At 45.2% G+C, this 62,975-nt stretch overlaps 4 protein-coding genes and 1 non-coding gene across 8 annotated transcripts in view; 4 read left to right on the forward strand and 1 right to left on the reverse strand.

Moving 5' to 3' along the window:
• Positions 1-849, forward strand: part of Znf32 (zinc finger protein 32) — a 4,384-nt gene extending 3,535 nt beyond the window's left edge. For all 3 annotated transcript variants that reach the window (XM_003466107.5, XM_005002036.4, XM_063233791.1), the window contains exon 3: positions 1-849. This exon is cut by the window's left edge and continues 108 nt beyond it. In XM_003466107.5, the coding sequence (XP_003466155.2) occupies positions 1-644 (644 nt within the window). In that variant the 3' untranslated portion in view covers positions 645-849.
• A 20,407-nt stretch (positions 850-21,256) lies between these two features.
• Positions 21,257-31,521, forward strand: LOC101788855 (uncharacterized). 2 transcript variants are annotated; one of them, XM_063233585.1, is made up of 5 exons: positions 21,257-21,408; positions 21,844-21,885; positions 22,027-22,130; positions 23,521-23,637; positions 29,720-31,521. In XM_063233585.1, the coding sequence occupies exons 1-5, from the start codon at positions 21,333-21,335 to the stop codon at positions 29,726-29,728; spliced, it is 348 nt and encodes a 115-aa protein (XP_063089655.1). In that variant the 5' UTR covers positions 21,257-21,332; the 3' UTR covers positions 29,729-31,521. The 2 variants fall into 2 exon arrangements, with proteins under 2 accessions (XP_063089655.1, XP_063089656.1); XM_063233586.1 differs by having other exon boundaries at positions 22,027-22,106.
• Positions 30,125-31,177, forward strand: Znf239 (zinc finger protein 239). The gene has a single exon (XM_013148540.2). The coding sequence runs from the start codon at positions 30,125-30,127 to the stop codon at positions 31,175-31,177; it is 1,053 nt and encodes a 350-aa protein (XP_013003994.2).
• A 5,265-nt stretch (positions 31,522-36,786) lies between the features above and the next one.
• Positions 36,787-43,210, reverse strand: Znf487 (zinc finger protein 487). The gene is given in 3 exon segments (XM_063233522.1): positions 36,787-37,005; positions 37,277-37,557; positions 43,189-43,210. Coding segments are annotated over 3 exon segments (522 nt in total).
• A 6,639-nt stretch (positions 43,211-49,849) lies between these two features.
• On the forward strand, positions 49,850-49,919 carry LOC111755720 (small nucleolar RNA SNORD59). The gene has a single exon (XR_002790267.1). It is a non-coding gene; the product is annotated as a small nucleolar RNA SNORD59 (small nucleolar RNA).
• The last annotated feature ends 13,056 nt before the right edge of the window (positions 49,920-62,975 follow it).

Below are 62,975 nucleotides of genomic sequence, written 5' to 3' on the forward strand. Positions count from 1 at the left end.
CAGATTCTAAGACACTCCAGGAAGATTCCCCTGGAATGAGACAGAAGGTTTATGAATGCCAGGACTGCGGCAAGACCTTCCGGCAAAAAGGTAGCCTGACGTTACACGAGAGAATCCACACTGGTCAAAAGCCCTTTGAGTGTACCCATTGCGGAAAAAGCTTCCGGGCCAAAGGCAATCTTGTTACCCACCAGCGAGTACACACAGGAGAGAAGCCCTATCAGTGCAAAGAGTGTGGGAAAAGCTTTAGTCAGCGAGGCAGTCTGGCCGTCCATGAGAGACTCCACACTGGACAGAAACCCTATGAGTGTGCCATTTGCCAGAGAAGCTTCAGGAATCAAAGTAACCTTGCTGTTCACCGAAGAGTTCACAGTGGTGAAAAGCCCTACAGATGTGACCAGTGTGGGAAAGCCTTCAGTCAGAAAGGTAGCCTGATTGTTCACATCCGGGTACACACAGGCCTGAAGCCCTACGCCTGTGCCCAGTGTAGAAAGAGCTTCCACACCAGAGGGAATTGTGTTCTGCATGGCAAAGTCCACACAGGAGAGGCACCTTACCTGTGCGGCCAGTGTGGAAAAAGCTTCACTCAGAGAGGGAGTCTGGCCGTGCACCAGCGAAGCTGCTCACAGAGGCTCACCCTTTGACTTTCTTCACAGGAAGTTCTCTGTATGGATTAAAAGAAGTTTGCTTTATGAATTAAGAGTGCAAAACCCTCTGCAATCACATAGCCTAGCCAATGGCATGGAATGAATGGAGAATCTTCTACGAAGACCAGTGTTGGGTAGGATAAACTGACTTTTTTCCTTTTCCCCAGATAAATATGAAAAATAAATGTCTTGTTTATCATTACCCTGTATTTTTCATAATTTCTGTTAGTTCATTTTGACTGAATTTCTCAAGGTACCCTGACTAATCTCGTGCCACCCTAGAGATTATACTGAATATAGCAGATACAGGTTTTAAATTTATAGTTGATGCCAAAAAAGAATCATCCTCTTGTTAATCTCAGTGTCCTTTACTTCCTACATATTTATTATCAATCCTGTTTTACATTCACAATCCGTGGCCAGAATGCAGAGGGAAAATTTAATTGCTTTATTATTTTATTGAACTTTTAATTATCTCAATAAAAAATTATTATCCCAGTACCTTGTGCTACACCACTCCTGTTTATAGTAAACACCCTAGCCTTTTCTTATACAAGTTTTCTTTCCAAGCCTACAAAAGTTTGAAATCCCTGAAGTTCTACAACAGTGCTGTCTTCCTCCACAGAATAAAATTAACTTTTTTAACCTGTAGGGGATAAGACTTGAAGAAAAGTTGATTTTCCATTTTTTCCGTCTCTATAACTTTTCATGCTGAGCATTTATATTAAGTAAAATGGTGAATGATGAAGAGTAGAGTGTCAGTTCCTAGCAAATCCATAAACTAAGTTCACGACATGGAAGGGTGAAACAGGACGATCACAAATTTGAGCCTGGCCTGGGCAGCTTACCAATTTAGCAAGACGCTCCCAGAATCTAAAGAAAAAAAAAAGGCAGGAGAGAGTGACTGGGGAGGTAGTTCACTGCAAAGGCCCTGGAATTAATCCCAGGACCACATTAAAAATAAATAAAAATAAAGCTCATGATCGCAGATCTTTTATCGTCTGGAGAAGAAATTTGCATTGAAAGTCTGGGTATTGAAACACTATAGATTTGATTAGTAAGAAAATAGTACTGTCAGATACTCTGGTAACATTAGAAGATGCACACAAAGTGTTCTTAACATGCTCATTCATAAGAGCCACAGTGGAAATAAGGCCCCAACAAGAGATGAGAGGTGAATAAACTAGAGGCATACAGTGAATTCAAGCCATCAATAAAAAGCGAACAAGTACCCAGGCACAGTGACACTCTTCTATAATCCCAGTTACTCTGGAAGCTGGAGCAGGAGACCAAGTTGCAAACCAAGTTGGGGCACTTAGACACTGTCTCAAAAAATAAAAAGGGCTGGCGATGGATGTAGCTCAGTGGTCCAGCACTGAGTTCAGTCCACAGTGGAAAACGGTAAACAGCTGATAGGGTTAATGTATGTATGTGTCAGAGCCATATTTTGAATAGAAGAACCTAAGTACATTCACACAAACATACATGTGCACACAAATGTATAATTTCATTCTTACAACTTCACAGAATAACTATTGACTTAGACACAGAACTTTTTATAGTATTAAAAATGTATATCTTATTTCAGGTGATAGACTCATGTACAATTGAATCTGTCTGTACAATTGAATTCAGCACTGAAGATCTGTATGTTTATTATATGTAATGTATACTTTAAGAAGGATAAGAGCAAATTTACCCATGGAAAGATAGTGTCACCTCTCCTTGATCTGAACAAGCTTCAAACAATAGAAACAACAGAAGTGGTACTCTAGGGCTGGGGATTTAGCTCAGTGGCATAAGCGCCTGCCTTGCAAGCAGGCAGTCGTGAGTTCGATCCCTGGTACCGATAAAAAAAAAAAGTGATACTCTATGACTTCTAAGGTCTGAAAAGCTTTCCTGCCTTCCTGGGACTCTTGCTATAGGAAAAATCTGGCACCATGTAAAGAGCCCAACTATCCTGAAAACATTATAACCTGTAAGTTGCATGTAAGCATGCTAGTCACAAGTTCAGAGTCACAAGTCCAAAAGAGCTGGCATGAACTCGAAGCTGTGCAAAATTCAGCCGCTGCAGACATCCAGGCAAGACAGCTTCATGTGACTTCAGCCCTGCTGAACACTGACTCCTAATTTGTCAATCACACCATGTTCTGTCTGGACTCTGGATGGAGAAGATAGGTCCTCTCCTAAGCCCACTCAGGTAGTGGCAGAATACGTTTTCCTTGTAAAATTAAAGGTCCAAATTTCTTCTTGGCTCTTGGCCAAAGTGGTTTTTTTTTGTTTGTTTGTTTGTTTTTAAATCTTTTCGGTACCAGGGATCAAACTCACAACTGCCTGCCTACAAGGCAGGCGCTTATGCCGCTGAGCTAAATCCCCAGCCCCTTGGCCAAAGTTTTTCTTAGGTGCCTGGAAGTTTTCTGCCATCATATTACAGTTTGCTTCTAAGTCAAACAAATTCAGTTTGTCTTTACAGTCTACTAAGAACACAGACACATGTAGCTGAATCATAGTGACGTCCATCATGTGGGTCACATACACTTGGGGAGGAATACACAAGGGCAGGGTCCTCAGGAGTAACCCAAGTACATCCATTTCCTAGGGCTGCTAGAATAAATGTGTCTCTTTATTCTATAAATTTGCTTTTGTATTTTAAACTCTATCCATGATATACTTTTATAAACTACCAAGGGAGGACATTATACTATTATGTTTCAGCTTTTGTAAGTGTTTTAGACATCTTTCTGTCAGTTCACACAAGTCTAATTTATCAAATAGTAATTGATTTAAGGACTGCCTTTTAATTATTAAATGGCAAAGTGCATCTTTTTAAAGGGTTTTTTTGTTTGCCTGTACCAGGCAGGCACTGTGCCACCGAGCTACCTCCTGGCCCAGGAAGCATATATCTTGATTTGACTATCGCTGTATTACGGACATTACAATTACTGCAGCTTTTCTTTAGTACAATCCTGTAAAGACCATCTCTACTTCTGGTTTGGTTCAGTTCAGTTCAGGACAGGGTCTTGCTATACAGGCCAGGCTGGCTTTACAGCCCTCCTGCCTCTGTGCTCCCAAGTGCTGAGGTTACAGGTATGTGCCAGAATGCCTGGCTTTTATTAACTCTTAATAGGCAGGGAAGTTACAGGGTCAAAGTTGGTAGATTGAAGTACAGTTGAAAGTACATTGGTACAAATTATGTTTCTCACCACCATATTTTCATATGCATATATTTCATATGCACCAAATATTTCATATATTTATATTTCGTATATAAAATATATTTCATATGCACCATAATTTCATATGCAAGTGTGCCTATATTGTTACACTCTCAAAAGCACAAAATATTGTCGTTTATTAATTTTTGTCCTACAAACACACAGAAATCTGAGTACCCTAATTCACTCTCCTCTGTAGGTACTATCTCTTTTTAGTTTGACCAGTTGGGTTTCTTTTCCTAACAATGGCACAATCACATCCAAGACCATTTTCTACTGGGACTTTTATTTTTCTCATTTTTTTTTTTTTTTGAGACAGGGTCTTGCTGTGCAGTTCAGGCTGGCCTTGAGCTCACTTTGTAGCCTAGGCTGGTCTCGAACTCGCAACGATCCTCCTGCCTCAGCCTCCCGAGTGCTGGGATTACAGGCGTGAGCCACCACGCCCGGCTATTTTTCTCATATTTTTAAGCACTCGCTGTATTTGTTAACTATGATGCTGGTAATATTTTCTCAGAGTCTGTGGTCATATAAAATGTTTTAGTTTTAATGTGTTTTTTAATTTTATTTTTATGGCTTCTAAATTTCTAAATTAGACAACTATATTAAATTACAGATGATATGTTAATGTATGTTTGATTAAATATTTCAAAGAACACAAAGTAAAATTTGGCCTTATCATACCAATACCATATCATCCTCAAATAGAACTACAGTTAAAGTTTCTGTATTACCTCTGTTTATCAGGTCTTTTTGAATGCATACAATGCATATGTATAAATACGAAAGAATAGCTTTTTAAAAATATAAATAAGACTATAACATACTGGTTTTCTTTTTTTTATTTTAAAGAGGGTAAAATGAAACAACAAAACAGATCATAAGGAAACAATTTTAAGAAACACAGATTTCAAAGCAAGACCACTGGAGATCTTCACTGTCTGTCATATTGTCTCTTGTTTTCTTCCAAATAGTTGTCCACATCTTCACACACAGTGAATACATATTGAACAATATAGTACTAAACTAATCAGAACAGGATGATGAAGGCATTTTAGGTCTTCAAAACCAGGCAATAGGGAAGTCAACAATGGCTACCATAATGTCTCTCGTTCTCTTTGAAATAGCTGTCCATATCTTTACACAACATACTGATTTTCCAAAACTTGCTTTCATTGTTTTTGAGGTGCTGGGGAGCCTCTCACGTGCTGGCCTAAAATTTTCCTGCCTCAGTGCTCAGCGCCACCCAGCCACACAGCCCTGCTGTGTTTAACCCGAGGTGTGACAGGGCTGTTGCTGCTGCTGACTCACAATTCTGCCTCATTGTTTTGCATCGGTACACAACTCTAGTGATAGTATTCTCACACCAATTTACATTCTTCAAATACCTCACTCATGCAAACCACACAGTGAACATCCTCACAAGTAAGAAATTGACTCCAACAGGTATACATCCTTATTAAACTTGTAATTCTTTGAATGTCTCCTCTTTGATGGTTAGAGGAAATAAAGTGCTTCTGCGTGATTTACCTGCGTAACTACATCCAGTGGCTCTTCCTTGGTTCCCAGTTTTCTTACGTTGTGTACAGGCTGAACTCTGGAGCAAAACATTCCATATTCATTCCATTTACGAAGCTGTTCTCCAGCGTGGAGCCACTGGTGTTCAGCAGGCACTGTGCCACGCCTCATGCAGTGACAGGATTTTTCTCCAGTGTGAGTTCTCTGATGTCCAGTGCAAGTTAAACTCCATGAAAGCTTTCCCACCAGCCCTGCACTGACAGGGCTTGTCCACAGTGCCCAACAATGAGGAGCTGCCCCGGCAAGATTTCTGCACTTGGTTCAGTAATGGGCTTCTCTTCTGGGTGCACTTTTTGGTGACTGATGAGAGCCGAGCTCTTCCTAAAGGCTTTCCCACACTCATTGCACTGATACAGTTTTCACCCCTGTGGCCTTCCTGGTGCACCAGCATAGTCATGTTGTCCCTGAAAGCCTTCCCACAGACCCGACTCTTGAATATATTCTTTCGTGGGGGTGAGGGCCATGCTCTGAGCAAAGACTTTAGAACAGGTGCAACATTTGTAGGGCTTCTGGCCAGTGTGAATTCTCTCATGACTGAAAAGTATAGGGTTCTTTGCGAAAGCTTTTCATTGCATTTGAGAGACTTCACCCTGAAATGTACCCTGTAGTGATTAATAAATGTTGAGTGCTTCTAAGGAATTTCCCATGTTCAGTATATCCAGGAAAACCCCAATCACTGTACGACTGCTAGCTAATGTGAATTTTATGATCCTTTAGAAGAAATGAGGGCCTGGCATGGTGGTAACCCCAGCACTCAGGAGACTGAGGCAGGAAGATCACTAAGTTTGAGGCTAGCTTCAGCTACACAGTGAGTTCAAGGCCAACTTGATCTGTGTAGTAAGATCCTGTCCCAAAAAACCAGGAAGACAGGACTCACATTGGAGACTTTCCCACATTCATTGCACTCACAGTGCTTCCTGCCTCCCATCCAGGCTGCTTCCCACCATGTCACTTCTTGCTCACCTTCCCAGAACAGAGCCTTCAGGAGAATTGGGCCTTGGAATTGACACCTCTGTTTCAAAGTAGCCTTCAGAAATTGAAGGAAAATTTTAAGAATTCAAATGTTCACTATGTTAAAACACTGAAAATGGAAGTTTTACTTGGAGTAATGCCCTATTCTATGTAACCTTAGTAAAATTTTCAATGATCCCATTTATGAGTCCTGCTAAGAAAAGATGGCAAAACTAAAGAGATTTAGGCTTCTAAATAATAGAAAAAGCATAAATATTACATTTTTTTTAAATACAACAAGCCCCTAAGAAATTGGTCTCCTAGGAACATGACACAGGAAATAGCCAAAAAATAAAGATGGGACAGTGATGCTGAAAACAAAATTTGGAAGAAAACCAAGTATCACGAAGCAAACCAGGAGAACTGAACAAATCCCGGTAGACATTTGAGAATATGACAGTGTCTCCCAAAACTGAAAATAACTTCTCTATGAGAATCTTAACAATGACCTGACACTTTAATAAGGGAGGGAAAAAACAAACAGATTCAGGAATGAGAACAGTTCTTAGGCCAACAACATTTTTACTGTAAAAATATAAACTTTAACACATATAAAAATGAAATTCCAGTCAAAGGTGACCTATACAGTTTTTCTCTAGCTGCTTAAAAACTGTAGGTACCATCACAGATGGCACATTGACATGAGAAATACATGTGACTCTCATCTATGTCTCCAAAGCCTGAAAACATTCCTGCTAACCTAGCAATTCCTCTAAGAATATATTCTCTAGATTTACTTCTCTAGATTTACTTATGAGCAAATCCATGCATATAAAAACAATCATTGCAACACTGTTCATAGTTGTATTTTGTTTTGTTGGGTATTTTGGTGTTTGATTTTGTTTTTTTGTTTTTGAGGGACTTTGTTATTGCTTTGTGTTTTGAATTTTTTGTTTTGTTTTTTGAGACAGGGTCTTGTGTGCAATCAAGGCTGGCTTTGAACTCACTATGTAGCCCAGGCTCACCTTGAACTCTTGGTGATCCTCCTGCCTCAGCCCCATATGTGTTGGGATTACAAATATGCACCATCATGCCCACCCTGCTCATAGTTACAAGTTTACCAAATAGAGCTGATTATAGTCAGCTCTCCATATCCTCAGGTTCCACATCTACTGATTCAAACAACTGCAGAACAAAAATTATAAAAATTGCATCTGTATTGAACACGTGCAGAATTTTTCTTGTCGTTATTCCCTTCATAATACACTATAACTATTTATAATGAATTAGGTATAATAAGTAATCTAGGCATGATTTAAAGAATACAGGGGGATGTCAGTAAATAATATGCAAATTATCACATTATTTATATGAAGGACCTGAGCATCTGCGGATTTTAGTATTGAGGAGAGGGGTTGTGGTCCTGGGATCAATGCCCTGAAGATACCAGGGCACAACTGTACATAAATTACAATACATCTACAAAAAAGGAACCCATGCAGGGGTTAAAAAGAAAATGGCAGCTCTAGCGATATGAAGAGATTTCCAAAATATGAGTAATAAAAGTAAGATATAGGACAATATGCTAGCATGTACTTGTAAAAAAATGAACAAATATATTTGCACAAAGCATACTGCTTGCCTGGAGATTTCCCCAAGAAACTTGTACAGAATGCCTTTGGGGAAAGAAACTGATCAGAAAGGGTTATGAAGGAGAGCACATACCATGTGAACCACCTGAATTTTGCACCATAAGCATTTGTAAAATGCTTCTAATATTCTAACAAATAGCGGGAAATATGCAAAAAAAGAAAAATATCATAAAACACTAATTGATTGTAAAGTATATATGGAAACATTTATTATTCTCTAAGTGGATAAAAGAGGAAAAAGGAAAAAAATAAATGGATAAGAAGAATCAGAGGAAACATCTAGTTTTTATTATACCTAAGTTGTAAACATACCAAATAATAGTCAAATTTTTTTTAAAATTCAAAAAGGCCCAAAACAATAATGGGCTCCTAGCATTATTCTATAAAGAATCTACACAAGAACGTGGGGTGTGAGAGAAATTAAACAGCAAGAAAGAATTGCATCAAACAATTCAAAAACATCCTTTCACCTCCTGTAAAGCAGATTTTTTATCTCATAAATTTCTGTGAAATACAGTTACAAAGTTCCGCCTGAAAATGCTGTAGGCAAACACAGAATTTTAGGAAATACTGGCAGAGAGATATTTTAGGTGAGAGAATTATTAATGCTTAAATATTTAGAAATGAATTTTGACACTGGAGAAATGACTTACAGAAATATTGCAACGTATTCAGAAAAAAAAATAAGAGCAAAGAGGTACAGTAAAGAAAAAAAGATACATCAGGAGCTGGGATGTAGCTCAGCAGTGAGCGCTTGGCTAGCATCACTGAGGCCCTGTATTCTATCACCAGCACCATGAAAGAAAAAACAAGTATGAGAAAAGAGAAGAAAATGCTTTTCCATCAATTTGTCTGCCAAAAATAGCAATTACCTGATAGGAGGCTATGCTGGTATCTGGAGTCTGTCACTGCCATGACAAAGTAGTTTATAGTCACTTAACATGCAAATGTGAGCGAATTTGGAAGGAATTAAGAATGGACAGATGGTGAAAAGAAACAGGATAATCTGATAAAACTAAGGAGACCCTGCAGTGGCATAGCTCAGTAGCAGAGTGCATGCTTGGAATCCGCAAGGCCTGGATTCAACCCCCAGCACCAAAACAACAAAGAAACAAACAGACGATTTCAGAGCAGTCTTGGACCTGAGGCCTGATGGAAGGGAACCATGGTCCATAGGACAGCAAAGAATGAGGAACAAAGAGCACGTTGTTTGGCATGAGGATGACACCTACAAAGGGAAGCCTCAGCGTACAGGAGGCCCTAGCCTCACACTTCCCAGCACCCCAGCAAAAACCTTTTTAAAGACAAAACCAGAGTCCAGATGAGCTCACTGAGATGAGTGTCCTGCTAAAGCACCAGCTCTGCAGTGTCCTCCTGTGAGCTGCCAGAGAGGCGCCAGCCTCATTCAGGGCCGAGTGAGGTAGAAATGCGCACTTCATGCAGAGCTCGACTCCTTGCTCCAACTCAGAGACTGTGAGTTTGGCAGACAGAAGCCCTGTGAATGTGAAATAAAAGGAAACTGACTACAGCTGCGAGCAAGGGAGTCACCCAGACCTGAGTGTGACCTGGAGGTTCTGCAGGGATGCAGATGGCCAGGTGCCCTACAGGGAGTACCAAGATGTCCAGAGTTTAGGGTAGCACAAGTTAGGGTTAGGAAGGCTGTCCAAAAACTGGGTCCTCCTATCAGGGCCAGCCTGAACTATATAATGAGACCCTGACTCAAAAAGCCAAAAAGAAGAAGGTTCTTCTTATAGGTAAGAGGCTCCTGTTTTGGGAGGCAGGTAAGTTCTGACATGCAGACACTGAAGATCTGAGCTCACACACCCAGCAAAGCTGCTCTCTTAAATTCAACACTGACATTTTTGAGAGATGGAAGGATTTTAAACAGCCTCTAAACCTGTGCTTCAAAAATAATAATTTAAAAGAAGGATAAACTGGAGACTGTTACAGGTAAATGGATGCAACTTGAGACCATATTCGTAAGTGAAATAAGACACACGTGTAAACATCACACTGTCATACTAGCATGAGAAGCTGAAAAAAGATATGTATTTACATATATATGTATATTTAAAAATAGTTAAGATAGAAAAAACAATAATTTAAACCAAACATGGCGCATGCCTGTAATCCTAGCACTTGGGTGGTGGGCGCAGAAGAATTGCCATGAGTTCAAGGCCAGTATGGGCTGTATAGTGAGTTCATAGCCAGCCTGAACTACCTAGTGAGACTCGGCCTCAAAAATAAAATAAAATAAAAGCTGGGCATGGTGGCACGTGCCTGAAACCCCAGCACGGAGGAGGCTGAGGCAGAAGGGTTGTTGAGTGTTCAAAACCAGCCTGGGCTACAAACTGAGCTCAAGGCCAGCCTGAACTGCATAGCGAGGCCCTGTCTCAAAAAAAAGACCAAGATAAATACGTAAATACAATAATTTAAGATTTTTAATTATCACAGATCATGTGTCCTATGGAACACAAAGTTGTCCATTAGACCAATTCTGAGTTAAAGAAAAAAAATCATCTCTACCCACAAATGTCTCCACTCCACCCAGGTAAAGGCCATAGCCGCACCCGCAAATGTCAGTATCCCTGAAAAACTAACCTGACCCTGTTCAGCCAGGAGCCACTGTTTACACCACTGATTGAGGCCTAAACCAGGACGTCTTTGCTGGAGAAAAAAAGAGGCTTGAGGTCAGCTTCCGATAGGCCAGGCTCTGTTCATGGAATGAGACAGCTGGAAGGCCAGCAGGGGTGAGGGGAAGTTGTGACCCCTCCTTTCAGCCAGGCTACACCACCCACCTGTGTCTCCCAGCATTTAAATCTTGCTCCTTCGGTGGGCCTCGTCTCTCCATGCAGACAGCTTTGAGGCCTCGTCAGAAAGGTCGTCTTCTTTTTCAGTCCTGCCCTCTACCACCATCCCTCTGGAAACTCACACTTCATTTTCTTCACCTGCTTTCTCACTACCAGGCAGGTAGTTATGGTCAGGATCCTCTCTGATGTGAGCTGCAGGAGGGTAGATACCATGGGACTAAATGGTGTCTCCCTAGCCTGGAGCTGCCCAACACAAACAAGTGTTCAAAAAACAAACTGAAAGGCATGGCAGTGATACCAGCTTTCTCCTAGAATTTATGGGGAGAATAGTCTGACTCTGGGGCAGAATATTTTAAAAAGAGGAAAAAATGTTTAAATGCTTTCCAAAATAACAATATGTAATAGATACAGTGCCACATCCTAAATGTACATCATAGCTGAATTTTCACAATAACTTTATAGGTATGAGGTTTCAGATGGGGTGTGAGGGGCTGGGGCCTCCCGTGAAAAAAACCCTCCATTTATCCAGCTCTTTGCCATCATCAGGGAAAAATGAAGCAGAGAGGGGCTAACTCCAGGCTGAAAGCTTCTGGAGAGAAACAGGGAAATCAGGTCTGGTAGAGAAAGAGAAAGACAGAAATAAACGTGTGAAACAAAGGTTTATTTATAATAACAGAATCACAGGGAAAGCAGCCAGGTGGAACGCTGGAAGACAGGAAGAACTTCCTCATGCTCATACTTACAGGGGTATGCTGGTCCCCAAAAATAACTGCTTCACTAGTTGGTGTTATCTGGGGTCTTAGCCTGTTTCTGGAGTAAGCTATGGGCACACAATAAATGCGTGCAAGGTTTCCTAAAGGCAACTTCCTCAAGGTCACCGTGCAAAGTGAGCCATGTGGTCATCTCTGTAAAGGGTCACAAGCTGCACAATTTCTTCAGCTTTAACTCATTGAGCACTCTTGACTTTACTTGGCAGAACTAAGCAGAACAGTCACAAGTTCTTTTATTTGATTCCAAGTTTAATCACTAATCTATAATATTCAAGCCATACAGTACACTTCACATAGTAACATAGGAATTATGGAGTCGGTATTAGCACCCACAAGGTTTAAAGGGGACCAGCAGGGAAGCAAAGTCAGATAATGCAGATATAAAAGTCACTGCAGGTATTCAAAGCATGTGAGTTCCATCAACAGGCAATTTCAGTGTTGGCCTGAAGTCGATGGTAGCTATGTCACAAACAGAACCAAAAAAATCTGTGCTGAGCTGGAGCCCCAAGAATAGTTTCTCTGCCTGGCTGTTTTGCTGGGAAGGTCTCACAGTGAGTGGCCAGGTGATGGGTCGACACTGCCACCGTACGTGCAGTCTGAGTACTCCTCTTTTGTGGGTCTCAGGTGAGAAGGATACGTTTATGTATGATCAGCTCAGATGGCTGGTTTTCCTGGTACGGTTTGATGTGCCCATTTATTGGCTTTCCCACTTTGGAAATCAAGTACCTAATACCTGCAACTTAAAGTTGAAAATGGTATGTTTGGCTCACAGTTTCAGAGGTATCAGTTCATGGTTGTCTTGTTACAAGGCAGAAATAGGGTGAAAGCTTGTAGGGGAGAGGAGAGCAAAGCTGCCTAATTCATGGCAACCAAGAAACAGAACAGATGAGCAGTACCAGAGGAAAGGTCAGGGACTAGATGTAGACCCCAAAGTCACACTTTCATGATCCACCCAGATACACCCATAAGAATGTTTTACTAATGCCTTAGCCAGCTCCCAAGCCAGGTAACCATCACACTCATGCATCCATGTGCTCCTGATTTGATTCAAGAAGTTAATTTTATTGGAATACATTGTTTTATCAACTTTTGCTCGTGATAGATAGCAATCGTTTTCTTGTACAAACAAGAGGTAAAAATTTTCTACCTTGGCATTTATACTCAAAGTGGAGTAACTCAGGCCAAACTGTTGTTTAGTCATAGCCTGAAAGCTACTGTTCTTTATAACACAGAATAACTCAGGGAAGAACACAGCCTGCTTGCCACCCACACCCAAAAATATGTGTTTCTGATTCCACTAGGACTTTTTGTTTGAAACAAACTTTCCCAGAAAGGGGTATTTGCTTCCCAATTTCACCATGATTGGCCTGTGTGTCACTAAGTGCAAGTCACTATTCTGGTTGCTAAAGAGAAGGCAGCTGGCAGGAATTCCCTCCTTGGCTGAACTCTAGTCAGGCTCTAGATTCTTTTTGCTTATACCTGGCTAACTAGTAACATGTAACTATCACTAATTAGTTGTGGGTAATTAGTAGGTGGTAACTAGTTGGAGCTAACTAGTTATTAGTAACTGGTTGTGGGCAGTGACTAAGTGCTAACTTGTAAGTAGTAACTGGAAACTAGTGATGGTTAACTAGTAACTGAGAAGTAACAGGTTAAAAAAAAAGAAGTAACAGGTAACTACTGATGATTAACTACTTGTGAGTAATTAGTAATTGCTAAGAAGTTGTGGGTAACTCAATATTTAGCAATGGTTAAGTAGTAATCAGTAACTAGCCATGTCTAATAGTTGTGGGTAACTAGCAATGGGTAAGTTTTGACAGCTTCTCCTTGGATAGAGGACTAATAGCTAGAATACATAGAAAAAATAAATATTAGATACTTCAAGTCAAAAACTGGGCAACTTAAATGAATAGACACCTCTCAGAAGAAGTGCACATGGCCAATAAATATATGACAAAATGTTCAACATCTCTGAACATTAGAGAAACTCACAGTAAAACAACACTGAGATTGCGTCCTCCTCCAGAAAGAATGGCCATCACCAAGAAATCAAATACCAGACTCGGCGTGGTGGCTCATGTCTGTCATCCCAGCACTCAGGAGGCTGAGGCAGGAGAACAGTTGCCAGTTTGAGACCAGCCTGGGCTACAAAGTAAGCTCAAGGCCAGCCTGAACCGCATACAGAGACCCTAGCTCAAAAAGACAAAATAAAAGAAAGAAAGAGATCAAATACCAAAAAATGCTGGAGAGACTATGAGGAAAAAGGAACATTTTACATATTTAGTGAGAATGTAATCTAGCACGACCACTATAGAACTCAGTATGGAGATTTTAAAATCTAAAAATAAAAATCCATTTGCCCTAGATACTGCTTTTCTAGGCATTTTTCAAAAGTGTTAAAGACATATTACAGTGATACATGTAGGAAATGGCATAGATATCTCTCAACAGATTAACTGATGAAGAAAGTGTTATATTTGCACACAATGGACTATTACTCGTATAAAGAATGATTTTGTGTCATTTTTGGAAAATGGATGCACTTTAGGACCACAAAGTCAAGTGGAATGAATCAACACACAAACTTAAACAGTGCATGATTTCTCTCATGTGAGAAATTCAAAGCAGAAATAAATAGAAGAACAAAATGGCCAGGTGTGGTGACACATGCCTGTAATCTCAGCCCTCAGGAGACTGAGGCAGGAGGATCATTTCGAGCTCAAGACCAGCCTGGGCTATAAAGTGAGCTCAAGGCCAGTCTGAATTGCATAGTGACACTCTGTCTCAAAAAGACCAAAAAAAGAGAACAAAATAGGAAGATTTTTTGTAAATGGGAAGGGATCCAAGAGAGATGGGATGGAATGAAGGGAAAGTGGAAGTGAAAAAAATTAAGATGTGTTACGAATATATATCCACTCCTCATGATGAAGGTAATCATAAAACATGCAATATGTAAAAATAAAAACTGCCCTATGTAAAAACAAAAATTTGGAAAAAAGAAAATACAAATTTGAGAATTATGTTTTCTTAAAATTAATATATTTTATTAGTATTTAGTGTTTTTAGGTTTTAAAAAATAAGACAATAAGAAAAAGGTCCTTTTCTCTTCCCTTCAAAAGGATCCTCACAATGTGTGGTCCAGAGAACTGAGCAGCAGAGGCGGTCAAACTGTACACGTTAGAAATGCAACTTCAGTCAATTGACCTTAGTTACTCCTTTGGATTTCCTAAACTCAGATTACTTTTGGCTGTCCAGGCAGTGTGGAACACACATAGCATGAAAGGTTCAGCACATGTGATTAGCATGCAGATGCTGATGGGCCGTGCATGAAATGATCTGTGTCCACCCTTGGTGTATAAGGCTGGACCTCTCTATTTTGAACTGAGAGGCCATAATGCTAAAATGTTCTTGGCTGAGCCTAAAATGTTCTTGGCTGAGACTGTCTGGGCAAACATCTAACATTGAATCCTGTGGACTTCCAGGAAGATGGCGGAGCAGTAAGCAGCACAGAAAACAACCTCTCTGAGAGTTACCATGGAGACACTGGACTAGAGCATCATGAGGAAGACAAAAAGGAGAGGAGTGGGTCCCCTGGACCCAGGAAGAGTCTGAAGGGTGAACTGAAGCCCACAGAGAGAATAAAAAGAAAAACTTCAACAAAGAAGGTGGTAAGCTGGTGGTGCCTTCATCCAGAGCCAGACTGTGTGAGAGGGGCAGTTGGAACCTGAGGACACAGTTATGGTGGCAATAGCAGCCAGGGACCCCAGAGGCCTCTGCAGACAGATGTGGCAGTGGAGAGGAGCAGCAGACATGGCGGTGAGTGCAGAGGACTCAGTCCTCCCGCAGGACACAGCGATTAACAGTGAGCCATTTTGGGGTCAGGCCTGATAAGCCCAGAGCCAGAACTGCTGCCAGCTTCCTCCAGCAGCTCCTAGCTGGGCGCAGACCTGTGGAAACTGCCTGGACTGTGGCGAGACAGTGAGTCTGGTCTCAGGGCAGGCCTGCTAATGTTATCTGCTACTCCGCCATAAAGCAGTGCTAGCCAGCAGGGATACAGTGGCACAATTCAGGACCCTGTCCACTGGTGAACCCAGAGAGAATGCTGGAAGTGGACTCTGTGTTTTGTTTTATTTCATTTTGGTTGTTGTTTGTTTTCCTTTTTCTTGTTTTTTTTTTCAGTTTGTTTTTTATTTCTCTTCCATTAGTTTTTTATGAGTGTGAGAGTGGTTCTGTTTTGTTCTCTCTTTTATCTCTTCCAGCTCTCTTTTCTTTCAATCTTCTGCAAAGTGTCCCCAATTTGTCAGGACCCATTTTTGTCCTCCAACCTTACTTGTAATCTATTTCTGTTTTTCCACTTCTCTATTTTCTCCTTAATCCATTTTAAATTTTAACCCCAAAGGCAAAATTGACACATTACAGACTTACATATTGCTTATAGTTAACTAGTTTACTTTACATTTTGTTATATAATCACAAATCTAATTCACATGGTTAAAAGTTGCAAATTAAAGGTTAGCTCAGTTTATCGTTTTGTAGGCTATGTTTGATACATTGGCATCACTACAGCCAAAATTGACATAATTGTTCTAAACAGCTGTTGGCCTTCATAATCATGACTTAAATTAACTAAGGGTCACAGAAAGTACAGTAGCACAGTGCCAAAGAACCAGGGACTGGGCCAAACGAGCAACAACTTCTCCAACACACTGAAGAAGTAAGTTTTTCCAACAGACACAAAACCCAAAAACCAGCTGCACCTGGAAGATACCTCGGAGAAGTAATCATCACCTAAATGTCCTAAATGCCGCTGATAAAACAACCCACTACAGGTAACTTACAAGCATCACCCCAGGAATTAATTTAAAAAGAAATGAGAAGATACTGGCAAACAGACTGCAGCAAATCATCAAAAAGATTGTACAGAATGATCAAGTGGGATTTATCCCAAGGACGCAGGGATTGTTCAACATACATAAATCCACAAATGTAATTCACCATATTAACAGAGTCAGGGACAAAAATCATATGATCATCGCAATAGACATGAAAAAAGCTTTTAACAAATTCCAGCACTCATTCATGATAAATACCATACAGAAAACTGGAAAACAGGGTCTTTATCTCAATCTGTAAAGGCCCATCTATGACAAACTAACAGCCAATGTCATACTAAATGGACAAAAACTGAAAGCTTTCTCTCTAAAATCAGGAACAAGATAAAGATATCCACTGTCTCCACTCTTATTCAACATAGTCCTGGAAACTTTAGCTGGAGCAATTAGACAAGAGATAGAAATAAAAGGAATAAAGATAGGAAAGGAAAATGTTGAACTGTCACTATCTGCAGATGACATGATACTCTGCTTAGAAAATCCAAAACCTCCACCAAAAGATTTCTAGATTTAATAAGCAAATTCAGCAACATAGCTGGTTACAAAGTCAACACTCAAAAATCAGTAGCCTTCCTGTACACAAATAACAAACTCACAGAGAGAGATATCAGTGAAACAATATCTTTTACAACAGCATCCAAAAAAATGAAATACCTAGGAATCAGTCTAACAAAGGATGTAAAAGACCTCTACACTGAAAACTACAGCACTCTGAAAAAAGAGATTGAAGAGGATATTAGAAAATAGCTATCCCATGCTCTTGGGTAGGAAAAACCAATATAGTGAAAATTACCATACTTTCAAAACTGTTAATACAGATTCAGTGCCATCCCAACCAAAATTCCAACAGCATACCTCACAAAATTAGAAAAAAACCATCTTAAAATTCATGTGGGACAAGAAGAGCACTAGAATAACAAAGGCAATCCTGGACAACAAAGACAAGACGGGGGCATCACAACCCCTGACTTGAAATTATACTATAAAGCTACTGTGATTAAAAAGTGTAGTCCTGGCAAAAAAAAAAAAAAAAAAAAAACAGAACCAAAGATCAATGGGATAGATTAGAAGATGCAGAAACAGGGCTGGTGATTTAGCTCAGCAGCATAAGCACCTGCCTTGCAAGCAGTCGGTCGTGAGTTCAATCCCCAGTACCGATAAGAAAAAAAAAAAGAAGATGCAGAAACAACTGCAGACACACTAAGCCACTTTATGTTTGACAAAGGTGCCAAACACATTCACTAGAAGAAAGAAAGCCTCTTTAATAAATAGTGCTGGAACAACTGGCTCCACACGTGCCAAACATTAAAACTGGATCCGTATTTTTCACCATGTGATAAGCTAAAATCAGAATGGATCAAAGATCTTAGTATTAAAACAGAAACATTAACACTGCTGGAGATAGACATGGATGTAAGCAAAGACTTGATGAACAAAACCCCGATTGCAGAGCAACTGTGATAAAGAATCCACAAATGGAATCTCCCCCTACTGAAAGCTCTTGCACAGTAAGAGAAACCAACAAGAGTGAAGAGACAACCCACAACGGGGGAGAAAATGTTTGCCAGCTGTCCCTCAGACAAAGAACTACTTTCGAGAACATATAAAGAACACAAAAAAAAATCAGTCCTCCCAAATTTAAAGACCCGATCCAAAAATGGGCATCTGAGATGAACACACACTTCTCAGATGAAGAAATAGAAACAGTAAATACGAATGTGAAAAAAATGTTCAACATCACTGATCATTCAAGAGATGCAAATTAAAACAACACTGAGATTCCACCTCACCCCAGAAACAATGGCTACTATCAAAAAACCAACCAATAACAAATGCTGAAGGGGCTGTGGGGGAAAAAGAAACCCTTCTTCACTGTTGGTAGGAGTGTAGACTGTTGTAACCATTGTGGAAATCAGTGTGAAGATTTCTCAGAAAACTAGGATTGGAGGTCCCATTCAGCTCAGTTATTCCCCTTTTAATTCTTCCCAAAAAGAATTAAAAACATCACACCACAATGATATATGTGCATCCATGTTTATAGTAGCAGTTTGTAATAGCCAGATCTTAGAAACAACCTAAATGCCTATCGACTGAGGGATGGATAAGAAAGATGTGGTATTTTTATACCATGGAGTACTATTCAGCTATAAAGGATAAACTAGACACTTTCATAGGTAAATGGATGCACTTTGAGAACATACTCATTAGTGAAATCATATTTCATTAGTGTGACAAGCTGGAAGAAAAAACAGGTACATATGTATGTATATGTATCAAAAAATAGTTAATATAATTATACTACAGATTTCTCTGAGTTTGCTGAAAAGAAAGATTTGTACTGATTTTGTTCAGACAACTGAAGGCAGGTGTCTTGTACTCTGGGTAAATGATTTGGGGATGACTGATGTACTTTAAATTTTTGTTAGAGTTTTTTCTTCTTTTCTTTCTAAGAAAAAATGGATATATAAAAATAAAAAATAAAAGAGGAAAGGGGTAATTCCTTCTTCATGATGTCAGAGGATTCAGTCCATGATCAGCTGCCTCCAAGGCACAAGCATCATGGCAACGGGGCTGGTGGAATAAAGTTACACAGATCTTGGCATCTAGGGAGCAGAGCAGGAGAGCAGTGCCAGAGATGAAAGATCAGAGGCCAAATATAAACCCCAAAGTCCGGCCTGCACAATCCACCCAGACAGTCAGAAGTGTGCTTCACAAATCCCTGGGTAGCTCCCGAGCCAGTCAAATTAACACAATTAAGCTTCACCATCACGGAAACCCACCTCAACTCTGGGGTCATAAACTTGAAGCAAGACTTTATCAAAGTCCATGTGTTTTCCTCAGCCAGCATCTTCCACATGGGCACAGGCAAGGAAGAGGCAAAGAGCTGGGTTCACTCTAGGCTTTGTAATTTTAGAATCAGACCAAGTGAGAAAGAGGCAAGTGAGTTCACAGTCTATCCAAGAGACTCACCCGATGATTACAGCCTCTAAATTGGACAAGGAGGAAATGAGGACCTGACAGGGTGAAGGGCAGTACAGCAGTGACAGAATCAGAGGATCAGAGAAGAGCTCTGTTGTTTTCTATTTTTAAATTTTGCCTTTTCATTAGAATAGGCTTCTGACACCTAATATGTATCAGCTTTGTGGGGAGTTGGCTTATATACATATTGCAGGTGTTTCCCATTGAAGATTGAGGCATGGGGGTCCAAGGGAAGTCACTTCATGTTCCCCAGTGGTCACAGGGGGAGTGGACCTGCCCCACACATGCATGATGGGCTGAAAATAAGGTCCTGCATACCTGTCCATCTGCCAATTCCCGGAAGTCTTGAACTTGTATCACACAGCATCTTGGAAAATGTCATTAGCGATCTTGAGATAGATTATGGCCTATTATCCAGCTGGGCCCAATCATTACAACAGTCGTCACCCCAGAGACGAAGACGTCATCTTCTCAGGAAACGGTATGGTGGGGAAGCCAAGATCGGAGTCATGTACTCCAAAGGCAGAGAAAGGGGCCACGACCCGAAGAATGAGGCAATGGAGAGAAATATTCTCATCTGCAGCCTCCAGATCTACACACCCCTGCAAACACCCTTGACTGTAGTCCAGCAAACTGAATACATTTGAGTTTAGTGTGCATCTCTGTAGCAGTCTATTACAGGAGCAATTGGAAACTTATAAACCAAAGAAGGAGGGTGCAGAAAAAAAGGTGTGGATCTCGGCCCTGTCTCCCGCAGTATAATTGAGAAGTGAGGAGAGACAAATGGGCAGCCCGCACCACACTGCGAGAGGTGACAGGAAGAGAGGCACAGCCGGACACCATGAAAAGCATCAGCCAGAAGAGTCTTCAGGGCAAACCTCCTAGCTCCCCAGTGAATCTCTGACACACCGCAATACTACATTAGAAAAATCAAACTGCAGGCCCATGCATCTGCATATCATTTCTGTTTTAAAAATCTACCCATAGGTATCAACAGTTAAGTGATTGCCTCTGCCTCTTCCCTCTTAGCTCTAATTTCCCTCAAATAATTGCAAAAAAGCCAGGTGTGGTGAGGCTCCCCTGTAATGTCAGCACCTGGGAGGCTGAGGCAGGAGGATCGTTGAGTGTTAGAGACCAGCCTGGGCTACAAGTGAGTTCAAGGCCAGCCTGAATAGGACGGTGTCTCAAAAAGACCAAAAAAATCTGGTCTTACAAATACAAACAATTGCAAAGAGCTGGATTTGGTGGCGCCTGCCTGTAATTCCAGCACTCGAAGTCTGAGGCAAGGAGGACACTGGAGGGATTTTTTTTTCCTCGACGGTGCTGGGGATTGAGCCCCTGGCGTTCAAACTGTGCTACATACCCAATCCTCTATTTTTTGAAACAGGGTCCGCTAAGGCGCTAAACTGGGCTCAAACTTGCTTCGTCCTGCCTCGGCCTCTTCGTGCCCCCACGAAGTTAAGGCTTTGAACACCTCGGGTTAAGAATGAACTTTGAAGGGGACAGGAAGAGGTCGGGTGGTAAGTATTACTTTTCGCGTGTGAATTACCTTCTCCTAGGCGGTATTTTAACACGGATAAACAGCTCGCGTAACCCTCACACAACGCTCAACTGTACGCTAAAAGCCCCAGTCGGAGCTGGAAGTGGTCTCCTGAGGGAGACATCGGAAGTGGCCGGTCCCGCGCGCGGCTTTCTGGGACTTGTAGTTCAGAGCCCTCGGCGAGGGCAGAGTGGGGGTCCGGAGTGCTCAAACCAGGTATGGGCGCCAGGTGGGAGGGAGGCGGCCGGGCTGCGCTCGCTAAGGGCGAGCGTCCAGTGCCGGGTCGGCCAGGGGATGGAGGATGGCCAGACGCGCATGTATACTCGCCGCGTCCCCAGCCGCTGCGAGGGGCCGGGTCACGGGCGAGACCCACGCGAGTAAGGCCGCAGCACTCACTCCCGGCCTTGTCCTGAGCAGGTGTTCAGCAGATGTCAGGGCCCCAGCGAGACCCGGGAGAGGCACACGGGGTCCCGGAGCCCTTGTGCCCCTGAAAGAGATGAGCTTGGGAAGAAGGTCGAGAGGCGTCCTGGGCAGAGTTTCCCCAAGCTCCGGGGCAGAACCTGGGGGTGCGAGGAATTGGCGCGTGTCTGGGATGCTGGCTACCACCCCCCACCCCCAGTTCGTTCTCGGGGTTTGGGAGGGAGACCTGGCTTGTTTGACCCGAAGCCCTGGCCAGAGAGCTGAGGGAGCAAAAGAAGTCAGGGCAAGAGCTGAGTGACGCCCACAGTCTTGCTGGTTTTGCTCATTGCGCCCCTGAAAGGTGGGCTTGGTGTTCATGGCTTTTTTTAGCCCCCTTAACTCTGCCTTTCCAGGAATCTACCCTTCCCGGAGCAGAGGACATGATCAAGTTTCAGGTGAGCCAGGGTTTCTGCTAAAATGCCTTCTGTCTGACACTCGAAAGATTCCTTCTCCAGAGGAAGCCATGCATCACTTCTGTATACCTGTTTAGTGTCTGACCATGTTCCTGAACTGTGCATTTTCTTCTGTGTTATCAGGCGTCAGTGTGAGAAAGAATGTCATACACGTGGGCATCGAGGTATTGAGGCATTACATACTGAGGGCAGAGACCTGCCAGGTGATGTCTCCGGGTTTTGTACAGGTATCCACCCCTCCTCCATGACTTTGAGCCGCTTCTCAGAATGCCCAACTCTGTCTGTTGTCAAAGGATTCCACGAAGTACCTTTACCTAGGCCCCTCACAGCTGGCATTTCCTGGCAGACATTTCACTCACGCTGGCTTAATTTTCCCTCTCAGTGACAAAGCACCAGAGGTGATCACCTTCAAAGGAGGAAGGATTGATTTAGGCGCACACTTCGGAGGTCCTCACTTTGGGGTTGTGGTAGCAGGAGCATTTTGGGGAGGAGGTCTGTCCACATCATGGTGGCCACAAAGCCAGGAAGAGGTTAGGATCCCAGTGACCCCTTCAAAGTCACACACCCGCAGTGACCTAACTTCCATCCATCCCCTCCAGCCACCTCCAGAAGGTGCCATGGGCTAGTAATCATGCCTTTCACCTCTGGGTGGACTTTTGGAGATGCTCCAGACCCAAACTGTAGCATGTCAGATGTCATCCTGAGTGTCTCAGGAAAACAAGTAGAATTATCAGCTGGTTGCTTGTCAGGAATTCATCCTCTTGATGAGCAGGTTTTTTTTTTATATGTATACAAAATACAGGCATGTTAATTAATGGTGATTATTTATATACCATGAATAGTGAAAAACAAGAAAGTTAAATGGCAGCACAGTCATTACAAAGTCAGTCCTAGAAATCTGTTTTCAACCAATCTGTGCATCAGAATCATCTATGGTGTTTTTTAAGAATTTTGAGGGGGACTGGGGATTTAGCTCGGTGGCATAAGCGCCTGCCTTGTAAGCAGGCAGTCGTGAGTTCGATCCCCATACCAATAAAAAAGAAAAAGACAAAAAAAAAAAAGAATTTTGAGGACCGGGCATGCTGGCGCCTGTAATCCTGTGGGACAGCATGAGTCTGGGTTGTGCTCTGTCCCCTGAAAAACCATGGAAAGGTCTCAGGCCTGGCCTGACAGGTGCCCTTCAAAGTCATCCAACTGACAGTTGCATGGGACACTGCAATGAAGGGAGTGGTAGAGATGGGGTTAGGAGGCAGCACAGAGGGAGCAGGCAGCTGGGGAGGCTCGGGCGAATGCAGATCTGTTCCAGGAGGATGACAAGGACAGACAGGGAAATGGGACAGAGTCAAGCTGTAGACACACCCTGCTTGTGGCTGCTGCACTGTCAGGAAAGGCAGGGCTCCTCGGCTCCTGGAGACTGGAAAGTGGCACTGTGGTGACGTCATCAGGACAAGCGTAGGAAGGGGACCACAAGGAAGGTGGCCAGGTGAGAGCCTGCACCCACAGGTTGCAGGTTTGAATGGAAGTGGCCATTTTGTGATCCCAGCCTACAGGGGGACCTGGTGACCCCTCCCAGCCTTCTCTGCCCTCAGCTGAAGATGGATGTGCTTCATGTTCTAGGAACCAACAACACTCACAGGGTCTGTGGACCCCGTGAAGGAAGAGCAGGGGTGCCCAGGCCCAGCCCAGAGGAAGCAGGAGGGTGCTGTGACGCTGCAGGGCTGCAGGAACTTGGCGGTAAGAACAGAGTGGAACCCTAGTTGGCCGCTTCCTTCTTGTCACTGGCACACTAAGAACTGGAGAGCAGGTAGTCACCCAGCCGAGACCTGGTTCATCCCTCCCCAGGCTGAGATGGGGGCCCATTGTGCTTTCTGCGGTCAGCCAGGCCCCACATAGTCCTGAGATGAGCTCTCTGTGCAGAGACCATGATGTGACATACAGTATGCTGCAGGACAGGCAGGCGGGCCACTGGTGGAGGAAGCCCTGCTGACTGCAAGCTGCTGGGCCCCCACCAGTCCCTGAGGACTGCCTCTCAGGAGACTGTGGTCCTCTCCACTCATGTTGATCTTTCTGTGGGGGCGCCTTCCCACCATTTTCCTGGGCCTCGTGCTGTCTGTGCTATCTCAGTTTTCCTAGTACCTCCCATCCTAGAGATGGCTCCTGCCCCTTGTGTCTTTTCTTATGCATTCAGGGATCCCTCTCTCCTGCCTTCCGAACATGTCATGATCAGAACATGGGGTACGATGCTCTCACCTAGGGATTGGTAGTGTCATCAGTGATGCATTTTTTCTGGAAAACACTTCTCACTGAAACAAGCATTATCAGATGTCATCTTGAAGTATCTGTCCTGAGGAATTAGTCATTCCACCTGACTATCATGGCCAAACACTCTTAATTAGAATTCCTATAAGTGAGCCGGGCGTGGTGGCTCATGCCTGTAATCCCAGCACTCAGGAGGCTGAGGCAGGAGAATCGTTGCGAGTTCGAGACCAGCCTGGGCTACAAAGTGAGCTCAAGGTCAGCCTAAACTGCATAGCGAGACCCTGTAAAAAAAAAAAAAGAATTCCTATAAGTGCAGTGTTTTTCTTAAAACACTTTCAGTGTGCAATTGCTTAACTCTTAAGAATACGGAACTGAGATATAGAACTATTTTCAGTGCTGCGTGTAAGTAGTCAATATTTAATAACTGAAGCAGACTTGAACAGATGAGAAATATTTCTTAGGGTCTTGTTGGAGGAACATTACACAAGCACAGCATATTCCTGTGAATCTGGCAGGTCCTCCTCTAGGAAAATGAAGGTGCAGGGTGGGGTAAGGATGATGAATGTGTCTTGGAGAGGCCTGGAGAGGCCTAGGGAAGCCTCTGACATAACCCTTTGGCTTTCAGTCTAAAGGTCAACAGTTTAAACAGATAACTATTCAGACAGAGAATCATGCAAAGAAAAGCCTAGAGACTCGAAATGGGGAGTGTGGCTAGAACACCTCCTTGAAGATAGAGTGGGTAAGTGTGCGCAGGGCCGGGCTGCTCATGGCATCAAGGACAGTGATGAGACCCAGTGCTGCTGTAGGTTTACAAGGGACCCGGAGGAGGGTGTGGGCTTCCAGCTCCAAGATTTGCCCTATGTCTTCATCTTCACTGATACAAAATTGGACATAGTTGGCCAGGCATGGTGGTGCATGTCTATAATCCCAGCACTTGGGAGGCTGAGGCAGAAAGACTGCTGCAAGTTTGAGGTCAGCCTAGGCTACACAGCAAGACCTTGTCTCAAAAAATATATATAATGTCTATAGAAGACAGAAGTGTCAAATCAGACAACACAAGCATAATATGAAATGAAATCCTCAGGAGTTTGTGTGTCCCACTTTTTTCTGTGGGCTCCATACTTATGTATTATTACACAACAGCCAGCTTTTCTATCTCTTGAGACCCAAAGCCCCAACATTAAAGAAGAGGGTAATTTGGCTGGTGGTTTGAGGGAACTCAGTCCCTGGTTGCCTGGCTCAAGACAGGAACATCATGGTGGAAGAGTGTAGCACAGCAAAGGTACTTAGTCCATGGTGGTCAGGAAGCAGAGCAGGGCAAAGAGGAGGGAAAGCCAGACATACACCCCACGGCCACACCTCCACGCAGACGCAGCTGGGAGTGTGCTTTGCTAATTCCCTGGGAGCTTAATCAGTGATGACATATCTCAAAAAGTGTATGAAAATTACAGGAGATGATACCATATTTTTTAGTTTTCTGTTTTCCACGTATGAGTTAGCTTATTTATGGCATAACAAAAAAGACCTTTTCTAAGTGTCTGTGTTTTTCTAATGCTGCATGGTCACTCTTCATACTGTAAGTACTTAAAGACTAGTATCACAAAGTTTTATTACTACTGCATATAAAAAACTTGTCATTAGTAAAATTTCTGTTGCTCCATACACTTTTGCACCACTGAAGTTTCTGCACCGTCATCTCAGGTATTGGGCACTAAGGGTGTTAAAGCAGTATCTTTTCACTATTTAACACTGGCCTGCCTTATGATTTAACTGTTTCAAACTGTAGCTTTTCTTTTTTTCATTTTCTTTTTTGTTTGTTTTGATTTGTTGTTGTTCTGTTTTTTTTTTTCCATTACTTTAAAATTTGTAAACAGGGATGCTTGCACCACAGAAAGGCTTCTAACAAAACAATACTCCCTGCTCAGCTACCCCTGGGGCCACACCAAGGCTTCTAAAGATGCTCAGTTGTGACTCTGTTTTCATTCTAAACAAAATGCTCTCTCCCCTTCTCTGTCTCTCTTTCTGTCGTATGCACGCACACGCACAAAAGCATTGACATAGTGTCTTACTTTTTTTGTTGCTGAGATGCAATATCCAATACCTACAACTTAAGAAAGGAGGGGTTTATTTGGCTCAATTGTAGAGGTTTTGGTTTCTACTTAGCTGGTTCTGAAGCAGAACACAATGGCACGTGCATGGTAGGCAGGAAGCAGAGAATCAAGGAGGAGCCGAGGAGGGAGAGACACCCTTCCAGGCTGTGCCCAGTGATGCCCACAGTGACTGTGCCCTCCAACCCAACCCCATCTCCCTGCCATTAGCCAGCTCCCAGTCTAATCACCTTTTAAACATTGGGCTTTGGGAGCCGCTTTAGTTCTAAACCATAAACCTGCTTTTAAACAGTGTGAAAAGGATAACAATGAAAATCATTCCCCCGACTCCTACAGTCCCACAAGCTATCACAGCGCATGACACCACGGCCCTGCCCAGCCCCCGAGATGGTCACCTCCAGCAAGACACCATGTACATGCCTGAATGACTCTGCCAGGGGCTGGCAGTGTGTCCGTCCCTCTGCTTGCCAGTATCCTGTCTTCAGATGTGGACTTAATGACTATGAAGGTGGCAAGTGCTGCCACAGTATCAGTTAAATCTGAATTTAGAGTATTGTGATACACTGCCATTTCTGAATTTATCAGTACTTGATATTTCTGTTGACTTCCTCACGTCTTAGATGAAGATACAGCAGTTTTTATTTTATTTTTTGTCTTTTTTGAGACAGGGTCTCTCTATGCCGTTCAGGCTGGCCTTGAGCTCACTTTGTAGCCCAGGCTGGTCTTGAATTCTCAATGATCCTGAGTGCTGAGATTACAGGCGTGAATACGTCTATAGATACAGCATTTTTGTTTTACCTCCCCTAATATGAGCATCTTCCCAAGCACTTATGTCCATTCCTTCAGTAATTGATACTGGTGTGTTTATGCCATACCAATGGGTCACTGGAAGGTAGTGTACTGTGATTACAATTCCCCCATCCCTTAGCTAGCACTTTCTTTTTAAAATGTGTCTTATTCGAGTGGGTTTTTCTTTCCGTACTGATACTGTGGAGTTTTGGTTAATTATTTTTTCCTTTATGCATCAATAATTGGTTCAACCTAATTAGATATTTTATCGAAATATTTGCTTACTGCTGTCTCTTACATCATGCATCATTTTTATAATTTAAAAAAAATGGCTACGGTTCATTTCTGAGTGATGGAGAAACCAAATCCCTTACTTGAAAAAGCATGTGTTTTTTTCTCCCGTCCAAAGGATTGACTAGTTATAGAATTCCAATTTCACAGTCACTTCTCAAATTTGCAAGTAATTGTATTATCATTAGGTTGCCAATATTACCATCTAGTTCAGTGTCTCTAATTCACATTTAATTGTACATAATCTGTCTCCCTGTCTGAATGCTTTTAAGGTTTTATTGGGGAGGAGTTGTTAGGTTGTTTTTCTTGACGCATGCACGCTTCATGAGGGTACGGCTACTCACGGGTCTTCTCCCACAGGTTTGGCACTCAGAGGCCTTGTGTCCTGAGTTGTGGGAAACATTTTTTTTTTTTGTTATTTCTTTGATCACTGCCTCGCACTTGACCTTTACTGTTCTAACATTCTCCTAAGAAATGGGCCTTTGCTGTCCATCTTTCCATCCCTACCTAGCTTTTTGGTAGGGTGAGAGGATGCCAGAAATCAAACTCAGGACCTCACACGTGCCAGGCAGGCATTGCGACACTGAGCTAAACCCCGACCCTTCCACCTCTACCTTTTAAAGCCATGTTCTTGAGGAATCCCTGAGCCTGTGTGGCTGTCTGCGTTTTACCCTCCCACCCATCTGGGTTGCAGCCCTGGGCACAGCCTGAAGGCCCTGTCAGCCGTGGTGCCTCAGGGACAGGCGAGGCCTTGTGGTCCTGCAGCATCTATCACTTGGGGTTCAATTTCACCTGGTACTTTAGATCATGTCAATCGCTTTGTTAGTCTAGAAGAATTATGAGTGGTTTTGTAACTGTGTTTTTAATTTCTTAGATTTTATTTCAATGTGTTATTCTCTCCAGTTTCTCTAGGATTTTAATTATATGCCCTTAAAATTCTATTTCCTCTTTTCTTCATTTCTTGAAATTGTTCCTCTCCTCAGTCCCCCTCCCCCTTTTTTTCACTTACATATTTTTAAATCGTCGCCTTGGAGTTTCTCCCAGAGTCCCACATTCCCAGGATGATGTGGGATTGGGCCTCCTCAACCAATGCCTGACATCTGTGCCTGTCACTTTAGAGGACACCTCTGCAGCTGGGCCTCAAGGAAGCAGCTCGGAATTCTGAAGATGGCCGCTGAGGGCGCCTCTCTGTGCTCAGCCCAGTGCCAGGCCCTCTGCCTTGTCACAGTGGCTTGGGGGGCTGCCTGACAGCTTGTGTGTTGTTGATTCCGAATTTGTAATTTAAATTTCTAAGACTTCTTGAGACAATTTCGTATCCCTCATGATACTCTTTCTTGTATGTGGCTTGAGCTGTGAATATTTTCTCTGGCTTCCTCATCTGTCTGCATCCTTCTGTCTTTGCCATCTAGGAGTCCTCAGGATCTCTGCTGCTGGTGGCCACCTTTCTTCCCTCCAAGGCTGATAGGGATCTCTCTTTTATTATTTTCACATAGTAGGAGGATATTCACATGAATGGTTTTAACCAAGACTGGGCTAAGCACACTCGCCAGCCCCTCAGGTTAACGTCAGACTTGTCCATCTTCCAATGCCAGTCTTTTCCTCGTTCATTTCCTGCCTGGCTCCCTGGGACCCAGTACCTCTGACTCCAACAGGGAGAGTGCTCAGAGCCTGTTTTCCCTGGGTGTCTAGCCGTGGTTTGTCACTATGGGATTTAGAACGAATCTCTTCTTTTCTCTCCCCAGCCATCACTCTTACTGTTTTTTGTTTTTGTTTTTTTTTTTTCTGAATTGCTATTGCAGCCGTCCCTCTCTACCTAAAATCTTACCAGTGGTGCTTATCATTCGGACTTAAACAGTTTTCAGTGCAGGGGTTAAGCACAGGTCCCCAGTGCCACACATCAAGCCCTTTGCGGTCTCTGCTTCCTCTCCGGAGCGGTCCTCACCATAGCACTCTGATCATGCCTACTTCTGTGTCTGGTGTGTGGCGGGGACAGGGGGTGGCATGGCGCTCTGGGGGACCAAGCCCAGGGCATTGTGCATGCTATGTAGAATGCTCTGCCACTGAGGATTTTTCCTTGTAACCTATTAAAGAACAATACCAATTAAGTGGAAGTCTAATCAAGATAAAATGAAGTGAAATAAAATGTTATTCATAGCAAGGTTGTAGGACTGGTAGCCTTCTGCTAGATTAGGAAAGGCATAGTTCACTGGCTGTGGTTGAAAGTGGAGGGGGATCATGTGTCTTTCATCTTGGGTCTTCCTCTCCTTTGATGTTAACACAAACATGACTGTTAGGACAAGCTAAATTTTCTGCTCTGAAATCTTAAAATCCACGCTTTTGTTCTTATCACTGAACTGTTTGTTTCCTAGGAGACTTGAAAGACAATCCTGTGGAGTCTGTGGGACAAAGGACTCTAGCATAAGTCACAAACAGCAAGCTTCGAGGAAGATGTGGCCAGTTAGCACCTGGGAGTAGGGACTGCCTTATGACTCTTCAGCGGAAAAGGACAGGGTTCTGAGCTAGATCCCTGCCAGAAGTGGGGAGCGGCATCTTGTCATATTCCAGAAATAAGAACAGTCTAGCGATTCTTCGGTGCCTTGGCAAACACTGAAAGTGAAAGCTACCTCTCTCTGGCAACCCCAAACTAGATGGCCTCACAAGACTCCCCTGGGAAGCTGCATAAGAATGAGCCCCAGGACCCCAGGGAGAGCCAAGCTGTCTCTGTTCCTGGGGAGTGCACCGAGAGGCAAGGGGTGCAGGGGGAGAGGCCGCCCATGGCCCGGGGTTCTGGAAACCTGCAGCTTAAACTTGGGTCTGACAGAACACAGCCAGTGTCACCACTGGTTGGTGGTGAAGCCACTTGCCCTCGTGGCCCAGTGAAAGAATCGGATCCCTGTGTCCATAACCACAAAGACATTTCAAGGTGGAAGTCACGGTTGGTCAGCTGCAGCCACCAGCGAGCTCACCCAGAGCACAAGTCCTGCCACTGTGGCAACTGTGGGAAGTTGCTGCCCACTGGCCCAGATGCTGCTCCCTACACAAAGACCTGCGCTGCAGAGAAGCCACAGAGGTGTGACCAGTGCAGAAAAGACTTCAGTGCGAAGCCAGAGCTCCTGCCCCACCAGAGACACCACACGGAAGAGAAGCCCTACGCATGCACGCAGTGTGGCAGAGGCTTCACCCGAAGCTCCAGCCTGCTGGTCCACCAGGCCATCCACGCTGACGAAAAGCCCTACAAGTGTGACAAGTGCGGCAAGGGCTTCACCCGGAGCTCCAGCCTGCTCATCCACCATGCCGTCCACACGGGCGAGAAGCCATACAAGTGTGACAGGTGCGGTAAGGGCTTCAGCCAGAGCTCCAAGCTGCACATCCACCAGCGCGTGCACACAGGGGAGAAGCCCTACACCTGCGGCGAGTGCGGCATGAGCTTCAGCCAGCGCTCCAACCTGCACATCCACCAGCGCGTGCACACCGGGGAGCGACCCTACAAATGCGGGGAGTGCGGCAAGGGCTTCAGCCAGAGCTCCAACCTGCACATCCACCGATGCATCCACACCGGTGAGAAGCCCTACCAGTGCTACGAGTGTGGCAAGGGCTTCAGCCAGAGCTCCGACCTCCGCATCCACCTCCGTGTGCACACTGGGGAAAAGCCCTACCACTGCGGAGAGTGCGGCAGGGGCTTCAGCCAGAGCTCCAAGCTCCTCATTCACCAGCGTGTGCACACCGGGGAGAAGCCCTACGAATGCAGCAAGTGCGGCAGGGGCTTCAGCCAGAGCTCCAACCTGCACATCCACCAGCGTGTACACAGGAAGGACCCGGGCCCGTGACATGGCTGGGCCGGCCCGCTTGTGCTGCCAGGACTCCATGTTTCCGATGTCTCTTTCCTTTCTGGTCCTCAGCAGAATCAGGGAAAGAATCAGGCAGATGTGTGCCCTCATGGAGAAGTCATTCACTCATGCAAAGCACCAAGCACTCTGCATGCTGGGGTGGGGGGACCTGGTCCCTCCCATGGGTAGAGTGAGGTGTCTCCATGTCAGGTCAGCCAGTGTTACAGAACTACATTTCCCCCTAGCGTTCTTAACTGCAAGAACTTTATATTTTGTTTGTCCAGGTAGGGCATGTTTTCCTTTGTTCACATTTTGTGCAAAATTGGAACTCTTGTTTCTCTTCAGATGATGTGCCTTGTGCTTTTCAAATCTTCGAGTCCCAAGTAGCCTGCCCTAACTCTGATTGTATATTACATCCATTTGAGGCCGGGTGGGGTGAGGCCTGGAAATACAATGGGCATCCAGATCTCCCGTGTATAATGCCAAAGCGTACGTACGTAAGTTTGTGGCCACACAATAAGGAGCTGGAAAAGAGTGAGAGACCCTGTAACCCTGTTTTAACAGAGATCTTGAACACACACTGGTCCCAGGTAGCCCCTTGGAAACATACCAGCCAGCTTATTGGTACCTGCAGGCTGAAGGCAAAAGAAAGTCCAATGCAGCGTGCCCAAGGAAAGTCCTAGTAAAACCAGCACTGAGAGTGGTTTTGAGAGGTGAGGGTTCCAGGCGGAGCACGGGGAGCCTGCCTGGCAGAGGCTGCAGAAACCATGTTGGGGCCTAAAAAGCTAAAGCAGAGAAAGTGACAGATAATGATTTTTATTAAGCACATTGATTTCTCAAGACAGCATTAAAATGCTAGGGAAGTTTTTTTGTTTTTAGATTTATAAAACCATAGCAAGAAAGAGATCCGGAGAAAGTCATCAGCAAGTGAGATCTCAGAGAGTGAAAGGTAGAAGCTGCTGTGGTGCTGCACACCTGTAGTCTCAGCTGCTCTGGAAGTACAGGTGGGAGGACCACAGAGCCAAGGAGTTTTTTAAGCAAGCTGAAATCCCAGTCTTCGAGCTCAGCAAAGGCAAACCCAGGGCCACAGAGGTAGAACAAGCTGAAAGCGTCCCACCTGGACTCTGGGGTGGTAACAGTGCAAGTAACAAAGCAGGTGAATGAGGCTCTGGAAAAAAACCAAATCAGAAATTCTCAGAAAATTACAAAGATGGTGACTGTATTCCTAAAAGCACAAAATGCTAAAAGAAAGAACCACCAAGTGGGTAACACCATATTCATAAGTTTCATAACTCAAAGACATAGAAAAATCAAAGCAACTTTTCTTCTACCCCCACCAGGGATCAAACTATAATAATCATAACAATGGTATCTGAACTAGGACAGACATATAGTGTAAATAAATGGGAGGCTTAGACCCAGCTATATATTTTCTTTTGATAATGATTTAATGGAAGAAAAGAGCTTTCAATACAAAATTCTGGAGAAGTCAAACATGGTAGTGCATGCCTGTAATCCCGGCACTGGGAAGGCTGAGACAGGCAGATCACTGAGGCCAGTTTGGGCTACAAAATGAGCTCAAGTTCAGTCTGAACTGCACAGCAAAATGCTATCGCAAAAAGAAAAGTTCTGGAGGAAATATTTATGTGGGGAAATGTGTAATTTAAACGTAAATATAAAAACCAGAAAGTGCCCAGAAGAAAATCTTAAGACAAAAAAAGCTAGTGTGTGTGGTGGTGGTTTATGCCTATATACTCAGGACCGAAGCAGGAGGATCATCATGAGTTTGAGACCAGCTTAACAAGTGAGTTCAAGGCCAGCCAGGACTACATAGAAAGACCCTGTCTCAAAAAAAAAAAAAACAAAACTAAGAATGGAAGCTCAGTGGTAAAGCATATGCTCCAAACTTTGGGTTCAAACCCCAACCTTACAGAAAATGAGGATCATTAAAAAAAGAACATGTAGGGCTAGGGATTTAGCTCAGCAAAGTGCCTGCCTTGCAAGCTCGTGGTCATGAGTTCGATCCCCGGTACTGATAAAAACAAGAAAAAAGAACATATAGAGCTTCATTAATTTTAAAACTTACTAGCCAGGGCTGGGGATTTAGCTCAGCGGCATAAGCACCTGCCTTGCAAGCAGGTGGTTGTGAGTTTGATCCTTAGTACCGATAAAAATGAAAAAGACAAAAAAAAACTTACTAGCCAGATGGAGTGGCATAAGCCTGTAGTCCCTTCTCAAAAGGCCGAGGCAGGAGGACTGCTTGTCAGGAATAAACATGGACCTCACCTCTAAGTAAATAAACTATGTTGTCTGAAACTATTAAGAAATGAATGCTAAGCACTGGATAATGGCTAATCTTCTACCCAGAATATTTAAATCACTTACAGTCATAAAACACAACTTGATGGAAATACAAGATTTGAATGAGTATAAAGGAAGGTGTGTGTGTGTGTCAAGTAAGCTTATGAAAGAATATGTCAATGGCTAGAGAAATGCAGGGCGGAACCAGGAGCTAACATATACAGCTGGAGTAAAACATGTACTACCAAGCTGTTGGACAAAATGCAAAACAGTGCAGCCATCTGGGAAATAACTGTTCTTAAGAAGACCACATAGCCATACTGCACCGCAGGGCAGCCCCACTCCAAACTGGTTAATTGGGGTTAAGGAAAATCCATTTCCACCCAGCCCTCAGTGAAAAGTCAGCAGCTTCCTAAGTGGAGACAATTTACCAGGAGATGGCAGGCAGAGGAGACACCTGGCTAGTTCAACAATGGGATACTTTTCACAGTGAAAACCTTACCAGTAGGTTAACAGTAGGAGGCATGAATGTCCAGTACAAGCTAGGTGCAAGAAATCTTATGCACAGGAAATATGGGAAAGGTATATCTACAAGGAGACCAGCGGAGTGAAAGAAAAGGACATGGGCTGTTTCAGCCGCAGGGGGTACAAAAGTCCCTAAACGATTTACATAAGTGGGTGGATTTTTCTGTACACAAATTGTGTTCAGTAAAACTAATTGGAAACTTACACACATGTGTGCACACCAGTGCACAGTCATCTCAGAGTGACCCAACACTGGCTCGCTGTTTCTCGGGGTTGGTAAGGAGTGCTGACCAACTGTATAATGAAAATGGCCTTATGTACTCCACTGTCAGACAGGTAACCACGGGTTTCTCGGAGTTCAGGGAAATATTATCCTGACGTCATTTTAGCCCATATGTTCCTGAGTCACCCCTATCTGTTTTACAGATAACACTTTGGCTCGTTTGCATGAATTTTCCTCCCAGAGTTCTGAGCCTGCATGATTCTCGGAACTTCACATGGCAGATCTTGGTCTGAGCAAGCCCTTGGATTCTTTTCCTTCTGAACACCCATCCACCACTTGCCACTCCTTTTGGAAAATCTACAGATATGTTCCTTCCCTGAAGACAGAACTGGTTTTAGCTGGGCATTGAGGTGCATACCTATAATCCCAGCACTCAGAAGACTGAGGCAGGAGAATCCTTGCTAGTTTGAGACCAGGGCTAGCCTGAACTGCATAGTGAGACCCTGTCTCAAAAAAGACCGAGGGAGAGAAAAATGGCCTTATTGTAGGACTAAACTAAGTAAGATAAGGATAAATACTGTATTACTGACAAGGAAGATTATTTCAGGCAAAGGTCCCTTCCAAGGCCTTGGCTAAGAGGAAGAAAGTGAATGGGGTGTGCTAGAGCTTGGCAGATTGGTCCCCCAGCCCTGAGACCTGCTTTGCCTTAACTGTGATCCTGGCTCGGAGGAAGGAAGGTAAAGGTGAGGCGAGCAGTCATCCAACCCAGTGGAAACTCCCACAAGGAGGATTTTTAGCACTTGGTCAACCCCTGGGAAACAGTGCGTTGGTGGAACTAGCAAACCATTTTTTTAATCTTGTCGTAAATTATTGGCATTCTTTAGGTTTATCTCTTCTTTATTCTAAATAGCATCTTCCTTATCTACGCCAGTCTACTTGTGAAGATTAAAATAAGAGCAAGGGAAAGGCTTTGTAAGCTGAGGACCCTGCATGTGTGAGGTATGGGGTGCTCTTCAGGGACACCCCGGAACCAGCCTGCCACTGTCATCTATCTTCCACACCTGCTGTTCTGCCAATGGCTCAGGGGTGGCAGTGTGGCCAGCTTGTGTCCATACTATAGTTCAGATCTAAAATGTTCCCCAACCAGGCATGGAGGTGCTTACCCGTAATGCCAGCACTCGGGAGGCTGAGGCAGGAGTATCACTGCGAGTTCAAGGCCAGCCTGCACTACATAGTGAGAGCCTATCTCAAGAAAACAAAATAAAATGTGTCCCAAACTCCTGTGGCTAGATGATCACAGCAGGGGGCACTGTATTCATCAGCGCTTTCTTCCATTCTTAGTTCAGTAGTTAAATATGCAGGTAGGAGGATAGGCCTGGTTTGAGGTGGCCCCACGGGGACATGGCCCTGAAGAGTGGATTTTCCCTGGCTCACCTGTGCATTCGCTCCCCCTCCCTCCTTCTCCTCTTCTCCCTCTATCCCTCCCTCCCCTTCCCCTTCTCCCCTCTTCCTCCCTCTGTCCTCTGTCTCTCTGTCTCTGTCTCTTTCTGCCTCCTGGTCACTACAGGTTGAGCACCTAGTCCTCTACGCAGGCCTTTCCACCAAGCCTTTTGTGCCTGGGTCAGTTGAACAAGAACTGAAATCATGAGGCAAAATAAACCTCTCCTGCTTACAGCTGCACACGTGAGATTTTTTTTTCCAGTGACAAGAAAGTGACTAAGACAGTCCACTGCTACGTGTGACCATGCTCCTGGCTCCTGGGCCCACTATTGCAGTGATGTAGCTGAACTCCCAATGGTAGCCACCTGTGGGAGCCTCTGGTCCCTTGACTTTCAGCCCCAGCCCCGAACTGCACCCTGGGTGTGGCCTCCTGGCAGAGACAAGTGCCTGGACACCTGCCCCTCCACCCCGTTCTGATGAGTTCGCTGTGTGCTGGGGTTTAGGGCAAAGGCTTCTTGTGCCCCGTCACATGCGTGGCCTTTGTGCCACGAGAGGCCTGGCTGGTTTGTGAAGGTGTCCTACACTCGGCACACTGGTAAACTTTCTCCCCTGTGTGTGTCCTCCAAAGGACTCTGAGAGGTGACTCGAGCTGAGGGCACCCTGCACATACTACATTTAGACCTTCCTATGTGTGCTCGGTGTTTAGGAACTGCCTTGCCAAAACAGTGTCCTGTACTGAGCATTTTCAAAGGTTTCTCTTCTCCATGTGTTTCCTGATGAGAGCTAGTTGGTTTGTTGAGTTCTCCACTCATTCCATTCCAAGGTTGGGAGTGTTTTGTTTTGTTTTGTTTTGCCTTTTGAGAGAGGGTCTCCCTAAGCAGTTCAGGTTGGTCGGGAGCTCACTTTGTAGTCCATGCTGATCTCAAATTTGCAACCATCCTCCTGCCTCAGCCTCCCAAATGCTGGGATTATAGGTGTGTGCCACCACACCCGCTGTTTGGGGTTTTTTTCATTGCAAATGGAGACTGTCTTCTTGCTGAAACCTTTCTCACTACGCTGCAGTATTTCTTCTTAGTGATAACTCCATGGTGTTTATTTAAAATTGGTTTCTGCATCTCCGTCATTTGCCCACAGGCACTAAACTCACAGCAATTCTCATTATGAGCTCTGACAGGTGAGAGGCCTGGGCACCCCTCCTGAGCAGGCTCAGGGGTCGGGAAGGCTGCCCCCTGCTGGCAAGCTTTTCTACACGCATGTACTGCTAACACTGCCTCAGAGTTGGCTTATTCTGGTGCTGAAACAGGTCCTCATGCTGACCAAAGGCTTCTCCAGGTCTTTCCTGTGCAGAAGGCTTCTTTCAAAGGAATGTGGCAGCACACACAGAGATTGAGGCTGAAAGATCACTGAGAGTTCTTGACTACATGGTGAGTTCAAGGTCAGCCTGAGCTATTCAGCAAGACCTTTCCTAAAAAATAAAAAAACGTCTCCCCACCGTAAGCATTGTTATGCTTTGTACACAGGAACAAGAATTTCCTTACAGCGGATGCACTAGTAATTACCTCTGAAAGAGAATTCAAACTCTGCCCCAGGAGTCATGTCTATCAGGTAATTTTCTCACTGGAACAGGGCTTGTGTACACACCGCTTTCCAAACACATAATTTCTATCCTTAGTCTCCTTAGTTTGGTTGTTGCTAAAATCAACTTTCTGCAAATGCTGATATTGATTTTCGTGGGTCTTCTCTGCCAGGTTATCAACTTTCCAGAATTCTAAACATGAAAACAATTTATCACACCTTACAGAAGTTAACACAGCTGATGTATAGAGGAAAGTGAACACACATAACTCTAGCACAGCGCAATTTTCCAGGCTGATGGCAAAGACCCCATTCTCTTAGGATTGAACAAAACAAACAACCTTCAGTATAGAAAATGAGAAAAGTAAGCCAGGCGTGGTGGCTCAAACCTGTAATCCCAGCACTCAGAAGACTGAGGCCTGAGGATCATTGCAAGTTTGAGACCAGCCTAGGCTACAAAATGAGCTCAGGCCATCCTGAACTGCAAAGACAAAAAGAAAAAGAAAAAGAAAATGGGAAAAGTCACGTGGGTACTTAAAAATTCACATTTGCAGCATTTTGAATTTCAGACCAGAAACATTAAACTGACTGTGTAGCCCATGCTGGCCTCACACTCACAGCAATTCTCCTGCCTCAGCCTTTGGAGTGCTGCGATTACAGGCACACAGCACCACACCTATAGTCCATAGAGTTATCATGTAGTTTCTATGAATGACAATGTCCCTCACTGTCTATTACTTTGAACCCTGAAGGCCACTGTCTTTAGCTTTTGCTAAAGAATTGACAACATCTCTTATGGAATTCAGCCTAAAATTACAAAGCAAAGCAACTCTTAATGTAAAACTTACATTTTGATGCAAAGATTATTGATGCTAATAATTATTATACTTGTCATTTCAGCAGGTAACACTTTTAGAATCACAGGTTGGGTCAAACAGCACATGGGATATTTTCAAAATCTCAGCTATTCAGGAGGCCAAGGCAGAAGGATCAAGAGTTCAGCCCAGCCTAGACAACATAATGAGATTATATCTCATTATTTTAAAAAGTTAAACAATGACATCTCCATTTCCAAATCTATACTGGATTCATTTTCCAAGCTCAAACTATGATGCTTCCAGCATTTTCTAGACCTCAGAGCGTCAGACCTCCACATTTAAAAATTCATTTAACTTTACAATTAGTATTTCAATGACGCTTCATTACATAAGACCTCAATCACAAAGAGCCACCAGAAAACAGGAAAAAAATCCTCGAAATTTAAAAGCCTAAGGAATTCTGAAACCTTTCAACAGAAGGCATGAAACAGAATATATGTGGAAAGATGGTGAAAATCTCTTAAAATAAAGAACAAAAGAGAGCGCTCTGCCCCTGAGCGTCACCTGCCTGGGCACATGGCCTGGCCTCCCTATGCCCACTCCTCTTGTCCTTAGTGGATTCGCCCTCTCCTGGGTACAGCTGGGAGGCTCTGCGTTACCAGCCTGGGCCTGGTGTGTGCCTTCTGTTATCACTTCCAGCATCCTCTCTGAGTGTTTCCTGAGTGCCTTAAGAAACTCCTCCCTTGGGCCCGAGGATTGGGCCCAAGGATTTAGCTCAGCAGCATAAGCACCTGCCTTGCAAGCCTAAAGTTGTGAGTTCGATCCCCCGTACCAAAAAAAAGAAGAAAAAGAAAAAGAAGCTTCTCCTTGCTAAGTATAACTACACCCCATATAGGCTCATTGGCAGACTACTTGCCTAGCTTGTGCAAGGCACTGGGTTCAGTGATAAACACACAAAACCAAACCACAGGTCTCTAACTATAAACTCTGGGAGGTACCAAAGGAGAACCATGGCAGGCAGTAGGAAGACAAACAGATGTGGACCTTAGGATTGAAGCAGTTACACAACTGCAGGGAGCTCTGCATTCCCCTACCCACCCCCTGACCACAGAAAAACTCACAGGTGGGCTTGTTCCTGCCAACTGAACAGTAATCTCCAACCTCAGAGCTCAGCAAGCTAGGCTAGCCGGGGACTCAAAGAAAATGCAAACCAGCATTATCAGCAGTGAAGGAAGCTGCTCAGAGATTCTGCAGCCATTGAAAAGCTAATGAAGGAAAACCTTTATCCTCACACCATCAGCAGGTCAGGAGAAACTGGGCAAGTCCCCAAAACCCACACACTACAAAGATTCAACCAATAACATTAGTCCTTTAAAGTTGAATTCATAATTAAAAAGCTTCCAAAGTCTCTAGAGCCAGACACACTGAAAAACTCTATCAAAGGTATAAAAGCTAGATATTCTCTTCCAGGAAACAGACAGGGAGGAACACTTCCCAACTCATTTTATAAGGCTATCATTAGCCTAATACAAATCAAATGCAGTACAAAAAAACTACAGACAAACAATTAACTTTGTCTTTTCTTTTTTTTTTTTTTAATCGGTACCAGGGATTGAACTCACTTATGCTGCTGAGCTAAATCCTCAGCCCCCCAAAAATTAACTTACACACCAAAAATATGAAACAAATTTTCCCCAACCAAATTCAGTAATATATAAAAGAATTTATACATCATGACCAGAAAAGCCACTATATCATCTACCATACCAACAGGCTAGTGGAGAAAAACATGATCATATCAGATGTAAGGAAAGCATTTGACAGGAATCCAATACAGGAATAAACTCCTCACCAGCCTGAGTGGTAGCTGTGCCAAAAAAAAAAAAAAAAGGAAAGCAAACCTGAGACCATCATCCTCCAAAGGCCCATCTGCAAGGGTGCAAGGGTAGCAGCCTGGGCTGCTACCTGGGAACTTGTATCTCAGTGTCTTGACAACTCCTAGGAACATTCAACATGCCTCAGCTGTCTCTGGAGAGACAGGACCCACACTGACCAGTCCCCCAGGGAAGCTGGAATGTCAGTGCTGGCTTGCAGGGCACCCGCACAGTGTCTCGACAACACTTCCAGAGCATTGTCACGGCTGATGCCAGAAGCAAGTGTGACGTGCTGTGTGATTCTGCCTGTGGACACTGCACTCCTGAGAGCTTGTCCCTGTTTTCCTCCGAACTCTGCCCATGTGCCCATTGCTTTATCTGAGTTTACTTTTTTATCCTTTCACTCACTCAAAAATGCAGATAAGTGAAACTCATGCAATTATGTCCCGTGTCTCATAGGTCTTCACTCGTATGGTGTAACAGTTCATATTGGCAACTCTCTTGGCTCAGTGGACACCCAGATGTATGTACACTTGTGGGGCTAGGGGTTTAGCTTAGTGGCATAAGCGCCTGCCTTGCAAGCAAGCAGTTGTGAGTTCGATCCCTGGTACCGATAAAAAGGAAAAAGATAAATAAATAAATAAATGTATGTATGTACACTTGTGCCTGTGTCTGGGTGAGTTGCGAGGTGTGGCCATCAGGCCTGTACCTGGTCCCTGATCTCTCTTTCAACTCTTCGTCTGCTCCCTGCTCCTCAGCCACCATGAAGTTAACCGCATCCTCTACCACACTCTTCTACCATGACACCTTAGAGCCCGCCAACCCAGGCTGAGGCCTCTTAAAACCATGAGCCAAAATAAACCGTTTTCGCTTGTAAACTGTGTATATCAGGTATTTGGTCATAGCAACAGAAAAGTAAGTGATAAACATAATTTTGAGGGTAATGTCAAGCTGACCAGAGAAAGACTTTCATAATAAACATTCTTCCCTCTACAAGCAACACGAATCCACTAAAAGAATCTTGCTGCCCTCGGCAAACAGAACTGATAGCCATAAAGAGATTTAGGGGTGGACAATCTCCTGGACGCCGGAATGTCCAGTAGTGTCTACACACCTGCACTGATCATCCACATATTCCATCCAGATTCCTTGAGGTTATAAACCCCTTTCTCAAACCCTGTCCTGGCCTATCCCCTCCTCCAGACCACTGGCTCATATCACTCTGATGTCAACCTGCCTGTGCCTACACAGAATGGAATCCAGCCTTTTCCTCACATGAGCCTGTCTCTGGTGTTTCCTCACAGGCTGCCTTTAACAGGTAAGTACTGGGTGTTGAGCTCAGAGCCTTTATACTAAGCTACATCCCCAGTCTTTTTTAGAGACAAGGTCTTGCTAAATTGTCCAGTGTGTTGGTTATTTTTTTGATTGCTGAAACAAAATACCTGACACTCAAAGTTTAAATAGGAAAAGTTTATTTAGCTCACAGTTTGTAGGTTTTAGTCCATAACTGGCTGGCTCCAATGCAGGGTGGCACATGACATAGGGGTAGCAGTTCATGGCAGCAGATGACAGCAAAAGCAACAAAAGAGAAAAAAAGTAATGAGTCTTTTTCTGTCCTTTATATTGTACGTATGCTACCCATCTTCAGGCAGGGGTAGCACTCACCTCCATAATCCTAGCACTGGACCATCAATCAATTGCACACTCTAAATTCAGCCACCTCTGGAAAGCCCACTCCCCATGACTGTGTGAGACTCTGGGGGAACAACCAGACACCAACCATAATACCAACACTGAGCTTGAATTACAATCCTGTTGCCTCAGCCTCCCATTGTTGCAGTCACAAGGTCATGTGCCCCCATTCCTGGCTCATGTGACTTTCGTGGTTGTTTTTTGAGACAGGGACGTACTAGGTAATACAGGGTGGCTTTCAACTCACAGTGACCCTCCTGCCTCAGCCTCTCAAGTACTGAGATTATGGGCATGCCTTGCTGGTATAATGTTTTTTAAATAAAAAAAATTTGAGAAATGGTGAAGAGATCTGTAATTGCTAAAAGTTAGGAAGGTTTTTTTTGTGTGTCTAGTGGGGGTTTTTTTAAGGAAGACTTAAAAGAGTTGGAGATGGGTGTGGTTATAAGACAGCAGCTGAGGGCTGGGGATTTATAGCTCAGTGGTATAAACGCCTGCCTTGCAAGTGAGTGGTCGTGAGTTTGATCCTCAGTACCGATTTAAAAAAAGAGAGAGAGAGAGAGAACAACCTTCAGAATCATAGTGATGGACCTGTTCTCAATGGTGACAGTTGGAGGACCCTACATCTGTGATAAAATTACACAGAAAACAGTGCACATGTATTGCTGTGATGTCAACTTGAACGGATTAAGATTAGAGGCAGATTAGAGGAGCACAGTGCTGGGTGTGTGCGGATTATTGATGTGTAACCTGCAAACTGAAAAAGGAAGACTCACCCAGATGCAGGTGCCACCAACCAACAGCTTTACCACCTGGATGGAACAAAATAAGCAAGACGGAAGGCCCCCGCCTTGTGCCTCTTCAGAGGAGCTCCAGTTTCCTCTATCGGATGTGGACACTGGACTCCAGGTCCTTCGAGCTTCCAGCACAGGCTCTGCAGCCTAGGTAACCCTTCAGCTTCCCAACAAGGACCCAAACGGGACTCTGCAGTGAGCTCCAGGCCCTCGACCTGTGACTAGGTCCTTAGCTCTCTGGCGCACACCAGCCATTCTGCACTTATCCATCCCTAACTCAGCAGATGGCCACTGTAAGCCCACTCAGTAAATCTGTTCTATCTGTTCCTCTAAGGAACCCTGACACAACTGCATTAACGCATGCAGTAAGAAATTTTCAACATCACTGGTAGACTGTATCCATGTCCTTATCTGCCTGACACTGTGGCATAATTTTGCAAGATAATACCAACGGGGAGAACTAAGAAAAGAGTATACAGGACCTCTCAGTCATTGCTTACAACTGAAACTTACAAATATCTCAGTAAAAACTTTTTTGACGGGTTCTTCCCATCTGTGTGGTTCCGAGTCAACACTGCGCTGGACAGCGGCTGCCTTCAACTGATTTCCGCGTTCTTGCAACCCATGAACATTCAATTTCCCGCTTTTGCGCACGCGCCAACACTCCCCCAATCAGCTGTCAGTACGTCATCCTACCCACCCCTTTAACTCTACCCTGCCAACACCAAATAAAAGCCTGCGGTTTTCTTTGTCTCCCTCAGAAGGTGCTTACCTCTCTTCAGCAGTCCTGGCATGCCTGCAATAAAGGCCCTTTTCTCTTGTTTTTTTCTCCTGTCTCTCTTGTGCCAGAAGGACCAATCACTTTTCTTAGTCACTTTTCTCAGTCACTTTTCTCATGGATTGGGCAAAATATCCAATATCCAACAATCATAGCATAACGGAGGAAAGGTTTATTTTGGATCACAGTTTCAGATGTCTCATCCTATGCGTGGCCAGCCAGCTCCAAGACAGGAATAGTGTGGTGGAAGAGCCTGACTGAAGGAAGCTGCCCACCTCATGACGGCCAGGAAGCAGAGAGAGAAGGGAGGAACCAGAGAGGAAGGCAAATCCTTCCGGGTCACTCCTCCAGAGACCCCCTCTCCTGGTACAGTATCCCCAAGACTCAGTTACCTTTTAAAAGCCCCTCCTCTCAATACAGGAAGCCTTTGGAGGATATTCTAGGTCTAAATCATCACAAACCTTCAACTAAGGCTAAAAAAATTACATGGATACTAAGTATGAGACACATTTCATAAACATTAAATTTCACAAAAACTGGGGGCTGGGGATTTAGCTCAGCGGCATAAGCGCCTGCCTTGCAAGTAGGCAGTCGTGAGTTCGATCCCTGGTACTGATAAAACGGAAAAAGACAAAAAAAAAAAATCACAAAAACTATACAACACTTATAAACATATTTTCCATGGGCCAGGGATATATCTCAATGGTACAGCAACTGCCTGGCAAGAGCAAGGTCATGAGTTTAATACCTGGTACTAAAATATATATATCCTACAATGGTGCACTACAGTTGGCAAATTGTAACACAGACTCAGACTCATCTTACAAAGCATACTTATAAGTATACCAAGGATGATTTTTAAGTACAAATATATTTTATGGCACACTTACAAAAGCCCTTCGTATTTTTGTCAATATTAGTTACTAGTTTAAAATATTTGTTTCATAGTACATCTTTTTTGTGTGTGTATGTGGTCCTGGGGATTGAACTTACGACCTTGAGCTTGCTAAGCAGGCACTTATGCCACTGAGCTAAATCCCCAACCCCATAGTACATCTTTAACAATACCTTTTGTAAAAATTTTATTTCTAGGGGCTGGGGATTTAGCTCAGTGGCATAAGCACCTGCCTTGCAAGCAGGCAGTTGTGAGTTCCATCCCCGGTACCAATAAAAAGGAAAAAGACAAAAAAAAATTTATTTCTGAAACAGAAATTGTTTTAATATAAGACTCTAAATTCACAATCCCAAACTGACACAGTACCATTTAGTATATTCTTTGATACAAAGAATAATTTTAAGTTTTTTTGTTGCCATCATAAAATCTTCAAAATATTAATAAAAGTTTTCAATGTTGATTTCTTTAAAAAGATGTACCAGTTATTTGCTGTTCAATGAAATGTCACATTCAGGCAAATGTCACACCCATATTTATTAGATGTCGCATGCCTACCTTGGGTCAACTAATTTGAAGAGAAAGATTTCTGAGCCTCCAAGAAACCAGCAGGGATTCTTCTGATGTCTGCTGAAGCTTTCTTGGTAGGGGCAGAAGGCGACCCCAGAGTGTGGGTTCTCTTGTGATTTCCGAGGGCTGACCTGTGGGAGAAGGATTTCCCACATTCTGTATGCTCATAGGGCTCTTGCTGGTGTGGGCTGTCTGACGCTCTTGTGCTAAAGTTCTCTTACATTTGGGATATTCGAAGGGCTTCTCCCTGTGTGAGTTACCTGGTGATTAACAAAGTTCAGCTCTCGGAGAAGGTCTTCCCCACACTCCTTACACACAGTGTGCATACTCTGGTGCACCGTGAGAGGCAGTCTGTCACTGAAGACCTGCTGACACTCTCTGTGCTCATAGGGCTTCCTGCACTTGAATCCTCTAATGCATGTAAAGATTTGATGTCTCACAGAACATCCTCCCACATGCCTCACTAACAGGGCTTCTCCCCAGTGTTAGTCCACGAGTGTACCTTATGGCCTGACCAATAGCCAGAGGTTCACAGATCTTTCCCCCTCTGTGTATCCTCTGAAGAAGGATGAGAGAGGGAGGACTTGTGGCTGAAGGTTTTCCCACATTCACTGTATTTGTCTGTTTTCTGAAACCTCATTGCAAAATTCACTAACATGCTTGCTTAAGGGTCTCTCTTTCCTACATGTGTTTCTTGATCCACAGTGTAATTTAGTTTCTGGGAGAAGATTTCTTCATCTCCATGCCATTCAAAGGCCATTTTTCCTCTGGTAGTTTTTTCATTGCAAGTGGAGACTGTCTTCCTGCTGAAACCTATCTCACTTGCATTACACCCACAGTTATTTCTGCTCAGTGATAACTCCACAGTGTATATTTAGAGTTGCCGGAGCTGGGGATTTAGCTCAGCGGCATAAGTGCCTGCCTTGCAGGTGCGTGGTCATGAGTTCGATCCCTGGTACCGACAAAAAAAATAAATTAAAAAAAATAGAGTTGCCTTCTCCCCATTAGACCTCCCACAGTCATTAAATGCACTGTGATTCTTCTCAGTATGAGGCTGAGGCAAAAAGAGCCCTTCAAGTTCAAGGCCAGCCTGAACTACAGAGCAAAACCCTGTCTCAAAAAAAGACAAAAGGGGGGATTAAGCTCAGCGGCATAAGCACCTGCCTTGCAAGCAGGCAGTTGTGAGTTCAATCCCTGGTACCAAAAAACAAAAAATTTTTTAAAAATTAAAAAAACACATCTTTACTGCATTATAAGACACCTTGCCATGGATCCCCCTCCCTGGAAACACACATATCACTTTGCGAGTGTAACAGTAGCACAGCATTTGCCTAGTCATGCAAGGCTTAGGGTTCCATCCCTACACTGAGGAGAAGCTGAAGAAATCACTGCCACAGAGCCCAGGGCAGAACCTTGCAGACTCTGACGAATGACAGGGAGTGACCTGCATGACATTACAGGACACTCTGGATGTTCTCTAGGGGCCAGGGCTGAGCAATGCCGGGCCTCCTCCAGTCCAAGCCAGATGCATCATGGGAGGACAGAAGAGGCCCAGGCTCTTGGTGCATTCTGGGGGTCCAGCAAGATAAGCTGTGAAAGATGTCACACGCAGAAGAACAGGTCAAAGAAGACCCCACGGGATCTGCTGCTGCCAGCCAAGAAAGGAAGGAGGCAGCTTGGTGAGGGAGGCAGGGAGGCCAGTTTTAGCAACACCCCAGTGGAGAGGCAGTGGTGGTGTGTGCCTGCAATCTCAGTACTTTGGAAACTGAGGTAGGAGGACCCCAGATTCAAGCCCAGGGCAGCTTAGTAACTTATTGACCCTGTCTCCAAGTGAAAAATAAACAGCTGGGAGTGCAACTCAGTGTGAAGATCCTGGGTTCAATCCTCAGTACACAAGAATATAAATACATATAAATACACAAGAATATAAATAGCTTCAAACCAGTGAAGCTAAGAAGACAGAAGCCACCCTGAGATGAGAGCAGGTAAGCAGGGTTCTTGGAGAGGAAACAGGCAGAGTTGGTAAAAGGCCCCACAGATTCAGGCTGCCCACCACCAGACGCAAAGCAAGCCCCAGCTCCTCCAGCTGCGAGCTTAGGACATGCGCACTCTGCCTGAACGTCAAAAAGAGGCAAACACTAAAATGCAGTAGTCACAACCCTTGCTCACTGGCCAGAGGTAGAGTAGCCTGTGAAGGCTAAGCAGGCCAGGACACAGTGAGGACAGGGTGAGGACAGAAGCTGGGCTGGTCAGGCAACAGGCTGGCTACAAACCGTACAATCCCAGAGAGTGAGGACAGGGGGCAGGACAGGAGGGTGGGAGCAACCAAACATGAGGAAGGGCTGCCTGGAGCGTAGAACACAGGAACGCTCTACAGAGAGGAGAAACCACCAGAGAGAAAGACAGAAACCAATCATGACGACGCTCCAGCCAGGATGGTGACACACACCTGCAATCTCAGCACTCAGGAAGCTGAGGCAGGAGGACTGCAAGTTCAAGGCACATGCCCACTGATCCCAGCACTCAGAAGGCTGAGGCAGGAGGACTGTTGTGAGCTCAAGGCCAACCTAGGCTACAAAGTTCAAGGCCTGCCTGAACTACAAAAGTTTAAAAAAGAATAAGAAAGCTCATGCCCCTAGGCTATACAGCAAGACTCCAAGACAGACAGAACATGAATATCCACTGGACAGAATCCTCAGGAAGACAGGCATCAACTTGTGCCACACACAGTAAGACCATTAGTGCCCCTGGGTTCAAAATGTGAGCGGGAACTAACATATCTGTTAGAAAATGCAACCTTAACCAATCTATGTATAACATTTAAGAAGGGGTTTTGTTTGTATGCTTGATTTTTGTTTTGTCTTTATGAGACAGGGTCTCTACTATGCAGTTCAGATTGGCCTTGAGCTCACTTTGTAGCCAAGGCTGGTCTTGAATTTTCAAGGATCCGCCTGCTTCAGCCTCCCAAATGCTGGGATTACAGGCCTGTGCCACCAAGCCCAGTTTAAGGAGTTTCTTTTCATTTTTGTTTTTTGTTGGGGGTTTTTGTTTTTGTTTTTGGTAGCAGGGATCAATATACCGCTGAGCCTGGCCCAGTTTTTTTTTTTTTTTTTTAATTGATAAGTTTGTTTTTTCTTGCAAATATCCCAGTGTCCACACCAGAATGGAAGCCAACTTCTGCAGGACCCAGGCATTTCAACCCAAGTAAAAGGACAGTCGTGAGCTCAAGGCCAACCTAGGCTACAAAGTTGTCCTGTGTACAAAGACTCTGCTTCCCCGGGAAGTGATTCTGGGCACCAATTTCCAGCTCTCACGGATAAATCACTAGTCTAGAACCACGGGAAGACCAGTAAAGACTTGGACTTCAGTGCCAAAAGCACCAAATGTCTCAGAAGGAATTTATGATTTCTTCTTTCTTCTTTTAAGTACTCAGGATTGACCTTAGGATCTCAAATTTTCTATGCACGTGCTCTGCCACTCAGCTACTTCCTCAGCCCTTTATTTCTTTTGGAGACAGGGGTCCTACTAAATTACCCATGCTGATCTGGAACTTAAGATCCTCCTGCCTCAGTCTCCTATCACCTGGCTCATAGGTATGTGCCACCACGACGGCCTGATGATTTTTCTTTCTGATGATTTCTTTTAATGGCCACTGCATATCACGTAACAGAACATCTGTGTTTGCCACAACTAGTAGAAAGACCAGACTGATGTGCTCGAGGATCAGAAGGCCTCCCACTTCTGCACACGTTCTAGGTGTGCTCACATAGGTGTGCTCGTGTGTTTTCCCACGTTAACTCCACTTACTTACACATTTGCACTCTATTTTTTTTTGAAACACATTTGCATTCTAAACTGAGACACTATAAACAAGTAGGAAGTAAACAAAACAACTCACCTGAGATCTGTTTTCTGCTGCTCTAGGAAACAGAACTAGGAAAGTGCACCTGAGGACAAAGAATGGATCACAAGCCAGGCATGGCAGTCCACACCTGTAATCCTAGGGCTCAAGAGGCTGAAGCAGGAGGATTTCCACAAGTTCCAGGCCAGTGTGGGCTACACAGAGATGCCATCAAAACAAAAACAAAAAAAGGATGGATCACAAGTGTGGCCTACTTTGTCCTCCTGCAATCTCTGTATAGAAAGCACTATATCGCCACTGGACAAATGTTGGTAGGAGAGACACACCTGGCCCTGAACTACTTTGGCAATGTTTTCCCTAGAAACTGCTTTTGAACTGTGTGAAAAATTTAAACTCCCCACTTGAGAGATTCCAGCTCACCCCAGAAAGAATGGCTACTATCAAGAAAGCAACCAGGGGGCTGGGGATTTAGCTCAGCGGCATAAGCACCTGCCTTGCAAGCAGGCAGTTGTGAGTTTGATCCCTGGTACTGATAAAAATGCAAAAGACCAAAAAAAAAAAAAAAAAAAGAAACCAACCAATAACAGATGCTGGCCAGGGGTTTGAAAAAAAGGAACCCCTCTCCACTTGGTGGCAGTGTAGACTGATGCAACCACTGTGAAAATCAGTGTGGAGATTAAATACTAGGACTAGAGGCCCATTAGACCCAGCTATTCTCCTCTGGGCCTCTTCCCAAAGTAAGTTAAAAACATCATCCCACAGTGATATATGTGCGCCCATGTTTATAACAGCACAATTTGTAATAGCCAGGTTTTGAAAATAACTTAAGTGTCCATCGACAGAGGAATAGATAAAAAAAAAATGATATGGTATTTTATACAGTGGAGTACTACTCTGTCATAAAGAAGGATAAACTGGAGACTTTTATAGGAAAATGGATGCAACTCGAGACCATACTTTTTAATGTGAGGACTTTGCGGGGGGGGGGGGGAGACCATACTTACAAGTGAAATAAATCAGACACACATGTGTAAATATTGTATTGTCTCAATAGTGTGAGAAGGTGAAAGAAATAACATATAATAAGATAGTTAAGGTAATTATACTACTGGTTTCTCTGAGTTCACTGAAGAGAAAATTTGTTCTGGTTCTGTTTAATTGAATGCAGATGACCTGTGCTCTGGGTGAATGATTTGGGGAAGACAGTATGCAATTTATATGCCACTGTTGCCTCTTGATTGACATATTTTCAAATTTTGGATTTTGTTTTGTTTTCTTTTCCCTTTTTCTCTTGTTGAAATAAAACGGATTTGGAAAAAATAAAAACTCTGCCTCCCTGATGAAGTTTCTGACTTTTCGATCTTCTGAGTTTGCTGAAGCCAGATGCCATGCCAGAGAAGAAAAAAAAGAAGAAAAAAATCTTTGACTCCAGGTGTGGGCACTCACCCTGTGGCACGGGAGCTTTCGTCCAAGTCCTCTATGCTGGACATGCTGAATGGAGAGAAAGAGGCGGAAGGAAGCTCCTCCTGCACCGGCTTTCTGGACTGCAGGGTGGGAGCACCCACATCTCTCAGGGCCCGAGGAAGGGGCTGGAGGGACGCCCCCTCCTCCCAGAGCCTGGAAGGCCAAGGCAGACCAGGAGTCATGGCAGGACCACAGTCACGGGCAGGGCCATGAAGTGGCACAGGCCTGTAATCGCGTCACCCAGCAGGGGTTCCAGGAGGTTCCCGAGGTGGAAGAAGGAAGCCTGAGTCACTCCGTCACAGCAAAGGAATTTCCGGACATAAAGCGGCTTACTGGGGAGAATTCCTCAGTCCGCAGACGGGACAGTCAGGCCGCCTGTAGTTCCGCGGGTGTTTGTAGGAGACTCGGGGTGGAAATCCGCACACCCTATCCCTCTACAGGGACTCCGGTAAGGGGTGAAGGCGGGGTTCCCTCCCCAGCGGGAAGGGCGTAGGCCGGATCTCGGGACAGCCTGGAGTCCTGGTAAGGGGAAGCCGCCCGCCCCGGGGGGCTGCCTATTCCCTGGGGAAGGGCCAATGCGCAGGCAAAGGCAGGCCGGGGTTTAATGAGTCTCCCAGAATTTTAGTAATTTTTTTAAGGGCTTTGTATCGCAAAGCGCAGTTTTTATTAAAAGTCCAATTTTTTTTTTTTTTTTTTTTGGTTCCGGGGATCGAACTCACGACCTTGAGCTTGCCAGGCAGGCGCTTACACCACTGAGCTAAACCCCAGGCCTTAAAAGTCCAATTTTTAAATTACAAGTTGTCTATCTATACTACTTCTATCTCACCTCCATTTCTGCACTAAGGAGGCCGAAGCAGGAGGATCGCGAGATCGTCGCCAGCCTGGGCTACACGGCAAGCTCTCGCCCAGCTGACTACGTGGCCAACCAGCTCAAAACACAAAAGCCTCCGCAGTTCCCGCGGCGTCCTTGCGCTGCAGGCCGCCCTGCGTGGCCACTGGGGCGCGCCCGCGGGCCAGGACTCCCCTCCTGCCCATATGCGCATGAGCGAAATCGGCGGCGCGCACAGGCTTCCGGTCGGGCTCCGCGTGGACTGTCGCGGCGCAGTGGTCTAGTGGCCGGCAGATGGCGCACCGGGCAACCGCGGCCCTGCGCGTGGGCGAACAGAGTTATGAGGCACGCGCCAGCGAAAGCACAGCCCCGACTAAGCAATGTGGCTAGGCTAGCCTCGCGAAGGAGCGTGCGACAGGCAGGACTCGCCCTGCGCACCGCGCGCCGGAAAGTAAAAATGGCTGCGTGCGGCTTCATCGCCCGCGGGAGGCTTTCACAAAGCTGCGGTTTAACGGGCGTCACCTCTGTTGCGCGCTTCCGGGAAGCGCGTGAGCACTTCCGGGTCGAGCCACTTCCGGGCAGAGCACTTCCGGATGGAGGAGCGAGCGCCGAGCCCAGCCACGCCCAGGCCTGCGTCCGCCCCCATCTGCCAGGAAAGAAAGGGTTTATTGTTGGAAATGATGTTAAAGATACGTGGATTAGGATAGCATGAGTTAGCGGATCATTCTCGAAAATTCGGGGGTGCGGACGGCACTGGGTGTGTGCTGATAAAGGACTCCGTCTGTGATTTACCGCAGACTTTGGGATTCTGCGATTCCCACAACTTTTTTTTAAAAAAAAAAGATTAAAACATTTTATATCTCAACCTCTGCGTGGGATCCGACTTTCAGAGGCTCACTTTTGTTTCTTTTTGAGGCAGTTCAGGCTGGCCTTTTGCTCACTGTGGAGCCCCGGGCTGGTCTCAGACTCCCGCCGAGATTACATTTTTTTGTTTTTGTTTTTGTTTTTTAATCGGTACCAGGAATCGAACTCACGACTGCCTGCTTGCAAGGCAGGCACTTAGCCCCTGAGCTAAATCCCCAGCCCCCTGATTACATTATTTTTAAGCCACACAATTTAAATCCCTAGTGAATGACAGGCAACCCCTGCTCTGCATGGCCGTGACCGGAATTCCAGGCCACCACAGGGCTCTGATTCCAGGTGACCACGACAGAGCCCAGGCTCAGCTGCAAGCCCTCTTGTCCGGAACTGCAGCACCCACAACAGCTGTGCTGCAGGACCGGCGCCCACACACTGCTCGGACAGCCTGTCCCTGCCTGGTCACTGTCACCTGTCCTGTCACAGCGTGTAGGAAACGCGTGTTGTACATCCTGGTTGCCCATGGTCTGCTGCTGTGGTTGCGAACACCGACGCCTCCATCTGAACCTCTGCAGAGCCCTGGATTCAGTCCCCTGTACGGAAAGGAAAAAAATCCAGTGTCCCCAAAAACTGAGCTCTCCCCTACTGTCGGTAGTTACTAAACAAAATCTGTTTTTGACGTCATCAAACAAAGGAACCACAGTTAGGGATGGGGAACAGGCAAAATCCTGGCCCTACCCTGCTACTCATAAGAGCATGATTTGTGTTTTCTTCTGGGACAGGCAGAACTTAAAAGCCATTTTTGCTATGAGCCAAGACTCTTCACTTGGGCCTACAGATGCCCACAAATAACTAAAGGCAGGCTGAAGTGCCACCATTTTGTTGCCTTTGTTACCTTGAAACTTTGGACCAAGTTCCTTCTCAACTCTGCAGATAGACATTTTTAACTGTTTATGGAGAGTCTGTGCAAAAGTTGGCAAACTAAGGTCTGTTGGCCTTGAATTTACATAATCTCACTCCCCCAAAGATGGGCAATTTCCAGGGACACTCACCATTGCCCAGAACTCTGCTGTGAGCCTGAGACCACAGAGATAAACCTTTCCTGCAAAAATCACAGCTCAGCCAAAGAGAACTCCAGAACACTAGAACACCATGACTGAGATAATGCTGCCCACCAGAAAAGTTCGTAACCAAGCAAATCTAGTATCTCTGTGACTAAGATTTTTTTCTGAGACAGGGTCCATTACATAGTGCAGGCTGGCCTTGAATTCACTATGTAATGTAGCCCAGGCTGGCCTCTAACAGACTGATCCTCCTGCCCCAGCCTCCCAAGTGCTAGGATGACAGGTGTGCACCACCATGTCTTGTTCTAAAACTTTTATCAATACAATTCAAAAATCAAAAGTGAAGGGCCTGGGATTTAGCTCAGCAGCATAAGCACCTGCCTTGCAAGCATGGGTACATGAGTTTGATCCCTGGTACCAAAAAACAAAACAAAAAACCAAAAGTGGTGGTGTTAGGAGTGTGTATAGTTCAGTGGTAAAGCACGTTTAGTTTGCTCAGTGACTTGAGTTCAGTACCCTGCACCAGAGAACACTAGGGTATGGGCAAGGGGATTGTTTTGTTTTTTCTCTTTGAGACAGGGTTTCACTATCCAGTTCAGACTGGCCTTGAACTCACTTTGTAGCCCAGGCTGGCCACCAACTCACAGAAGCTCCTGCCTCAGCCTCCCACACCTTGCTGACTTTTATAAAAAATAATTGAAGACCAAGAAAACTGGGGGTGGGGGGTGAACTACAGGTCGATACTTGAAATATTACAGCAAATGATCTACACACAAAAAATGTGCAAAGTAGCGGGACATGGTGGTACACACCTGTAATACCACCAGAGGCTGAGGCAGAAGAATCCTTGCAAGACCAGCCCGGGCTACAAAGTGAGCTCAAGGCCACAGCGAGACCCTGTTTCAAAAAGACCAAAAAAAAAAAAAAGCACCATCAATCACAATCACTTGCCTGTATAACAAACTAAGTCTCATGTGGCATTACATATCATGGTATGACTTTAATGAAAAAGCATGTTTTGTTCCTGTTTTTTGTTAAATCACTCAATTGTTCAGGCTGAGCTTTAACTTTTGATCCTCCTGCTTCAGCCTCCGAAGTAGCTGAGAGTACAGGTGTGTACCACTTCACCCAGCAAAGGGTGACCTAAAGACAAATCCAGAGATACCAACCAGGGTGTGCTAAGTGTAGGAACCATGGATAGCTCGATGTTTGACCCCCCATCAGGACAGGAAGGGTAGGGCAGGATCTGAGCAGCCAGTCCAGATGGTTCCATCCCTATGCAGCCGTACAAGGCCCGAGTGACAGTGGACCCTGGGTAGTGATGGTCAGGAATCCATGAGTCCATTCTACAGATGGGCTCTGAATGACCCCGGATGGAATAACACCACGGTTTCAGGTGCGCTTCAGTTTGCACATAAATACGCAGTAGGTCTACCCTTGTTTCTTTTTTTTTGGTATTGGGGATTGAACTCACAACCTCAACTTGGCAGGTGCTTATGCCAATGAGCTAAATCCCTAGCCCCCAGGGCTACCCTCTTCTATGGAAATGGTGTGCACTCAGGAATCACCTGGCCCTACTTTTTTGTTTGGTTTATGAGAGGAGGTCTCACTCTAATTTAGGCTGGCCTCAGAATTCACTAGAGAGTCCATGCTGCGCTCAAACCCCTGGTGATCCTCCTGCCTCAGCCTCCTGAGTGCTGGAATTACAGGGGTGTGCCAGCACTCCTCGTCAGCTGGCCCTACTTGTGTAATTTTAACTCTGACCCTTCCCACTGGTCTGTGGATCCTTTTATTGGTATTGTGCCACCTGTTTTAACTTTGTAATGAGCCTTAATGCCTTGCTTCCCAAAGTCTTTCTGGGTACTCAGTCCTTTTACCCTTTTTCAGCGCCTCCTCTCTCCGTTCATCATCTCCATTGTTTTAAAGTCCAATTTGTCCCGTGTTGTCGTATCAGATTTCTTGTTACATCTCTTTTCATTCCCTCGCCTTTGAGCTACCTGCCCTACAATCACGTGACTTTATCTTAACCAGGGCATCCTAGCTGGGTCACAGGTTTTAGCCATTTTGGCAAGCTGTCACTAGTTGACCTATATGGGTTAATACCAGCCCCCAGACAGCTGTGCCCCCAGAAAGGTCTGCTAATAAGTGGGTCCCTGTGGCCTTTGGGAACTAGGGACCAAGGGACACCTTCCCCAGAGGACTCCCGCGTCCACACTGGGAGCAACACGCTGGGGGCCAAGCACCTGCTTCCCTTCTGCAGTCCACACTGCAGTCACAGAGGCTCATGCTCAAACGGCTGCTTCCTGTCCGGGCATCCGGAGCCCAGTGACTGTGTCAGCTGCCCAACTGACCTGTTAAACCTATACAACCAGCCTCCGGGAGCCTCTAGGTGCAGGGCACAGCTCACTGTGGGGCCCTGGCTCACACACGTGAGGCTCTACGCTGTGTTCCCAGTACCTCAGAAAAGAGGGACCAACCGACCTGAAACCCCTGGCCCCAGCCGCAGCCAGACACTCCACACGGCTGCCTGCCCAGGCCTGAGAAGCCTGTGCCTGCATTACTTTACCACATGCACCTCTTTGCCTTCTGCAGACTCTTACAATAAATCGGTCACAAGTGCGAGTTCTTTGAAAAATAAATTTCACCTTAAAAACGTAATGAAGATTGGGGTGTCAGTCAATGTGGTGTGTTTGCCTGGCACATACAAGGTGTTGGGTCGCATCCCAGACTCACAGACACACACAAGTTTCACTAAGTCAGACTTCTAAAAGACAGCTTCACATGTGGGTCTGGTTTATTTCACTTATGAGTATGGTCTCAAGTTGCATCCATTTACCTATAGAAGGCTCCAGTTTGTCCTTCTTTATGGCTGAGTGGTACTCCACAAAAACTACATTTTTATCCATTCCTCAGCTGATGGGCATTTGGGTTGTTTCCAAGATCTGCCTATTACAAATTGTGCTGCTATAAACATGGGTGCATATATATCACTGTGGAGTAATGTTTTTAATTTATCTTGGGAGATACCCAGAAATGTACATCCAAAATGTACAACAGATACTGTGAACTGGGAAGAAAGAACTCCAAAGCAAAGACAAACTGTTAGGGGTACAAGGAAAGAAACAAAGAAAAAATATCTACACACAAGATAGTTGTGATAGTTATACAGCTAGTTTCTCTTAGTTTACTGAAAAAAAGGGTTTGTGCTAATACTGTTTGGGAGAAGATATACCTGTATCTCAAACTCTGAACAATTACTACCAAGACAATACACAATGTATGAATTACTGTAGCTCTCCTGCTAACCTGTTTTGAAACTGTTTTATTGTTTTTTTCTTTAAAATTACAAAATTACTAAAAAATGAAAAATAAGAGAAATAAAAGAGAACTTCAAAAGCTAAGATTCAGGGCTATGGATATGGCTCAGTGGCACAGTGCCTGCCTGATAAATGTCAAAACCTGAGTTTGATTCCCACTACCAAAAAACAAAGATTTAGCCAGCTATGGTGGTGCATGCCGGGAACCCCAGCACTTGAGAGGCTGAGACAAGAGGACCTTTATTTTTTTATCGGTACCGGGAATAGACCTCAGGACCACCTGCTTGCAAGGCAGGTGCTTATGCTGCTGAGTTAAATCCCCAGCCCCAAGAGGATCTTTAGAGTTTGCAATCAGCCTGGGCTACAAAGTGAGCTCAAGGCCAGCCCAAACTGCATAGTGAGATCTTGTCTCAAAAAGAAAATAATAGTAAAAAATAAACAAATAAATATCAGATAGCCAGGTATGGTGCCCTGTACCTGTGATCCCAGCATGTGATCCCAAGAAGCTAATGCAGGAAGATCACAAGTTCAAGACAAGCCTAGCCAATTTAGAAACATAAATACAAGGCCAGGGGGTTTAGCTGAGCAGCACAAGTGCAGCAAATGCGAGGTCGTGAGTTTGATCCCCAGAACCACATACACACACACACAAAAAGAAAAATAAATTAAATACAAAAAAGCTGAAAATGTACAGTACCTCAATGTGAAGGCCCTAGTTTCTATTCCCAGTAGCACAAAAACCAAAAAATGTAAAAAGGATCATAAAGAAAACACATGGAGCCTGAGAAAAAGACCTGAACTTACCCCTCAAACTGCTTAACTTGGGTTCTTCAGAGATGATTTTTCAAGACTAATCCATGCAGATTGTATTTAAAAGTATCAGTTAAAAAAAAAAGAAAAGAAAGGAAAACCAAATGGCCGAGTGCACTGAACACAGCTGCAGAGCAGACAAAGGAAACCACCCACCCAGGGCACAGGTCAGACTGAAACTCAATATACACAATCAGTGAAGCCGAGGAGCAAAGATCCCTGAAGTAAGAGGAGGAAATAAAAGACAAAGTGGAAACAAAACTTTGCAAATAAGGAGGGGAAGAGGGATGGAAGGGAGGGGAGGGAAACAAGATAAATCCAGGTGTATTGTATCATGGTCAAGTACAGATTCCCTATGATGAACGTGGTCACTCTATATACCTAAATTGTACCAATAAACTTATTTTTTTTTAAAGGAAGAAAGCTTTTAGAGATGAAACTTTAAAGGTTTTAAAATATTTCCTCAGGAAATGGGCGAAAGATGAAAATTTCTGAGTAATAAAACCTGGTGCAAGTTTAAATTGGGGGGAGGGGTAATTGGAAATTGAACCTAGGGTCTTACACTGAGCTACATCCCAATCCTTTCTCAATTCCCTTTTGAGACACTCTCATTAAACTGTCCAAGCTGGGTCCAAACTTTCGATCTTCTTGCCTCAGCCTCCCAGTATGTTGGCATCCCAGGAGTGCACAACCATGCCTCGCTGACGGACAGCCTTTCTTCTGGGCACAAAGCACTCAAGAGGGTGAAGGAGGCCCTGCAGATGACTGCAGTCCCGCCGTCATGCAGGTCTTCCTGCAACACCCTTGATCCAAGACCTGTACTTATTCTCAGAAAGTCTCTACTGAGCCCGGCATGGTGGCGCCCGCCTGTAACCCGGCATTTGGGAGACAGAGGCAGGAAGATCCTCTAGAGTTCTAGAGCAGTCTGGGCTCCATAGCCAGCCTGAACTATATAGCGAGAGCCTACCTCAAAAACGCAAGTAAATAGAATTTCTTCTAGTCTTTACTAAGGCCAATCTTAGTTGGCTCTGGCCGGGAGTCCAACCCCTAGATTCCAGTCCTGGTCCCACTAAGGTGTGGCCCGGGATGTCGGCTCCTGCGACCCGGAACCCTACGCTTCAGGCCTGCGTTGCAACCCCGGGCGCTCAGGCTTCACTCATCGATGGATGCGGACTATACTTCCGGACCCCGGTCGCCCCTCACCTGGGGCTCCGAGTCTCCGCGCAGCCGCTGGCGGCCCTCGGAGCCCTGGGGGACTCAAGCGCCGGTAGTCAAGGTTTATTTACCGTTACCACGGGAAACACTGCGCGGGGCCGCACGTCCGCCCTCACCGCGGCACTTCCGGCACAAGCCTTCCGGCCCTGTGTGCGGGTTACCTGGAATAGCAGTGCTGGTAGCCCCCTCTGTGGCACCTGCCACTGCCATTCCCAGCGTCACCGTGGATGGCATCCTTGGAGTGCCACGTTCCTGAAGACGGCCGCCACAGACAGACAGGCGCGTCTGCGAAGCACCAATGTGATGCCCCCAGATCGGGAACTGGGATTGGTCTACAGGGAGTGGGGCGGAGCCGATAGCAGGGTGGACGTGGTCGGGGCAGGGAGGGGGAGAAGAGTGGCGCAGGCGCAGTGCGGTCCTCTGCAGGGGGAGGGGAATCGTGGAGGATGTTGGGTGGTGCATGGATCCGGGAAACAAACGCAGAGGCCGCCGCGGGCGGGCGTGGGCGGCGGCGCTCCCTGGGGGGAGGGGAGCCCGCCGGTGAGAGTCTCGGGGGCTGGCCCGGGCGGAGTTGGGTTTCGAGTTTCGGGTCTCCCTGCTCAGCCGGGGCTGTGGGGCGTTCCTGAGCGCTGGTTTGTTGCGCAGAGCCCTGACTCCGAGAGGGGAGCAGGAGAAGCAGTAGCAGCTTTGTCGTGGCGAGCCCCACGGCGGCAGCTGCTGTCACCGATCACCCGCCCCTGATGCAGCTTCTGCTGTGCCTTCAGTGTCTTATCAGATCCCTGCCCTGTTTTCTCCCGGGAAACCGATTGACTCGCAGCGGTGCCCCGCGGGGCCGATTCTTCATCTGGGTGAAGGAAAAGCACTAGGCTTCTGCGTGCAGACTGAAGCATTACTCAGTGATGGTAGTTTTCAAATCAGAAAATAAACCGGGTGTGGTGGCGCAAGCTTTTCCTCCCGGCGCTCCCGAGGCAGAGGGTCCCATTGGTTCAAGACCAGTTTGGACTGACTGTGAGGCCCTGTCTGAAAAAACAAAATTACAATTAAAACACTGTGCTCCGATTACGGCGGCATATGAGTGCGCTGCGGAGAAACTGAGGAAGCAGCTTTGTCAAGAGACAAGCTGGCTTTGGAACCGAATGGGCAATATGGGGACAACAGAAATTCCAGAGGTGAATGCTGCCCAGGAGACTTAAGTAATTTATTGTGTAATGACAGGACAAAACTACATCTGGTGGTGCACACTTACATATACTCCCAGCATTCATAGACTGAGACAGGAGGATCACAAATTCAAACCCAATTTGTGCAGTCTAGTGAATTTGTCTCAAAAAGTGAGAGGCCCTGAGTGGTGGTGCACACCTGTAACCCCAGGTCTCAGAAAGCTGAGAGGACAATCACTGAGAATGAGAAGCCAGTCTGGGCCACATAGTCTCACACACACACACACACACACACACACACACACACACACACACACGTGTGACTCAATTCAATGGCCATGCTTTAATCCCGGCAAAATAAATCGAGCTTTTGTTTTTCTTTTTTAAGTTTTGTTTTGTTTTGTTTGTGGAGCTGGTTATCAGACTTGCTATACAAGTGCTCTACCATCTGGCAGGCTGTTTGGTTTCTGTTTTGAGAAGCAGTCTTGCTGAGTTTTCTGCTTCAACCTTCCTTTCCACCAGCTCAGATGGGGTTTGGGGGTGGGTTGGGGGGGGCATTTTGCAGTGTATGCTACGTCTTGAACCCAGGTGCTTGCCCTTGCCCATAGAAGCAAGAGTTCTGTCACAAAGCTGCCACCTCCTGGCCCAGCTCCCTGGAAATTCTTAGGAAGAAACCTCGGAAGAGACTACATCACACCTGTGCTGGAGAAGATCTTTCTAGAGTGGAAAATGCCAATCTGAGTCAAATATTGGGAAAATTCTGGGGGAAAAAAAAAAAAAAGACAAAAGTAGTGCTTCAGGACTGGAAAACAGTAACTGTAACTCCACAAGCTTCTTTGCACCTCTTTGTCTTGCAAGCCATGCAGGCCCCAGACTAAGATAGGTCCTCAGCAATGCAACAGTCTCTGCCTTTGACTCGGTAGCCTTGTCTCCTGGTCAGGGGCCTCCTTCTGGGTCTGGAGCTCACCCCAGGTGTGTATGATCTTTAGCACAAAGCACAGTTACACCATTCCCTTCTGCCCAGGTGAGGTGGGCCAGGCCTTAGGCACCAGCTGAAAGAGTTGTCCATTCCTATTTCATTCCGGTGCAGAATACAGCTGGTTAGAGGGGGTGGGTGGTGTTGGTAGAGTGAGCACCACTAATCATTGTCATTATTACTGTTACTGGTCAGTGCCGGGATACAAGCCCACTCTGCTACCACTGAGCCACCCTACCAGCCCTGGGCCACAGCCTCCTTTGCTCTGTGCATTTCCCCAGCAGCTGAGGCCCTCAGCCTTTTGTTTGTTTTTGTATCAGAGAATGAACCCAGGACCTTTACGGTTACATACGGTTTTATTTATTTATTTATTTATTTGTCTTTTTCATTTTTATCGGTACCGGGATCAAACTCACAACCGCCTGCTGCAAGGCAGGTGCTTATGCCGCTGAGCTAAATCCCCAGCCCCCATACGGTTTTATTTTGAAACAGGGTCTTGCTAAGTCACTAAGTTGTCCACACTGAGCTTGAATTTGGGATTTTCTGAAATCTCATCTCTCTCACTACTTTCCCTTTAAAAGCTCCTCTCTCAAGCTCAATGTTCTAAAGAAAGGGAAGGGAAAGGAAGGAAAGGGAATGGAATGTAGCTTAGTGGTATATAGCATTTCCCTTGCATGTTCTAGGTCCTAGGTTTGATTCCCAGCACCTGGGGACAAAAGTGAAAGTACCTGCACAGAGGTAACACTTCAAAACCTGTAGTTTAGGGTCAGGGTTTAGCCCAGCGGCACAAGCACCTGTCTGGCAGGCACAAAGTTGTGAGTTCGATCCCCAGTACCAAAACAAAATTTAAAAAAAATAAAATCTGTAGTTTAGAACTGTATGTAGTGGTGCACACTTAAAACCCTAGCGCTCAGGAGACTGAGGCAAAAGGGTCACAAATTCTAGGCCTGCACTACATAGCAAAATCTGGTTTCAAGCCCCCATCCCCATCCCAAAATTTATAGTTTAAAAACAATCAAGCTGGGCATGGTGGCCCAGCATTCTAGGAGGTGAGGCAAGAAGATCGCTGGGAGTTCAAGGCCAGCCTGGGCTACAAACTGAATTCAAGGCCAGCCTGGACTGTATAGTGAAACCTTGTCTCAAAAAAAGTAAATAAAATTGTATTCTTTACAAATGAAGGACAGGCTGGGGATTTAGTTCAGTGGCATAAGTGCCTGCCTTGCGAGTGTGTGGTTGTGAGTTCGATCCTTGGTACTGATTAAAAAAAAAAACAAATGAAGGACAGTGAAAAACTACCTCTTACAGATTGCATTATCTCTTTTTTGTTGTTGTTATGTATACTGAATTATCATGTTAAAATAAACTGCTTAGCCAGGCATGGTGGTGCACCCTTGTAATCCCAGCACTCCGGAGGCTGAGGCAGGAGGATCACTGCAAGTTTAAGACCAGCCTAGTTAGAGAGTGAGCTCAAGGCCAGCCTGAACTGCATAGTGAGACCCTGTCTCAAAAAGACATCAAAATAGGGAGCTGGGGATTTAGCTCAGCGGCATAAGCGCCTGCCTTACAAGCAGGCAGTCGTGAGTTTGATCCCTGGTACCCATAAAAAAAAAAAAAGACAATAAAATAAACTGCTTGGGCTGGTGATGTGGCTGACTGGCAAAGTGCTTACCTACCTTGTGCAAGGTCCTAGCTTTGATCCTCAGCACCTAAAAATAAAAACTAGAAACTCCTCACTCACAATGAGTGGTAAGAGATTTGGAATGTCCGAGTCCACTGAGATCTTCCACTAAGAAGTCTCTGAAAACTTCCTTTACCCATTGGCTTTATAGCTACCCCTGGTTTCCCCGAGGAAAGGGCCACTGCATAGCCGGGGTTCCCAAGGCTCCCAATCACAGTCTTGCTAAACGGCAGGCAGTCGCAGTGGTAACATGTACCTCCTGTTCAGTGAGCTTTGCCTGGTTGTACCTGACGCAGTTCAAACCTTGTCGCAGCCCCATGGCAGCAGATGTACAGTAGCATCTCATCATCAGTCGGCGGGTGGCGGGGGGGGGGGGGGGATGGATGACAGGAAGCGTGGGCCCTTTCAAGGATCTGCTTCCTGAAGTTGGGTCTGGTCCCTGGCCTACAGCCATGTGTCTCCTCTCACCAACTGCCCTCTGCATCCTAGAAACAGGCCATGCAGGCTAGCTTCAAATCCTTTCTCTGCCTCCCCTGCCTCTCTAAGAGGGAGAATGAAAGAGGCAAGAAAGCCAACTGAAACTGTCCAGAGGTCACCATTGGTGCTTTGTCCAGATGGCGCCTTTCTCTTTCAAGTCAGCTCCTCTCACAGGCAGTGATGAGGGGGAGGATATCAGCTTTCCTGAGATTGGCACACAGCAAGTGTCACCCACAATTTAAAGGTGAATCTGGCTCACAGTGTTAGGGGATTTGGTCAGTGGTTGACTGGCTCCAAGCAGGAATGTCATGGTGGAAAGGTGTGTTAAAACAAAAGCTGCTTAAAAATAAACTGCTAGAGCAGGATGTCCAGAAAGCAGAGCGGAGGAACCATACTAGAGAGGGAGGAGTGAGGGGCCAGACATGGACCTCAAGATCGGGTCCCATGATCCACTGAGGCGGACCTAGAAGTGTAGTGCTGAGAATCTGGCATGTGGAGGGCATCCAGCTATACCGGAGCCAACCACATCCCAGTTAATTGTCTTGGTGCCTTAGATAAGTGTATTACCCAAGAGACAGCCCCGAGCTCATGGAAGCAGTGAGCCACCCA

The sequence above is a fragment of the Cavia porcellus genome, unplaced genomic scaffold (genome assembly GCF_034190915.1).
Source record: "Cavia porcellus strain 051 isolate PalLab524CR breed Dunkin Hartley unplaced genomic scaffold, mCavPor4.1 scaffold_23, whole genome shotgun sequence".
Lineage (NCBI taxonomy): Eukaryota > Metazoa > Chordata > Mammalia > Rodentia > Caviidae > Cavia > Cavia porcellus.

Bases quoted from the DNA above. Each gene is read 5' to 3' on its own strand.
- LOC101788855 (XM_063233585.1), top strand. From the start codon at position 21,333: ATGGCCAGACGCGCATGTATACTCGCCGCGTCCCCAGCCGCTGCGAGG. The intron at 21,409-21,843 runs GTAAGGCCGCAG...CTGCCTTTCCAG, and splicing joins CACGGGCGAGACCCACGCGA to GAATCTACCCTTCCCGGAGC. The intron at 22,131-23,520 runs GTATCCACCCCT...TTCATGTTCTAG, and splicing joins TGTCTCCGGGTTTTGTACAG to GAACCAACAACACTCACAGG.
- Znf239 (XM_013148540.2), top strand. From the start codon at position 30,125: ATGGCCCGGGGTTCTGGAAACCTGCAGCTTAAACTTGGGTCTGACAGA.